Here is a 72,089-nt window from a genome sequence, read left to right as displayed (position 1 = left end):
CTCAGCCTTATGTAGGAATTATACATCATTAGAATCATTTTCGCATCATCTTAATCAGTCAATTTAGATTTCCGTTCGTCTAAAACTGAAAATTATATTATATGGCATCGTCGACAGATAACAGTAGCCTTTCGACCAATTCTATACTACATGATAGTTTTTGTTGCATGATGTACCTCAAACAACAACTTACATGTAGAAATCAGACAATTCGTAATATGTTTTGTACCATTTCAATCCATCATGATATATTTTCTCTTGTGTGAAATTGAAAAGTTGCTTAAATAGCAAAATTTACATATGCTATCAGTCCTGCTTCATTTGTTGATGTCAAAGTTGTCTCTGCAGCAGTATGTAGCTCCTCCAAAACTTTATTTGTACAAATGATACAATTTTAGCAGGTTTAGATAACCTTTTTATTCATCACTGTAAATTTCCATATCCTATAAACTGAAACATTTTTAAAATAGGATAGAAGTCATATTACAACAACATTTCCTTTATTTCATGTTCGGGGTTAGTCTCTGCAGCAGTATGTAGCTCCTCTTATATAGGAATCATACATCTGTAGCACCATTTTCGTAGCCTCTCGATTCAACACTCTAGATTTTCACTTCATGTGAAAATGAAAACATATTTACATAGCATCTCGACATATTCCACCCGCCTTTCATTCATTTCAATCTTCAAGAGTAGTTATCGATGCATTATATACCTCACACAACGACTTAAATGTGAAAATCGGACAACTCGTAATATGTTTTGTACAATTTCGTACCATCATGGTATATTTTTCTCTTATGTGAAACTGAAAAGTTGTTTAAATGGTGAAATCGACATATGCTATCAGTCCTGCTTCATTTGTTGCTGTCAAAGTTGTCTCTGCAGCAGTATGTAGCTCCTCCAAAAACTTATTTGTACAAATGATATAATTTTAGCACATTTTCTTAATCTTTTCATTCATTACTGTATATTTCCCTACCTTGTAAACTGAAATATTTTTCAAACAGGATATAAGTCATATTACAACAACCTTTCCTTCATTTCATACTTCGGGATTAGTCTTTGCAGCAGTATGTGGCTCCTATTATATAGGAATCATACATCTTTAGCACCATTTTCGTAACCTCTTTATTCATCACTCTAGATTTTCACTTCATGTGAAAATGAAAATATATTTGTATAGCATCTCCACATATTCAACTCACCTTTTCATCATTTCAATCTTCAAGAGCAGTTACCGTTGCATTATATACCTCACACAACGACTTACATGTGAAAATCGGACAACTTGTAATATTATTCGTATTGTTTCGGTCCAACATGGTATATTTTATCTTATCTGAAAATATATTTTTTAAATAGACAAATCGACATATGCTACTAATCACGCTTCATTCCTTGCTTCCGAATATGTCTCTACCGCAAGATGTAGCTCCTCCAACAACTTATATATGAAATGATATCATTTAACACTTTTCTCGTAACCGTTTTCTTCATTACATATAGATTTTCTCTTCCCGAGGAAGTGGAATATTTTTCAAATAGGGTAGTCGCCATATTACAACATCATTTTCTTCATTTCATAGTTTGCCACTATTTTGTGCAGCAGTATGTGGCTCAGCCTTATGTAGGAATTATACATCATTAGAATCATTTTCGTATCATCTTAATCAGTCAATTTAGATTTACGTTCGTCTAAAACTGAAAATTATATTATACGGCATCGTCGACAGATAACAGTAGCCTTTCGACCAATTCTATACTACATGATAGTTTTTGTTGCATGATGTACCTCAAACAACAACTTATATGTAGAAATCAGACAATTCGTAATATGTTTTGTACCATTTCAATACATCATGGTATATTTTCTCTTGTGTGAAACTGAAAAGTTGCTTAAATAGCAAAATTTACATATGCTATCAGTCCTGCTTCATTTGTTGATGTCAAAGTTGTCTCTGCACCAGTATGTAGCTCCTCCAAAAATTTATTTGTACAAATGATCAATTTTAGCACGTTTAGATAACCTTTTTATTCATTACTGTAAATTTCCATATCCTATAAACTGAAACATTTTTAAAACAGGATAGAAGTCATATTACAACAACCTTTCCTTTATTTCATGCTTCGGGATTAGTCTCTGCAGCAGTATGTAGCTCCTCTTATATAGGAATCATACATCTGTAGCACCATTTTCGTACCCTCTCGATTCAACACTCTAGATTTTCACTTCATGTGAAAATGAAAACATATTTACATAGCATCTCGACATATTCCACCCGCCTTTCCTTCATTTCAATCTTCAAGAGTAGTTATCGATGCATTATATACCTCACACAACGACTTAAATGTGGAAATCGGACAACTTGTAATATGTTTTGTACAATTTCGTACCATCATGGTATATTTTTCTCTTATGTGAAACTGAAAAGTTGTTTAAATGGTGAAATCGACATATGCTATCAGTCCTGCTTCATTTGTTGCTGTCAAAGTTGTCTCTGCAGCAGTATGTAGCTCCTTCAAAAACTTATTTGTACAAATGATATAATTTTAACACATTTTCTTAATCTTTTCATTCATTACTGTATATTTCCCTATCGTGTAAACTGAAACATTTTTCAAACAGGATATAAGTCATATTACAACAACCTTTCCTTCATTTCATACTTCGGGATTAGTCTTTGCAGCAGTATGTGGCTCCTTTTATATAGGAATCATACATCTTTAGCACCATTTTCGTAACCTCTTTATTCATCACTCTAGATTTTCACTTCATGTGAAAATGAAAACATATTTTTATAGCATCTCCACATATTCAACTCACCTTTCCATCATTTCAATCTTCAAGAGCAGTTACCGTTGCATTATATACCTCACACAACGACTTACATGTGAAAATCGGACAACTTGTAATATTATTCGTATTGTTTCGGTCCAACATGGTATATTTTATCTTATCTGAAAATATATTTTTTTAATAGACAAATCGACATATGCTAATAATCACGCTTCATTTCTTGCTTCCGAATATGTCTCTACAGCAAGATGTAGCTCCTCCAACAACTTATATATGAAATGATATCATTTAACACTTTTCTCGTAACTGTTTTCTTCATTACATACAGATTTTCTCTTCCCGGGGAAGTGGAATATTTTTCAAATAGGGTAGTCGCCATATTACAACATCATTTTCTTCATTTCATAGTTTGCCACTACTTTGTGCAGCAGTATGTGGCTCAGCCTTATGTAGGAATTATACATCATTACAATCATTTTCGCATCATCTTAATCAGTCAATTTAGATTTCCGTTCGTCTAAAACTGAAAATTATATTATATGGCATCGTCGACAGATAACAGTAGCCTTTCGACCAATTCTATATTACATGATAGTTTTTGTTGCATGATGTACCTCAAACAACAAGTTACATGTAGAAATCAGACAATTCTTAATATGTTTTGTACCATTTCAATCCATCATGGTATATTTTCTCTTGTGTGAAACTGAAAAGTTGCTTAAATAGCAAAATTTACATATGCTATCAGTCCAGCTTCATTTGTTGATGTCAAAGTTGTCTCTGCAGCAGTATGTAGCTCCTCCAAAACTTTATTTGTACAAATGATACAATTTTAGCAGGTTTAGATAACCTTTTTATTCATCACTGTAAATTTCCATATCCTATAAACTGAAACATTTTTAAAATAGGATAGAAGTCATATTACAAGAACCTTTCCTTTATTTCATGCTTCGGGGTTAGTCTCTGCAGCAGTATGTAGCTCCTCTTATATAGGAATCATACATCTGTAGCACCATTTTCGTAGCCTCTCGATTCAACACTCTAGATTTTCACTTCATGTGAAAATGAAAAAATATTTACATAGCATCTCGACATATTCCACTCGCCTTTCATTCATTTCAATCTTCAAGAGTAGTTATCGATGCATTATATACCTCACACAACGACTTAAATGTGGAAATCGGACAACTTGTAATATGTTTTGTACAATTTTGTACCATCATGGTATATTTTTCTCTTATGTGAAACTGAAAAGTTGTTTAAATGGTGAAATCGACATATGCTATCAGTCCTGCTTCATTTGTTGCTGTCAAAGTTGTCTCTGCAGCAGTATGTAGCTCCTTCAAAAACTTATTTGTACAAATGATATAATTTTAACACATTTTCTGAATATTTTCATTCATTACTGTATATTTCCCTACCGTGTAAACTGAAACATTTTTCAAACAGGATATAAGTCATATTACAACAACCTTTCCTTCATTTCATACTTCGGGATTAGTCTTTGCAGCAGTATGTGGCTCCTTTTATATAGGAATCATACATCTTTAGCACCATTTTCGTAACCTCTTTATTCATCACTCTAGATTTTCACTTCATGTGAAAATGAAAACATATTTTTATAGCATCTCCACATATTCAACTCACCTTTCCATCATTTCAATCTTCAAGAGCAGTTACCGTTGCATTATATACCTCACACAACGACTTACATGTGAAAATCGGACAACTTGTAATATTATTCGTATTGTTTCGGTCCAACATGGTATATTTTATCTTATCTGAAAATATATTTTTTTAATAGACAAATCGACATATGCTACTAATCACGCTTCATTTCTTGCTTCCGAATATGTCTCTACAGCAAGTTGTAGCTCCTCCAACAACTTATATATGAAATGATATCATTTAACACTTTTCTCGTAACCGTTTTCTTCATTACATATAGATTTTCTCTTCCCAGGGAAGTGGAATATTTTTCAAATAGGGTAGTCGCCATATTACAACATCATTTTCTTCATTTCATTGTTTGCCACTACTTTGTGCAGCAGTATGTGGCTCAGCCTTATGTAGGAATTATACATCATTAGAATCATTTTCGCATCATCTTAATCAGTCAATTTAGATTTCCGTTCGTCTAAAACTGAAAATTATATTATATGGCATCGTCGACAGATAACAGTAGCCTTTCGACCAATTCTATACTACATGATAGTTTTTGTTGCATGATGTACCTCAAACAACAACTTACATGTAGAAATCAGACAATTCGTAATATGTTTTGTACCATTTCAATCCATCATGATATATTTTCTCTTGTGTGAAATTGAAAAGTTGCTTAAATAGCAAAATTTACATATGCTATCAGTCCTGCTTCATTTGTTGATGTCAAAGTTGTCTCTGCAGCAGTATGTAGCTCCTCCAAAACTTTATTTGTACAAATGATACAATTTTAGCAGGTTTAGATAACCTTTTTATTCATCACTGTAAATTTCCATATCCTATAAACTGAAACATTTTTAAAATAGGATAGAAGTCATATTACAACAACATTTCCTTTATTTCATGTTCGGGGTTAGTCTCTGCAGCAGTATGTAGCTCCTCTTATATAGGAATCATACATCTGTAGCACCATTTTCGTAGCCTCTCGATTCAACACTCTAGATTTTCACTTCATGTGAAAATGAAAACATATTTACATAGCATCTCGACATATTCCACCCGCCTTTCATTCATTTCAATCTTCAAGAGTAGTTATCGATGCATTATATACCTCACACAACGACTTAAATGTGAAAATCGGACAACTCGTAATATGTTTTGTACAATTTCGTACCATCATGGTATATTTTTCTCTTATGTGAAACTGAAAAGTTGTTTAAATGGTGAAATCGACATATGCTATCAGTCCTGCTTCATTTGTTGCTGTCAAAGTTGTCTCTGCAGCAGTATGTAGCTCCTCCAAAAACTTATTTGTACAAATGATATAATTTTAGCACATTTTCTTAATCTTTTCATTCATTACTGTATATTTCCCTACCTTGTAAACTGAAATATTTTTCAAACAGGATATAAGTCATATTACAACAACCTTTCCTTCATTTCATACTTCGGGATTAGTCTTTGCAGCAGTATGTGGCTCCTATTATATAGGAATCATACATCTTTAGCACCATTTTCGTAACCTCTTTATTCATCACTCTAGATTTTCACTTCATGTGAAAATGAAAATATATTTGTATAGCATCTCCACATATTCAACTCACCTTTTCATCATTTCAATCTTCAAGAGCAGTTACCGTTGCATTATATACCTCACACAACGACTTACATGTGAAAATCGGACAACTTGTAATATTATTCGTATTGTTTCGGTCCAACATGGTATATTTTATCTTATCTGAAAATATATTTTTTAAATAGACAAATCGACATATGCTACTAATCACGCTTCATTCCTTGCTTCCGAATATGTCTCTACCGCAAGATGTAGCTCCTCCAACAACTTATATATGAAATGATATCATTTAACACTTTTCTCGTAACCGTTTTCTTCATTACATATAGATTTTCTCTTCCCGAGGAAGTGGAATATTTTTCAAATAGGGTAGTCGCCATATTACAACATCATTTTCTTCATTTCATAGTTTGCCACTATTTTGTGCAGCAGTATGTGGCTCAGCCTTATGTAGGAATTATACATCATTAGAATCATTTTCGTATCATCTTAATCAGTCAATTTAGATTTACGTTCGTCTAAAACTGAAAATTATATTATACGGCATCGTCGACAGATAACAGTAGCCTTTCGACCAATTCTATACTACATGATAGTTTTTGTTGCATGATGTACCTCAAACAACAACTTATATGTAGAAATCAGACAATTCGTAATATGTTTTGTACCATTTCAATACATCATGGTATATTTTCTCTTGTGTGAAACTGAAAAGTTGCTTAAATAGCAAAATTTACATATGCTATCAGTCCAGCTTCATTTGTTGATGTCAAAGTTGTCTCTGCACCAGTATGTAGCTCCTCCAAAAATTTATTTGTACAAATGATCAATTTTAGCACGTTTAGATAACCTTTTTATTCATTACTGTAAATTTCCATATCCTATAAACTGAAACATTTTTAAAACAGGATAGAAGTCATATTACAACAACCTTTCCTTTATTTCATGCTTCGGGATTAGTCTCTGCAGCAGTATGTAGCTCCTCTTATATAGGAATCATACATCTGTAGCACCATTTTCGTACCCTCTCGATTCAACACTCTAGATTTTCACTTCATGTGAAAATGAAAACATATTTACATAGCATCTCGACATATTCCACCCGCCTTTCCTTCATTTCAATCTTCAAGAGTAGTTATCGATGCATTATATACCTCACACAACGACTTAAATGTGGAAATCGGACAACTTGTAATATGTTTTGTACAATTTCGTACCATCATGGTATATTTTTCTCTTATGTGAAACTGAAAAGTTGTTTAAATGGTGAAATCGACATATGCTATCAGTCCTGCTTCATTTGTTGCTGTCAAAGTTGTCTCTGCAGCAGTATGTAGCTCCTTCAAAAACTTATTTGTACAAATGATATAATTTTAACACATTTTCTTAATCTTTTCATTCATTACTGTATATTTCCCTATCGTGTAAACTGAAACATTTTTCAAACAGGATATAAGTCATATTACAACAACCTTTCCTTCATTTCATACTTCGGGATTAGTCTTTGCAGCAGTATGTGGCTCCTTTTATATAGGAATCATACATCTTTAGCACCATTTTCGTAACCTCTTTATTCATCACTCTAGATTTTCACTTCATGTGAAAATGAAAACTTATTTGTATAGCATCTCCACATATTCAACTCACCTTTCCATCATTTCAATCTTCAAGAGCAGTTACCGTTGCATTATATACCTCACACAACGACTTACATGTGAAAATCGGACAACTTGTAATATTATTCGTATTGTTTCGGTCCAACATGGTATATTTTATCTTATCTGAAAATATATTTTTTTAATAGACAAATCGACATATGCTAATAATCACGCTTCATTTCTTGCTTCCGAATATGTCTCTACAGCAAGATGTAGCTCCTCCAACAACTTATATATGAAATGATATCATTTAACACTTTTCTCGTAACTGTTTTCTTCATTACATACAGATTTTCTCTTCCCGGGGAAGTGGAATATTTTTCAAATAGGGTAGTCGCCATATTACAACATCATTTTCTTCATTTCATAGTTTGCCACTACTTTGTGCAGCAGTATGTGGCTCAGCCTTATGTAGGAATTATACATCATTACAATCATTTTCGCATCAGCTTAATCAGTCAATTTAGATTTCCGTTCGTCTAAAACTGAAAATTATATTATATGGCATCGTCGACAGATAACAGTAGCCTTTCGACCAATTCTATATTACATGATAGTTTTTGTTGCATGATGTACCTCAAACAACAAGTTACATGTAGAAATCAGACAATTCTTAATATGTTTTGTACCATTTCAATCCATCATGGTATATTTTCTCTTGTGTGAAACTGAAAAGTTGCTTAAATAGCAAAATTTACATATGCTATCAGTCCAGCTTCATTTGTTGATGTCAAAGTTGTCTCTGCAGCAGTATGTAGCTCCTCCAAAACTTTATTTGTACAAATGATACAATTTTAGCAGGTTTAGATAACCTTTTTATTCATCACTGTAAATTTCCATATCCTATAAACTGAAACATTTTTAAAATAGGATAGAAGTCATATTACAAGAACCTTTCCTTTATTTCATGCTTCGGGGTTAGTCTCTGCAGCAGTATGTAGCTCCTCTTATATAGGAATCATACATCTGTAGCACCATTTTCGTAGCCTCTCGATTCAACACTCTAGATTTTCACTTCATGTGAAAATGAAAAAATATTTACATAGCATCTCGACATATTCCACTCGCCTTTCATTCATTTCAATCTTCAAGAGTAGTTATCGATGCATTATATACCTCACACAACGACTTAAATGTGGAAATCGGACAACTTGTAATATGTTTTGTACAATTTTGTACCATCATGGTATATTTTTCTCTTATGTGAAACTGAAAAGTTGTTTAAATGGTGAAATCGACATATGCTATCAGTCCTGCTTCATTTGTTGCTGTCAAAGTTGTCTCTGCAGCAGTATGTAGCTCCTTCAAAAACTTATTTGTACAAATGATATAATTTTAACACATTTTCTGAATATTTTCATTCATTACTGTATATTTCCCTACCGTGTAAACTGAAACATTTTTCAAACAGGATATAAGTCATATTACAACAACCTTTCCTTCATTTCATACTTCGGGATTAGTCTTTGCAGCAGTATGTGGCTCCTTTTATATAGGAATCATACATCTTTAGCACCATTTTCGTAACCTCTTTATTCATCACTCTAGATTTTCACTTCATGTGAAAATGAAAACATATTTTTATAGCATCTCCACATATTCAACTCACCTTTCCATCATTTCAATCTTCAAGAGCAGTTACCGTTGCATTATATACCTCACACAACGACTTACATGTGAAAATCGGACAACTTGTAATATTATTCGTATTGTTTCGGTCCAACATGGTATATTTTATCTTATCTGAAAATATATTTTTTTAATAGACAAATCGACATATGCTACTAATCACGCTTCATTTCTTGCTTCCGAATATGTCTCTACAGCAAGTTGTAGCTCCTCCAACAACTTATATATGAAATGATATCATTTAACACTTTTCTCGTAACCGTTTTCTTCATTACATATAGATTTTCTCTTCCCAGGGAAGTGGAATATTTTTCAAATAGGGTAGTCGCCATATTACAACATCATTTTCTTCATTTCATTGTTTGCCACTACTTTGTGCAGCAGTATGTGGCTCAGCCTTATGTAGGAATTATACATCATTAGAATCATTTTCGCATCATCTTAATCAGTCAATTTAGATTTCCGTTCGTCTAAAACTGAAAATTATATTATATGGCATCGTCGACAGATAACAGTAGCCTTTCGACCAATTCTATACTACATGATAGTTTTTGTTGCATGATGTACCTCAAACAACAACTTACATGTAGAAATCAGACAATTCGTAATATGTTTTGTACCATTTCAATCCATCATGATATATTTTCTCTTGTGTGAAATTGAAAAGTTGCTTAAATAGCAAAATTTACATATGCTATCAGTCCTGCTTCATTTGTTGATGTCAAAGTTGTCTCTGCAGCAGTATGTAGCTCCTCCAAAACTTTATTTGTACAAATGATACAATTTTAGCAGGTTTAGATAACCTTTTTATTCATCACTGTAAATTTCCATATCCTATAAACTGAAACATTTTGAAAATAGGATAGAAGTCATATTACAACAACATTTCCTTTATTTCATGTTCGGGGTTAGTCTCTGCAGCAGTATGTAGCTGCTCTTATATAGGAATCATACATCTGTAGCACCATTTTCGTAGCCTCTCGATTCAACACTCTAGATTTTCACTTCATGTGAAAATGAAAACATATTTACATAGCATCTCGACATATTCCAGCCGCCTTTCATTCATTTCAATCTTCAAGAGTAGTTATCGATGCATTATATACCTCACACAACGACTTAAATGTGAAAATCGGACAACTCGTAATATGTTTTGTACAATTTCGTACCATCATGGTATATTTTTCTCTTATGTGAAACTGAAAAGTTGTTTAAATGGTGAAATCGACATATGCTATCAGTCCTGCTTCATTTGTTGCTGTCAAAGTTGTCTCTGCAGCAGTATGTAGCTCCTCCAAAAACTTATTTGTACAAATGATATAATTTTAGCACATTTTCTTAATCTTTTCATTCATTACTGTATATTTCCCTACCTTGTAAACTGAAATATTTTTCAAACAGGATATAAGTCATATTACAACAACCTTTCCTTCATTTCATACTTCGGGATTAGTCTTTGCAGCAGTATGTGGCTCCTATTATATAGGAATCATACATCTTTAGCACCATTTTCGTAACCTCTTTATTCATCACTCTAGATTTTCACTTCATGTGAAAATGAAAATATATTTGTATAGCATCTCCACATATTCAACTCACCTTTCCATCATTTCAATCTTCAAGAGCAGTTACCGTTGCATTATATACCTCACACAACGACTTACATGTGAAAATCGGACAACTTGTAATATTATTCGTATTGTTTCGGTCCAACATGGTATATTTTATCTTATCTGAAAATATATTTTTTAAATAGACAAATCGACATATGCTACTAATCACGCTTCATTTCTTGCTTCCGAATATGTCTCTACCGCAAGATGTAGCTCCTCCAACAACTTATATATGAAATGATATTATTTAACACTTTTCTCGTAACCGTTTTCTTAATTACATATAGATTTTCTCTTCCCGAGGAAGTGGAATATTTTTCAAATAGGGTAGTCGCCATATTACAACATCATTTTCTTCATTTCATAGTTTGCCACTACTTTGTGCAGCAGTATGTGGCTCAGCCTTATGTAGGAATTATACATCATTAGATTCATTTTCGCATCATCTTAATCTGTCAATTTAGATTTCCGTTCGTCTAAAACTGAAAATTATATTATACGGCATCGTCGACAGATAACAGTAGCCTTTCGACCAATTCTATACTACATGATAGTTTTTGTTGCATGATGTACCTCAAACAACAACTTATATGTAGAAATCAGACAATTCGTAATATGTTTTGTACCATTTCAATACATCATGGTATATTTTCTCTTGTGTGAAACTGAAAAGTTGCTTAAATAGCAAAATTTACATATGCTATCAGTCCTGCTTCATTTGTTGATGTCAAAGTTGTCTCTGCACCAGTATGTAGCTCCTCCAAAAATTTATTTGTACAAATGATCAATTTTAGCACGTTTAGATAACCTTTTTATTCATTACTGTAAATTTCCATATCCTATAAACTGAAACATTTTTAAAACAGGATAGAAGTCATATTACAACAACCTTTCCTTTATTTCATGCTTCGGGATTAGTCTCTGCAGCAGTATGTAGCTCCTCTTATATAGGAATCATACATCTGTAGCACCATTTTCGTACCCTCTCGATTCAACACTCTAGATTTTCACTTCATGTGAAAATGAAAACATATTTACATAGCATCTCGACATATTCCACCCGCCTTTCCTTCATTTCAATCTTCAAGAGTAGTTATCGATGCATTATATACCTCACACAACGACTTAAATGTGGAAATCGGACAACTTGTAATATGTTTTGTACAATTTCGTACCATCATGGTATATTTTTCTCTTATGTGAAACTGAAAAGTTGTTTAAATGATGAAATCGACATATGCTATCAGTCCTCTTCATTTGTTGCTGTCAAAGTTGTCTCTGCAGCAGTATGTAGCTCCTCCAAAAACTTATTTGTACAAATGATATAATTTTAGCACATTTTCTTAATCTTTTCATTCATTACTGTTTATTTCCCTACCGTGTAAACTGAAACATTTTTCAAACAGGATAGAAGTCATATTACAACAACCTTTCCTTCATTTCATACTTCGGGATTAGTCTTTGCAGCAGTATGTGGCTCCTTTTATATAGGAATCATACATCTTTAGCACCATTTTCGTAACCTCTTTATTCATCACTCTAGATTTTCACTTCATGTGAAAATGAAAACTTATTTGTATAGCATCTCCACATATTCAACTCACCTTTCCATCATTTCAATCTTCAAGAGCAGTTACCGTTGCATTATATACCTCACACAACGACTTACATGTGAAAATCGGACAACTTGTAATATTATTCGTATTGTTTCGGTCCAACATGGTATATTTTATCTTATCTGAAAATATATTTTTTAATAGACAAATCGACATATGCTAATAATCACGCTTCATTTCTTGCTTCCGAATATGTCTCTACAGCAAGATGTAGCTCCTCCAACAACATATATATGAAATGATATCATTTAACACTTTTCTCATAACCGTTTTCTTCATTACATACAGATTTTCTCTTCCCGGGGAAGTGGAATATTTTTCAAATAGGGTAGTCGCCATATTACAACATAATTTTCTTCATTTCATAGTTTGCCACTACTTTGTGCAGCAGTATGTGGCTCAGCCTTATGTAGGAATTATACATCATTACAATCATTTTCGCATCAGCTTAATCAGTCAATTTAGATTTCCGTTCGTCTAAACCTGAAAATTATATTATATGAAATCGTCGACAGATAACAGTAGCCTTTCGACCAATTCTATATTACATGATAGTTTTTGTTGCATGATGTACCTCAAACAACAAGTTACATGTAGAAATCAGACAATTCGTAATATGTTTTGTACCATTTCAATACATCATGGTATATTTTCTCTTGTGTGAAACTGAAAAGTTGCTTAAATAGCAAAATTTACATATGCTATCAGTCCTGCTTCATTTGTTGATGTCAAAGTTGTCTCTGCAGCAGTATGTAGCTCCTCCAAAACTTTATTTGTACAAATGATACAATTTTAGCAGGTTTAGATAACCTTTTTATTCATTACTGTAAATTTCCATATCCTATAAACTGAAACATTTTTAAAACAGGATAGAAGTCATATTACAACAACCTTTCCTTAATTTCATGCTTCGGGGTTAGTCTCTGCAGCAGTATGTAGCTCCTCCTATATAGGAATCATACATCTGTAGCACCATTTTCGTAGCCTCTCGATTCAACACTCTAGATTTTCACTTCAAGTGAAAATGAAAACATATTTACATAGCATCTCGACATATTCCACCTGCCTTTCATTCATTTCAATCTTCAAGAGTAGTTATCGATGCATTATATACCTCACACAACGACTTATATGTGGAAATCGGACAACTTGTAATATGTTTTGTACAATTTCGTACCATCATGGTATATTTTTCTCTTATGTGAAACTGAAAAGTTGTTTAAATGGTGAAATCGACATATGCTATCAGTCCTGCTTCATTTGTTGCTGTCAAAGTTGTCTCTGCAGCAGTATGTAGCTCCTCCAAAAACCTATTTGTACAAATGATATAATTTTAGCACATTTTCTTAATCTTTTCATTCATTACTGTCTATTTCCCTACCGTGTAAACTGAAACATTTTTCAAACAGAATATAAGTCATATTACAACAACCTTTCCTTCATTTCATACTTCGGGATTAGTCTTTGCAGCAGTATGTGGCTCCTTTTATATAGGAATCATACATCTTTAGCACCATTTTCGTAACCTCTTTATTCATCACTCTAGATTTTCACTTCATGTGAAAATGAAAACATATTTGTATAGCATCTCCACATATTCAACTCACCTTTCCATCATTTCAATCTTCAAGAGCAGTTACCGTTGCATTATATACCTCACACAACGACTTACATGTGAAAATCGGACAACTTGTAATATTATTCGTATTGTTTCGGTCCAACATGGTATATTTTATCTTATCTGAAAATATATTTTTAATAGACAAATCGACATATGCTAATAATCACGCTTCATTTCTTGCTTCCGAATATGTCTCTACAGCAAGATGTAGCTCCTCCAACAACTTATATATGAAATGATACCATTTAACACTTTTCTCATAACCGTTTTCTTCATTACATACAGATTTTCTCTTCCCAGGGAAGTGGAATATTTTTCAAATAGGGTAGTCGCCATATTACAACATCATTTTCTTCATTTCATAGTTTGCCACTACTTTGTGCAGCAGTATGTGGCTCAGTCTTATGTAGGAATTATACATCATTAGAATCATTTTCGCATCATCTTAATCAGTCAATTTAGATTTCCGTTCGTCTAAACCTGAAAATTATATTATATGAAATCGTCGACAGATAAAAGTAGCCTTTCGACCAAGTCTATATTACATGATAGTTTTTGTTGCATGATGTACCTCAAACAACAAGTTACATGTAGAAATCAGACAATTCGTAATATGTTTTGTACCATTTCAATCCATCATGGTATATTTTCTCTTGTGTGAAACTGAAAAGTTGCTTAAATAGCAAAATTTACATATGCTATCAGTCCTGCTTCATTTGTTGATGTCAAAGTTGTCTCTGCAGCAGTATGTAGCTCCTCCAAAACTTTATTTGTACAAATGATACAATTTTAGCAGGTTTAGATAACCTTTTTATTCATTACTGTAAATTTCCATATCCTATAAACTGAAACATTTTTAAAACAGGATAGAAGTCATATTACAAGAACCTTTCCTTTATTTCATGCTTCGGGGTTAGTCTCTGCAGCAGTATGTAGCTCCTCCTATATAGGAATCATACATCTGTAGCACCATTTTCGTAGCCTCTCGATTCAACACTCTAGATTTTCACTTCAAGTGAAAATGAAAACATATTTACATAGCATCTCGACTTATTCCACTCGCCTTTCATTCATTTCAATCTTCAAGAGTAGTTATCGATGCATTATATACCTCACACAACGACTTAAATGTGGAAATCGGACAACTTGTAATATGTTTTGTACAATTTCGTACCTGTTGGGGAACGTCGCATGGGAAACAAAAAATTTCCTACGCGCATGAAGACCTATCATGGTGATGCCCATCTACGAGAGGGGATGAGTGATCTACGTACCCTTGTAGACCGTACAGCAGAAGCGTTAGAGAACGCGGTTGATGTAGTGGAGCGTCCTCACGTCCCTCGATCCGCCCCGCGAACAATCCCGCGATCAGTCCCACGATCTAGTACCGAACGGACGGCACCTCCGCGTTCAGCACACGTACAGCTCGACGATGATCTCGGCCTTCTTGATCCAGCAAGAGAGACGGAGAGGTAGAAGAGTTCTCCGGCAGCGTGACGGCGCTCCGGAGGTTGGTGATGACCTTGTCTCAGCAGGGCTCCGCCCGAGCTCCGCAGAAACGCGATCTAGAGGAAAAACCGTGGAGGTATGTGGTCGGGCTGCCGTGGAAAAGTCGTCTCAAATCAGCCCTAAAACCTCCGTATATATAGGTGGGAGGGAGGGGGCCTTGCCTTGGGGCTCAAGGAGCCCCAAGGGGGTCGGCCGAGTCCAAGGGGGAGGACTCTCCCCCCCCCAAACCGAGTTGGACTAGGTTTGGTGGGAGGGAGTCCCCCTTCCTTCCCACCTCCTCCTTTTTTTTCTCTCTTGATTTTCTTCTCCTTGGCGCATAGGGCACTTGTGGGCTATCCCACCAGCCCACTAAGGGCTGGTGTGTCTCCCCAAAGGCCTATGGGCTTCCCCGGGGTGGGTTGCCCCCCCCCCGGTGAACTCCCGGAACCCATTCGTCATTCCCGGTACATTCCCGGTAACTCCGAAAACCTTCCGGTAATCAAATGAGGTCATCCTATATATCAATCTTCGTTTCCGGACCATTCCGGAAACCCTCGTGACGTCTGTGATCTCATCCGGGACTCCGAACAACATTCGGTAACCAACCATATAACTCAAATACGCATAAAACAACGTCGAACCTTAAGTGTGCAGACCCTGCGGGTTCGAGAACTATGTAGACATGACCCGAGAGACTCCTCGGTCAATATCCAATAGCAGGACCTGGATGCCCATATTGGATCCTACATATTCTACGAGGATATTATCGTTTGAACCTCAGTGCCAAGGATTCGTATAATCCCGTATGTCATTCCCTTTGTCCTTCGGTATGTTACTTGCCCGAGATTCGATCGTCAGTATCCGCATACCTATTTCAATCTCGTTTACCGGTAAGTCTCTTTACTCGTTTCGTAATACAAGATCCCTCAATTTACACCAAGTTACATTGCTTGCAAGGCTTGTGTGTGATGTTGTATTACCGAGTGGGCCCCGAGATACCTCTCCGTCACACGGAGTGACAAATCCCAGTCTTGATCCATACTAACTCAACTAACACCTTCGAAGATACCTGTAGAGCATCTTTATAGTCACCCAGTTACGTTGCGACGTTTGATACACACAAAGCATTCCTCCGGTGTCAGTGAGTTATATGATCTCATGGTCATAGGAATAAATACTTGACACGCAGAAAACAGTAGCAACAAAATGACACGATCAACATGCTACGTCTATTAGTTTGGGTCTAGTCCATCACGTGATTCTCCCAATGACGTGATCCAGTTATCAAGTAACAACACCTTGTTCATCATCAGAAGACACTGACTATCATTGATCAACTGGCTAGCCAACTAGAGGCATGCTAGGGACGGTCTTTTGTCTATGTATCCAAACATGTAAATGAGTCTTCATTCAATACAATTATAGCATGGATAATAAACTATTATCTTGATACAGGAATTATAATAATAACTATATTTATTATTGCTTCTAGGGCATAATTCCAACAGTACCATCATGGTATATTTTTCTCTTATGTGAAACTGAAAAGTTGTTTAAATGGTGAAATCGACATATGCTATCAGTCCTGCTTCATTTGTTGCTGTCAAACTTGTCTCTGCAGCAGTATGTAGCTCCTCCAAAAACTTATTTGTACAAATGATATAATTTTAGCACATTTTCTTAATCTTTTCATTCATTACTGTATATTTCCCTACCGTGTAAACTGAAACATTTTTCAAACAGGATATAAGTCATATTACAACAACCTTTCCTTCATTTCATACTTCGGGATTAGTCTTTGCAGCAGTATGTGGCTTCTTTTATATAGGAATCATACATCTTTAGCACCATTTTCGTAACCTCTTTATTCATCACTCTAGATTTTCACTTCATGTGAAAATGAAAACATATTTGTATAGCATCTCGACATACTCAACTCACCTTTCCATCATTTCAATCTTCAAGAGCAGTTACCGTTGCATTATATACGTCACACAACGACTTACATGTGAAAATCGGACAACTTGTAATATTATTCGTATTGTTTCGGTCCAACATGGTATATTTTATCTTATCTGAAAATATATTTTTTAAATAGACAAATCGACATATGCTAGTAATCACGCTTCATTTCTTGCTTCCGAATATGTCTCTACAGCAAGATGTAGCTCCTCCAACAACTTATATATGAAATGATATCATTTAACACTTTTCTCGTAACCGTTTTCTTCATTACATATAGATTTTCTCTTCCCGGGGAAGTGGAATATTTTTCAAATAGGGTAGTCGCCATATTACAACATCATTTTCTTCATTTCATAGTTTGCCACTACTTTGTGCAGCAGTATGTGGCTCAGCCTTATGTAGGAATTATACATCATTAGAATCATTTTCGCATCATCTTAATCAGTCAATTTAGATTTCTGTTCGTCTCAAACTGAAAATTATATTATATGGCATCGTCGACAGATAACAGTAGCCTTTCGACCAATTCTATATTACATGATAGTTTTTGTTGCATGATGTACCTCAAACAACAACTTACATGTAGAAATCAGACAATTCGTAATATGTTTTGTACCATTTCAATCCATCATGGTATATTTTCTCTTGTGTGAAACTGAAAAGTTGCTTAAATAGCAAAATTTACATATGCTATCAGTCCTGCTTCATTTGTTGATGTCAAAGTTGTCTCTGCAGCAGTATGTCGCTCCTCCAAAATTTATTTGTACAAATGATACAATTTTAGCACGTTTAGATAACCTTTTTATTCATTACTGTAAATTTCCATATCCTATAAACTGAAACATTTTTAAAACAGGATAGAAGTCATATTACAACAACCTTTCCTTTATTTCATGCTTCGGGATTAGTCTCTGCAGCAGTATGTAGCTCCTCTTATATAGGAATCATACATCTGTAGCACCATTTTCGTAGCCTCTCGATTCAACACTCTAGATTTTCACTTCATGTGAAAATGAAAACATATTTACATAGCATCTCGACATATTCCACTCGCCTTTCCTTCATTTCAATCTTCAAGAGTAGTTATCGATGCATTATATACCTCACACAACGACTTAAATGTGGAAATCGCACAACTTGTAATATGTTTTGTACAACTTCGTACCACCATGGTATATTATTCTCTTATGTGAAACTGAAAAGTTGTTTAAATAGTGAAATCGACATATGCTATTAGTCCTGCTTTATTTGTTGCTGTCAAAGTTATCTCTGCAGCAGTATGTAGCTCCTCCAAAAACTTATTTGTGCAAATGATATAATTTTAGCACATTTTCATAATCTTTTCATTCGTTACTGTATATTTCCCTACCGTGTAAACTGAAACATTTTTCAAACAGGATCGAAGTCATATTACAACAACCTTTCCTTCATTTCATACTTCGGGATTAGTCTTTGCAGCAGTATGTGGGTCCTTTTATATAGGAATCATACATCTTTAGCACCATTTTCGTACCCTCTTTATTCATCACTCTAAATTTTCACTTCATGTGAAAATGAAAACATATTTGTATAGCATCTCCACATATTCAACTCACCTTTCCATCATTTCAATCTTCAAGAGCAGTTACCATTGCATTATATACCTCACACAATGACTTACATGTGAAAATCGGACAACTTGTAGTATTATTCGTATTTTTTCGGTCCAACATGGGATATTTTATCTTTTCTAAAAATATATTTTTTTAAATAGTCAAATCGACTTATCCTAGTAATCACGCTTCAATTCTTGCTTCCGAATATGTCTCTACAGCAAGATGTAGCTCCTCCAACAACTTATATATGAAATGATATCATTTAACACTTTTCTCGTAACCGTTTTATTCATTACATATATATTTTCTCTTCCCGGGAAGTGGAATGTTTTTCAAATAGGGTAGTCGCCATATTACAACATTATTTTCTTCATTTCATAGTTTGCCACTACTTTGTGCAGCAGTATGTGGCTCAGCCTTATGTAGGAATTATACATCATTAGAATCATTTTCGCATCATCTTAATCAGTCAATTTAGATTTCCGTTCGTCTAAAACTGAAAATTATATTATATGGCATCGTCGACAGATAACAGTAGCCTTTCGACCAATTCTATATTACATGATAGTTTTTTGTTGCATGATGTACCTCAAACAAAAACTTACATGTAGAAATCAGACAATTCGTAATATGTTTTGTAACCTTTTTATTCATTACTGTAAATTTCCATATCCTATAAACTGAAACATTTTTAAAACATGATAGAAGTCATATTACAACAACCTTTCATTTATTTCATGCTTCGGGACTAGTCTCTGCAGCAGTATGTAGCTCCTCTTATATAGGAATCATACATCTGTAGCACCATTTTCGTACCCTCTCGATTCAACACTCTAGATTTTCACTTCATGTGAAAATGAAAACATATTTACATAGCATCTCGACATATTCCACTCGCCTTTCCTTCATTTCAATCTTCAAGAGTAGTTATCGATGCATTATATACCTCACACAACGACTTAAATGTGGAAATCAGACAACTTGTAATATGTTTTGTACAATTTCGTACCATCATGGTATATTTTTCTCTTATGTGAAACTGAAAAGTTGTTTAAATAGTGAAATCGACATATGCTACCAATCCTGCTTCATTTGTTGCTGTCAAAGTTGTCTCTGCAGCAGTATGTAGCTCCTCCAAAAACTTATTTTTACAAATGATATAATTTTAGCACATTTTCTTAATCTTTTCATTCATTACTGTATATTTCATACCGTGTAAACTGAAACATTTTTCAAACATGATAAAAGTCATATTACAACGGCCTTTCCTTCATTTCATACTTCGGGATTAGTCTTTGCAGCAGTATGTGGCTCCTTTTATATAGGAATCATATATCTTTAGCACCATTTTCGTAACCTCTTTATTCATCACTCTAGATTTTCACTTCATGTGAAAATGAAAACATATTTGTATAGCGTCTCCACATATTCAACTCACCTTTCCATCATTTCAATCTTCAAGAGCAGTTACCGTTGCATTATATACCTCACACAACGACTTACATGTGAAAATCGGACAACTTGTAATATTATTCGTATTGTTTCGGTCCAACATGGTATATTTTATCTTATCTGAAAATATATTTTTTAAATAGACAAATCGACATATGCTAGTAATCACGCTTCATTTCTTGCTTCCGAATATGTCTCTACAGCAAGATGTAGCTCCTCCAACAACTTATATATGAACTGATATCATTTAACACTTTTCTCGTAACCGTTTTCTTCATTACATGTAGATTTTCTCTTGCCGGGGAAGTGGAATATTTTTCAAATAGGGTAGTCGCCATACTACAACATCATTTTCTTCATTTCATACTTTGCCACTACTTTTGTGCAGCAGTATGTGGCTCAGCCTTATGTAGGAATTATACATCATTAGAATCATTTTCGCATCATCTTAATCAGTCAATTTAGATTTCCGTTCGTCTAAAACTGAAAATTATATTATATGGCATCGTCGACAGATAACAGCAGCCTTTCGACCAATTCTATAATAGATGATAGTTTTTGTTGCATGATGTACCTCAAACAACAAGTTGAATGTAGAAATCAGACAATTCGTAATATGTTTTGTACCATTTCAATCCATCATGATATATTTTCTGTTGTGTGAAATTGAAAAGTTGCTTAAATAGAAAAATTTACATATGCTATCAGTCTTGCTTCATTTGTTGATGTCAAAGTTGTCTCTGCAGCAGTATGTAGCTCCTCCAAAAATTTATTTGTACAAATGATACAATTTTAGCACGTTTAGATAACCTTTTTATTCATTACTCTAAATTTCCATATCCTATAAACTGAAACATTTTAAAAAAAGGATAGAAGTCATATTACAACAAACTTTCCTTTATTTCATCCTTCGGGATTAGTCTCTGCAGCAGTATGTAGCTCCTCTTATATAGGAACCATACATCTGTAACACCATTTTCGTACCCTCTCGATTCAACACTCTAGATTTTCACTTCATGTGAAAATGAAAACATATTTACAAAGCATCTCGACATATTCCACTCGCCTTTCCTTCATTTCAATCTTCGAGAGTAGTTATCAATGCATTATATACCTCACACAACGACTTAAATGTGGAAATCGGACAACTTGTAATATGTTTTGTACAATTTCGTACCATCATGGTATATTTTTCTCTTATGTGAAACTGAAAAGTTGTTTAAATGGTGAAATCAACATATGCTATCAGTCCGGCTTCATTTGTTGCTGTCAAAGTTGTCTCTGCAGCAGTATGTAGCTCCTCCAAAAACTTATTTGTACAAATGATATAATTTTAGCACATTTTCTTAATCTTTTCATTCATTACTGTATATTTCCCTACCGTGTAAACTGAAACATTTTTCAAACAGGATAGAAGTCATATTACAACAACCTTTCCTTCATTTCATACTTCAGGATTAGTCTTTGCAGCAGTATGTGGCTCCTTTTATATAGGAATCATACATCTTTAGCACCATTTTCGTAACCTATTTATTCATCACTCTAGATTTTCACTTCATGTGAAAATGAAAACATATTTGTATAGCATCTCCACATATTCAACTCACATTTCCATCATTTCAATCTTCAAGAGCAGTTACCGTTGCATTATATACCTCACACAACGACTTACATGTGAAAATCGGACAACTTGTAATATTATTCGTATTGTTTCGGTCCAACATGGTATATTTTATCTTATCTGAAAATATATTTTTTAAATAGACAAATCGACATATGCTAGTAATCACGCTTCATTTCTTGCTTCCGAATATGTCTCTACAGCAAGATGTAGCTCCTCCAACAACTTATATATGAAATGATATCATTTAACACTTTTCTCGTAACCGTTTTCTTCATTACATATAGATATTCTCTTCCCGGGGAAGTGGAATATTTTTCAAATAGGGTAGTCGCCATATTACAACATCATTTTCTTCATTTCATAGTTTGCCACTACTTTGTGCAGCAGTATGTGGCTCAGCCTTATGTACGAATTATACATCATTAGAATCATTTTCGCATCATCTTAATCAGTCAATTTTGATTTCCGTTCGTCTAAACCTGAAAATTATATTATATGGCATCGTCGACAGATAACAGTAGCCTTTCGACCAATTCTATATTATATGATAGTTTTTGTTGCATGATGTACCTCAAACAAAAACTTACATGTAGAAATCAGACAATTCGTAATATGTTTTGTAACCTTTTTATTCATTACTGTAAATTTCCATATCCTATAAACTGAAACATTTTTAAAACATGATAGAAGTCATATTACAACAACCTTTCCTTTATTTCATGCTTCGGGACTAGTCTCTGCAGCAGTATGTAGCTCCTCTTATATAGGAATCATACATCTGTAGCACCATTTTCGTACCCTCTCGATTCAACACTCTAGATTTTCACTTCATGTGAAAATGAAAACATATTTACATATATAGCATCTCGACATATTCCACTTGCCTTTCCTTCATTTCAATCTTCAAGAGTAGTTATCGATGCATTATATACCTCACACAACGACTTAAATGTGAAAATCGGACAACTTGTAATATGTTCTGTACAATTTCGTACCATCATGGTATATTTTTCTCTTATGTGAAACTGAAAAGTTGCTTAAATGGTGAAATCGACATATGCTATCAGTCCTGCTTCATTTGTTGCTGTCAAAGTTGTCTCTGCAGCAGTATGTAGCTCCTCCAAAAACTTATTTGTACAAATGATATAATTTTAGCACATTTTCTTAATCTTTTCATTCATTACTGTATATTTCTCTACCGTGTAAACTGAAACATTTTTCAAACAGGATATAAGTCATATTACAACAACCTTTCCTTCATTTCATACTTCGGGATTAGTCTTTGCAGCAGTATGTGGCTCCTTTTATATAGGAATCATACATCTTTAGCACCATTTTCGTAACCTCTTTATTCATCACTCTAGATTTTCACTTCATGTGAAAATGAAAACATATTTGTATAGCATCTCCACATATTCAACTCACATTTCCATCATTTCAATCTTCAAGAGCAGTTACCATTGCATTATATACCTCACACAACGACTTACATGTGAAAATCGGACAACTTGTAATATTATTCGTATTGTTTCGGTCCAACATGGTATATTTTATCTTATCTGAAAATATATTTTTTTAAATAGACAAATCGACATATGCTAGTAATCACGCTTCATTTCTTGCTTCCGAATATGTCTCTACAGCAAGATGTAGCTCCTCCAACAACTTATATATGAAATGATATCATTTAACACTTTTCTCGTAACTGTTTTCTTCATTACATATAGATTTTCTCTTCCCGGGGAAGTGGAATATTTTTCAAATAGGGTAGTCACCATATTACAACATCATTTTCTTCATTTCATAGTTTGCCACTACTTTGTGCAGCAGTATGTGGCTCAGCCTTATGTAGGAATTATACATCATTAGAATCATTTTCGCATCATCTTAATCAGTCAATTTAGATTTCCGTTCATCTAAAACTGAAAATTATATTATATGGCATCGTCGACAGATAAAAGTAGCCTTTCGATCTATTCTATATTACATGATAGTTTTTGTTGCATGATGTACCTCAAACAACAAGTTACATGTAGAAATCAGACAATTCGTAATACGTTTTGTACCATTTCAATCCATCATGTTATATTTTCTCTTGTGTGAAACTGAAAAGATGCTTAAATAGCAAAATTTACATATGCTATCAGTCCTGCTTCATTTGTTGATGTCAAAGTTGTCTCTGCAGCAGTATGTAGCTCCTCCAAAAATTTATTCGTACAAATGATACAATTTTAGCACGTTTAGATAACCTTTTTATTCATTACTGTAAATTTCCATATCCTATAAACTGAAACATTTTTAAAACAGGATAGAAGTCATATTACAACAACCTTTCCTTTATTTCATGCTTCGGGATTAGTCTCTGCAGCAGTATGTAGCTCCTCTTATATAGGAATCATACATCTGTATCACCATTTTCGTACCCTCTCGATTCAACACTCTAGATTTTCACTTCATGTGAAAATGAAAACATATTTACATAGCATCTCGACATATTCCACTCGCCTTTCCTTCATTTCAATCTTCAAGAGTAGTTATCGATGCATTTTATACCTCACACAACGAATTAAATGTGGAAATTGGACAACTTGTAATATGTTTTGTACAATTTCGTACCATCATGGTATATTTTTATCTTATGTGAAACTGAAAAGTTGTTTAAATGGTGAAATCGACATATGCTATCAGTCCTGCTTCATTTGTTGTTGTCAAAGTTGTCTCTGCAGCAGTATGTAGCTCCTGCAAACACTTATTTGTACAAATGATATAATTTTAGCACATTTTCTTAATCTTTTCATTCATTACTGTATATTTCCCTACCGTGTAAACTGAAACATTTTTCAAACAGGATAGAAGTCATATTACAACAACCTTTCCTTCATTTCATACTTCGGGATTAGTCTTTGCAGCAGTATGTGGCTCCTTTTATATAGGAATCATACATCTTTAGCACCATTTTCGTAACCTCTTTATTCATCACTCTAGATTTTCACTTCATGTGAAAATGAAAACATATTCGTATAGCATCTCCACATATTCAACTCACATTTCCATCATTTCAATCTTCAAGAGCAGTTACCGTTGCATTATATACCTCACACAACGACTTACATGTGAAAATCGGACAACTTGTAATATTATTCGTATTGTTTCGGTCCAACATGGTATATTTTATCTTATCTGAAAGTATATTTTTTTAAATAGACAAATCGACATATGCTAGTAATCACGTTTCATTTCTTGCTTCCGAATATGTCTCTACAGCAAGATGTAGCTCCTCCAACAACTTATATATGAAATGATATCATTTAACACTTTTCTCGTAACCGTTTTCTTCATTACATATAGATTTTCTCTTCCCGGGGAAGTGGAATATTTTTCAAATAGGGTAGTCGCCATATTACAACATCATTTTCTTCATTTCATAGTTTGCCACTACTTTGTGCAGCAGTATGTGGCTCAGCCTTATGTAGGAATTATACATCATTAGAATCATTTTCGCATCATCTTAATCAGTCAATTTAGATTTCCGTTCGTCTAAAACTGAAAATTATATTATATGACATCGTCGACAGATAACAGTAGCCTTTCAACCAATTCTATATTACATGATAGTTTTTGTTGCATGATGTACTTCAAACAACAAATTACATGTAGAAATCAGACAATTCGTAATATGTTTTGGGCCATTTCAATCCATCATGGTATATTTTCTCTTGTGTGAAACTGAAAAGTTGCTTAAATATCAAAATTTACATATGCTATCAGTCCTGCTTCATTTGTTGATGTCAAAGTTGTCTCTGCAGCAGTATCTAGCTCCTCCAAAAATTTATTTGTACAAATAATACAATTTTAGCACGTTTAGATAACCTTTTTATTCATTACTGTAAATTTCCATATCCTATAAACTGAAACATTTTTAAAACAGGATAGAAGTTATATTACAACAACCTTTCCTTTATTTCATGCTTCGGGATTAGTCTCTGCAGCAGTATGTAGCTCCTCTTATATAGGAATCATACATCTTTAGCACCATTTTCGTACCCTCTCGAGTCATCACTCTAGATTTTCACTTCATGTGAAAATGAAAACATATTTACATAGCATCTCGACATATTCCACTCGCCTTTCCTTCATTTCAATCTTCAAGAGTAGTTATCGATGCATTATATATCTCACACAACAAAGATGAACATTTAAAAACAAAAAATCGATGAACTTTTTTTGGATCGTTGATCTTTTTTCCAACATCGATGAACTTTTTTCGGGTCGATGATCTTTTTTCCAACAAAGATGAACATTTAAAAACAAAAAATCGATGAACTTTTTTTGGATCGTTGATCTTTTTTCCAACATCGATGAACTTTTGACGGATCGATGATCTTTTTTCCAACAAAGATGAACATTTAAAAACAAAAAATCGATGAACTTTTTTTGGATCGTTGATCTTTTTTCCAACATCGATGAACTTTTTTCGGATCGATGATCTTTTTTCCAACAAAGATGAACATTTAAAAACAAAAAATCGATGAACTTTTTTTGGATCGTTGATCTTTTTTCCAACATCGATGAACTTTTTTCGGATCGATGATCTTTTTTCCAACAAAGATGAACATTTAAAAACAAAAAATCGATGAACTTTTTTTGGATCGTTGATCTTTTTTCCAACATCGATGAACTTTTTTCGGATCGATGATCTTTTTTCCAACAAAGATGAACATTTAAAAACAAAAAATCGATGAACTTTTTATGGATCGTTGATCTTTTTTCCAACATCGATGAACTTTTTTCGGATCGATGATCTTTTTTCCAACAAAGATGAACATTTAAAAACAAAGAATCGATGAACTTTTTTTGGATCGTTGATCTTTTTTCCAACATCGATTAACTTTTTTCGGATCGATGATCTTTTTTCCAAGATCGATGAACATTTAAAAACAAAAAATCGATGAACTTTTTTTGGATCGTTGATCTTTTTTCCAACATCAATGAACTTTTTTCGGATCGAGGATCTTTTTTCCAAGATCGATGAACTTTTTTAAAAATCGCCGAACTTTTTTATTATTAACTATTTTTAAAAATGAATGAAGATTTTTCCAAAATCGATGAGCTTATTTTCTGAAATTATGAACGTTTTCTAAAATCAGTGCACAATTTTTAGAATTGACTGAACTTTTTGTAGTTTGATGAACTCTTTTACAAACTACTCCCTCCCTCCGTTCCTAAATATAAGTCTTTGTAGAGATTTCACTAGTGGACTACATACGGATGTATATAGACATACTTTAGAGTATATATTCAATCATTTTGCTCCGTATGTAGACCCTTAGTGAAATCGCTTAAAAGACTTATATTTAGGAACGGAGGGAGTAGTTAGCATGCACGTGCAACGCACGACTAACCGAATAATTTATAAATTGCTTTTTATATTAAAATTTTAGCAATGCCTCTACTTTAATCCTCAATCGAAACAACTACTCGTATTTTGTAATGCCACAGTTCTAAAAATTGTGTTATCAAAATTTCAGATTTAAATTGTGTTCTCAAACATATCATAACCACTTCATTGACCTAAAACAGGCTAAACCCCACAAAGTAAGTGTGAAGAGACACATGGTATGAACACTCTCTTATAGATTATTCATTATAAAGATGGCAAGGTCTCAAATGAATTCAGAATTTAATATTTGTTCTTCAAGAAAGTCTAGGAAGCAACACAAAAGTAATGAGAGAAAATAATAACACATCAAAATAAGTGTCAATAAATGTGAATATAAAGGATCATATGTGTGAGAATGCATCTATAAGAACAAACGCATCAACACAAATACTATACAACATTTACATAAAATTGAGAACTCAGATACGCAATAAATTATGAAATTTTGAATCCACCATCCTCCTTTCTCAGTGGATAGGCAAAGCGAGTGTACCACCAGAGCGGCATAAATAAAGCCATAACAAATTAGTACTTCCTTATCTCTCCCTGTATTATTATAAACAAACAAAAATCAGACAACAAATAAGATGGTACCATTTAAGTGAACATGTGAGATAGTACATAATGCTCAGGGTAAGAAATATAAGACCGGACTACAGATCCCCAATATGATGGTATGGGAATGTCTACACACTCCAGCATTCTCAAATCTAGGCCCTGCAAAAGTTTCAAACCCCATTGTTTAGATGAAACTGTAACTGGCCATCTCCAATATGAAGATTGTATAATCCTCTTTAAAATAAGGCACTGATGGTTGGTAATCTGAAACCTAGAAGAGTATCATTAATTGGGTTCGCAAATAATCTTTTGCTTTGATAGTCCAAGTAAAATAGGCATGTGTCTCAAGATTGCAGTATATATACAAGTATACTTTTGTTCCTTTTCCAGCAGCATTTTGATTGTCCCTCACATGTCTATGCTAAAACAAGGCTATGCTTACAAATATTCAGTGCTTATACAACCAAATCCTAAAATCATAAGGAAGACACTTGTAATTTGCAATTAAATGGATTGATGAACATATTTATCTTTCACAACTCTAGCTTGGCCAGTAGCAAATAATATAGATTTTGAAGTACTATGGTAGATTAACTCTTGCGCGCAAACATTCAGTGCCAGCTAGGATGAAGTGTGAATTGGCAGTGTTTGTTGAGGACACCAGAGGATTGTACTCTAGGAAAAGGTTCAGAAAAACTTTAAACACTTCAGCTCACTTCCTCAATGGTAGCCAATGAACTATAGAGCATACTCAGTGCAATCTCTTTCCATCCTACCGATCAGCATGTACCCAGTTCTCCATACAAGTGACCGACTCCTCAAAAAATATATAAAATCAATCACAAATTGATAGAGAAAAACGAATCACCTGGTGCCCTTCCCTTCCCTGCAGCAAAAGACCACTTCTTCCCCAACATGGAAATCTCAAGGCCCCTTCCACCACCTGTAATAAAAACAATATTCGAAGTTAGCATCACATTATCAGACACGTGCTACAGAGATGCCGGTGGCACACCAAGGCTGATGCAGGTTGGGTCAAAGTCATACTCACACATGTGTTCATTGCAAAATCATTGATCTGGATCCTTATTGAAATACAACAAAGAATCCATGTAAGAAGAAACCTGAAAACCAGAGTACTGCACACAACCAGTGGCGAATCCAAGGGGGGGGGTGCTTCAACAGGCTTAAGCTGCCCCTCCAAAAATTAGAAAACAAAAAATTGCTAGTATTAATCATAAAAAAACATTATCTAAACTAAAAAACTGATAGTTAATGTTTTTTTCTTCACATTGTTAACATTGAGACCTCCCTTTATTTTCTGTCAAGATTCGCCACTGCACACAACCAATCAGCTAGCTTACCCTTTTGCATGGCTAACAACTTGAAAATATTGCCTACAGATATAACAAGAAAATAAATCTATTACAAATGATTTTGAAAAATCTTCTAACTGGTTAAACTTAAATGTCAAACGTATATGGAAATATAAGAAGCTCAGGCTCATACCTTTCTTTATCCTTGAACACATACTGATGATTAGCCTAGGTGCCAAAATCTCAATTATTTGAAAATAGTTCAGCACTTTGTGTGGCACTTGATTTTGCCAGCAGGTGCTAATCACATAAACCTGCATCGTGTTGGCAAATTATTCAGGACAAACCATGGAAGAAATCACATGAAGTCTATAAAACTATTATCCCATCTACTAACAAAAAGTTGCTGGAATAAATTGTATCAACAATAATACTGTACAATTGATTCTGAATATAAACAAACAACAGAAGAATTGATTCAAAGGGAATTGATTCAAGCACGCGCGGCAGCCAAGTCATCCTAGCCTGCGATAGAAAAAGTACTACACAATAATAATTGGACTACTAAATAAGGCTAGAAGCAAGATGAACCCCAGCAAAATAAAAATGCCAAGTCTTACATCTTGAATCATCAGAGTGGCTGCGCTCCATTGCAAGGTCAAATAAGCTTTGCAGGACAAATGCAAGCCGATCACATGCAGTTTCAGTAAGAGGAGCAAGCCATGATCGTGCAGCCGCGCGTGCTATCTCAGCAACTGCCTCAGTCATCCCACTGTTTCCACCTCTTCCAGCATGGGCAAGTAATATGTTCGCAATACCCACGCTAATCAGCCGCTCGCACGCGTTTACCAGGAGCACCAGACTCGATCTGTGAGGGGAACGAAGGGGGGGGGGAAACCCTAGAAGAGGTGAAGCGCGTCACGCACCTGGAAGCGGCAGCGGGGATCGAGGGCGGTGGGGTCGTGGACCATCTGGAGGACAAGGGGGCGGCGAGTGCCCATCTCGACCCGCAGCGGCGCCCGGAGCAGGTCGGCCACATAGGCCGTCGCCTCGGGCTCGGCCGCGTCGTCCTCCCCTGCCGCCTCGGCGACCTCGGCGACGAGGTGCGTGAGCAGGGACACCTTGCGCGCGAGGCGGAGGCAGTCGGCCCGCAGCGGCTCCGCGGCGGCGCCCACGGCCGCGATCTCCCGCACGATCTCCGCGACCGCCCCGGCCGTCGCCGTCATCGCGCCGCCTCGGGTCAGGACTCCGCGCGGAGGACGGGAAGGGGGGGGGGCGGCGGGGAAGAGGAGGGGGAGGGGCATGCCAATCTCCAATGTCAACGTCGCCCATGATCCTAATGGCTGGATGGTCGTGTGATTACAGGGGACGTTGCTGGGCATGTTCTCCTCTTTTTTTTTCTTGCGTGATTGGAAGTTTCGTTGGTGGAGTATGTTCAGCCAATTGTAATTGCTAAGTACACCCAGCAGACGGTGGATTAACGAGGGCTGTTAGATTAAGATCTGTGGGATTAATCGTGGGGTGTTGATTGGTTATTTTTTTGGTGGGGCGTTTGATGGGGTGTCTGTAGTGTAATTCTTGTTCGATTGTTTAATAGTAGTATAGATTACACAATTGATTTTCATCCGTGGCCGCGCATGTTCTTCGGCCAGCCCATCTAGACGCGGCTGTAGGCGCCGGTTGTGTTCCCCGCGTGCAATAGGAGCTCCCTCCACTTATAGTGATTGGAAGCAAACAATCGACCACACATGACTTAAATAGGTAAGGTAAGTGCGGCCCATTCAAATTGATACATTATTTATTTATTTATTATTTAGAATTCTGTTTAAAAAATTATAATCAAAGCTACTAAAATAAGTAAGAATATTTTCTGTCATAAAAAATATTTACACATATAAAAAATAGAAAAAATAATAAAGGTTCATGTTTTTTTAAATGCAATTTACAACAATGTTGGTGTACGTTGAAAAATGTTGAAGCGTGTATTCGTTCATAGGGATGAATATGCGCATGTATACGAACATTTGTGAATGTAATGTGTTTCTGCGAGAAGAAGAGATATCATCATACCTGAGCGACATTTTCAAAGAGGGAAACGACACCCACGGGCATTGACGCCACTCTCAGTCAGCCTGCCCCCCAATCCCCCTCTCCTCCGAGCACGGCGACGGCGCCGCCGCCCGCCGGCGTTCCATGGGGATTCGCAACACCCATCTGTTGTCCCAGGCATCCAAACGGAGGATCCTTGCATCTCCTTGGCGGCATGGCGTGCGCTGTCCACTCACCCACCCAATCTCGCGCATCAATCTCAGTCCGGCCCAACGCAGGGAGTCCACTTCTCTCCGTGTTGTACCTTCAGGCTTGAGTTGAGTTCAGCCGAGTAAAACTGCATCTTAATTGAGGTGATTATTTTCTGGGTTTCAACTAGGGGATGCTCTTCACTGTTATGCTCCTACCCACCACCAGCAGGCAGGCAGGATATTAATACCCAAACCCAACTACTCCCTCTGTACCATAATATTTGTTGTATTTTTCCCCAACAACAAATATTTAGGAACACAGGGAGTAGTTACTTCTTGAGCGTCTACACATTCTAGCCAAAGGCACTCTGAACTAGTTCTTAAGCAAAAAAATCTGAATTTGGTTCGTTGTGCAATATATTTACACATGAGCGAAAGACCCTGGTTGTTACTTACCACTATAAATAATTGTCTTCAAAAATGTTGTAGGGTTTCCTTCTTGATCTGCAATCTGCATCGCCTAGTGATTAATCTAGTAAGTAGGTCTCATGTTGGGGGCACATTTTGCAGGTCCCTCTGCTTGTGTGGATCACATGGCATTGAATGCCCTGCAGTGAGTAGTTGATGAGTAGTAATTGTGGTGATGCAGAGAGAGAGAGAGAGAGGGCAGTCATGATTTGAACAGGGCCTCACAGGTGAAATATCTGTCCAGGATGTAGATGTATTGCTGAATTGCTGAGGGGAGTAGAGTGCTAGTACTTCTCTTGGAGAGTTTGACAAGGTAGTAGTAATAGATAATCACCATTGTCTCTTCTAATTGGTTAATTGGTTTGTGTACATATAACATAACATCTGTCTCTTGAACTTCCTCCTTAATCAGTGTACAACTCCATAGTCTTTCATTCCCAGTGGGTGACAATCTCGGCTTGGTTTAGGCTAATTATTAATGGATCAATAATCTCTGGACAAACTTATGTGTGGAGGAAAAAATTGGCTGGAAGGAGGACTGGAGGCTCCACATCACATGTGAACAGAATGCAGAGCAGAGGAGGCAGCAGCAGAACACGCCCTCTCTCTCTCTCTCAATTATTGAGAGCTCTCACTCACTCCCAGCTCTATTATTGAAGCGCCTTTCTCCTCCTCATCCTGGGTCGATCCAGCCACCACCCGCCGCCGGTGAGAAGCAGAGCACAAGCAGCTTGCAGATCAGCGAATCCAGGAAGACGGCGACGCCGATGGTTAGTCTAGACTCTAGTTCCAATCCATTCTTTTACTCCCTTAGAGCTGCAACATGATGCTTTCCACCGGATGGATGGATTTCAAGCTGCAACCTGATGCTTTCCACCGGATGGATGGATTTCAAGCTGCAACCTGATGCTTTCCACCGGATGGATGGATTTCAAACTGCAACCTGAAGCTTTCCACCTGTGCTTGGTTCCTGCAGGCTTGGATGTTTCATTTCAGTCGCTTTTACTCAAAGGTTTATGTCGTGATATGCTAATTTTTTTCTTGGAAAATGTTGTGATATACTCCCTCTGTAAAAAAATTATAAGAGTGTTTAGATCACTACTTTAGAAAATGATGGAAATATGATGTAGGGTCGTCATGTGCTTGTGACTGTTTTGTTTGACTCCACACTGATGAAACCTGAATGCTACTACTATAACTGTCTTCTCTCATAAGCTAAGAAAAAAAAAGGTGGTTACATTTCCTTTTTCTTATGCAACGTCCAGGTCAGGATATATCATCTTGGAGTTATGATATGTGCGGTTGTTTTTCAGGCACATGAATTTTCAGTACCTGGGAGATTGAGCAAGCAGGACCAACCTGCTTAATTAACTTGGTCTCTGCTTTGTGTCGCGTGCAAATCAAACCAGGCGCGTCGTCGCTGCCGGAAGGATCTACTGTACAGGTTGGTTCTCCCCTTTTTCCAGGTGATGTGTGTGCTTGTCTTGTCATGAGGGTGAGAGAGCAGAGAGGGTGACGTGAATTTTGGCTGAGACTAGACTAGACTGCTGCTTGATGCTGCTGCAGAGTGGGAGAGATAGATAATGAGGATAGATCGATGCTGCACTGCTGCTCTACTTGTTTCGGTGCTCATGTTATTGTCCCTGATGCTCTTGTTTCTACTTATTTTACAGGTTCTTCGTCACAGCCAAATGAGCCATCGACCTATATGGACAGAGACAGAGGGATGTTTGATGGTTCTATGGAATCAATAAAATAAAATGTAGGTGTGTGAGATCTGTTAATTGGGTTGGACTGCACAAAGAAATAAGGGGATGTTGGTACTAGAATGAGAATTTGGTGAGTGAGATTTGGTCACTTGGTTGGAGTTGCCTTCAGCAACCATCATCTGGAAAATAAGAAAACCTCGAAAACCATGGCAGAGGCTGTTGTCGGGCAGCTGGTGATGACGCTCGGGGCAGCGCTCGCAAAAGAGGCGGCCACCTATGGACTATGGTGGAGCACTGTTGTGCAAGGAAGCTGCGGCCTTGAGGGGTCTCTTCGGCAAGATCCGTCGGTCCAAGGCGGAGCTGGAGAGCATGCAAGCGTACCTGCGGGAGGCAGAGCGGTTCAAGGACACCGACGAGGCCACATCCATCTTTGTCGGCGAGATAAGCTGGAGGACTCCAAGCATGGAGGGTTCGCTGGCAAGATGAAGAAGAGGATGAAGCATATCAAGACCTGGCCGCGTCTGGCAGCAAAGCTCCAAGAAATCGAAGCCCAGCTGCAGGATGCCAACCGGAGGAAGAGGGATTACGCAGTCTCTGGTTTGTCTTAGGTTTATCTAAAAATGGATGTATCTAAATACTAAAATATGACTAGATACATTCATATCTACATAAATTTAAGACAAAAAATTTGAGACGAAGGGAGTATAACTTACCTCAAACAACAGCCATGTCTGCCATGTCTCTGTCTGTGTTCGTGCAGATAGGTGCATAGAACGCCAGCATGATAGTTCACCTGGCCAAAGAACTTGTACATGCATGCGCATCATCGCCTGACCTTTGGGATTTTCATGTGCACACAAAGATGAAAACTTAATTGGTCGTTATGGCTAGGTACAACCTATAGAAAACTATATTTAATTCCGGCTGATATCCAGATGTATAGTATTTGAACAGCAAGTCCACGTCGCAATCGTTTCCTATTGCTTTTTTAATTATTCAGAACTTTTCATGTCCGTGGTTTCTTTTAGCCTGAACGTATTTGTTGTAACATCTTTTTGCCTTCTTTTTTCTTCGGGACTCTGCACGTTAACGTTTCTTTTGTACGTACAATTTTGTGTAAGATCCTATCAAAGTTCTTTCCTTATTTAGTCCTAACCGTAAATTCCAGATCCGACAGCTTAATTAGTCTTGATAATGTGGATTAACATGGAGGCTCGTATGATGCATCCAATTAGTAAATATAACATATAAGATAAGATAGAAGATATAAGATGTGCACTGCTAGGAAGGCAGATTGTGACAGGGGCTACCACTTGCGTGTTGCGGTACAAAGCAGTGGACAGCAAGGATATCAGCTTCAGGACCATATCAGCATTATATTCCTGGTGTTGGAACACAAGACTCTTCTGCCCCATCTATTGGGTAACTGACAGTGTCCACACATCTTCCAGTTCGAGACATGGCAATGTCAGTGTTATTGAAATTTCCACACGAGTGACATTTGACAGGACAAGAGTCGACTATGCAGTCACTAGAACACGGCATGGGGTTCCATCAAATAAGACTTGGAAATATGTTGAATTATTATCATGAGAGCATGGTCATATGCTTCTGGAAACCCAATCTTGATTTATGTTGTTGTAAATTAAAGACCTCCGTCAATGAATTTGCGATTGAATGTTATTTCTTGGGGGGTCTTATTTGTTGCACTGGAAATGGAATGTATGTAAGTTAGCTTCCAAGTAATGTTGATTGAATGTTCATCCAATAATGCAAAGTTCATCTGTTTTTCTGAGAAAAGGAACACAAAGTTATCTAAACAAATATTTGTTTCTACAATAAGGAATAGAGGTGCTCTTTTTCTCATCTGTCCCATCACAGGGGGGGAATCCATCCTTCCGAGGAACCAGACGAGTGGTTCTGACATGTATATCGACCGAAATTTGTATATAAGAGTAAACAAAAAAAATCATATATGTTGAATTTAACTGAAATTACTCTGTTGTTTCTGCAATAACAAGTGCAGGACTAGGAAGGCAGTTTGTGACAGGGGCTGCGGCTTGCTAGTAGCTTCAGTCTTAGGGTAACATATCACAGGACCACAAGATTTTTCTGCCCCATCTACTGGGTAACTCACAGTATCCACCCATTCTTCAGAAATTGCAACTGTCACTGTTACTAGAATTTCCACACTGTGACGGCACCCCTTGTCGCACACACACACAAGTACCGTTTGACAGGACTGGATTGCGCCAAGTCTATGCATCCAATACAACACGGCAGGGAGTTCAATTAAATCAGAGTTGGAATTATTATTTTTCCTGCCTACGATCGAAGACGACGTGTTAGAAGATCAGCTGTGGCATGTGGCTCTGTTCTTGAATGTGTTATTTAATTCCATGACCGCGACGATTTCTTAGTGGCAAAGAGGGGGAAAAAACTATCTATCTATGTCTTCGTGCACAATCCTGAAGGTTAGAATATGCGAAACTTCAACAATGCGAATTATGCAGCTGGAAACGCAACCTGGAATGATGTTGCTGTAAACTAAAACCGCATCTCAATGAATTTGTGATGAAATTGGAGACCAATGGTTTTATGGGTCTTTCATATGCAAAAGAAAAGAAAATGCATGCAAGCTAGCTTCTCAGTGGCAATCTTCATCCACTAACTGTATGTTCTGTGAAAATGTTTCTCAACAAGAAAAAGGCAGCCTTTTGTCACCTCTCATAGACTTATTTGTATCAAGAATTTACTATTCAAGTAATATTTTTCATCATAATTTATCAAGAGTAATGAACAAACAAATAGATGGATGTAAGATTTCATACTTATTTGATGAAGTTGCTCCGCACAGCAAGCAAGGCAGTTTGTACAAAGCATCTATACTGGGTTGGTATTGTTACAACAATAACTTTTACAGATAAGTGCATCACTCCAGGATACATACATATACACATACATACATACATACATAATAAGTTAATACCACATATTGTATCTATACCTCACACATCGTCTTCCTCTGACACCACACTCAATCCCTCCTCCGAGACCGCCGTCAGCTCGGAGGTGAAATGGTAAGAGTCCTCCACATGGATGTGTCCTTCGTCACAAAAAAACGGCCTTGAAGGCATCTGTAGGTCATCAACCCCAGCCTCCAGAATCTCAATGACCTCGCTCATCGTTGGCCGATCACGAGACCTCATCTGAATACACCATAATCCGACAACACACAGCTTCTTCTCCAGCTCGTGCATGTCGGCAACAACTGGAGATATCTCACCCGCTTCTTCCCGAGTCAGCTGGTCGTACACCCATGACGGATAGTACGCCTGACTTGAGGACCCCATGTTTGGATCAGCGTTCCTTCTACCGCCAGCCATCTCCAGCAGCAGCATCCCGAAGCTGTACACGTCGGACTTGCTGGATATGACGCCGAAGCTCCGGGATATCATCTCGGGGGCTATGTAGCCAACGGTTCCCCGCATGGCGCTCAAAGGAACGAAACTGTCGCCCCTCGGGTACAGCTTGGCAAGCCCGAAATCTGCGACCTTTGGGACGAAATTGCTGTCGAGAAGGATGTTGTGCGGCTTGATGTCAAAGTGTAGAATCTGCATGTCGCACCCTTGGTGTAAGTAGTTGATCCCCCTGGCAATGCCCAGAGTGATCTCGTTGAGCTTGTCCCATGAGAAGCTCTTCTCAGCAGAGAAGATGTACTTGTCCAGAGAACCATTGGGCATGTACTCGTAGACTCAGGCCCTTCGCATTTCCTCCGAGCAGAACCCCATGAGACGCACAACGTTGACGTGGTGGATCCTGCCGATGGTGGAGACCTCGCTGATGAAATCTTCTCCATTGCAGTTTGAGTTGCCCTCCAGCATCTTCACGGCAACATGGACACCGCCTGGGAGTAGCACGCCCTTGTACACGGAGCCGTAGCCCCCTTGGCCCAATTTATCTCTGAAATGGCTTGTGACTGAAATGATGTCTGTGTAGGCATACCTCGTAGGGCCAATTATTTGTTGAATCCTGAGGAACTTCTCAACTGCATCAATTATGATCCTTGTTTTCCAGTACTTGTAGGCTAGGAATATCCATACAGCCAGGGGTGCCAACAAGAACCTACATAGTACTGCCCAACAAGGCGACACATACAGATGTAAGATAGATGAACGTGTCGTCATATGTGTATGTCCTAGATTGTGGCCATGACGATTAAAAATATGTAAATTCAATTTTGGAAGTAAAAGGCATATAATTGTCACGTACCGAACAAGAACTTGGGAATAGCAATCGCAGATACTATGGTCACAACGACCAAAACAAACTGTGTTGTGAAGTAGTGATCGTCGGACAATTGAGTCACACATTCTAAGAAGTGCACTTCACTCCAGAAAAAAACATGAGCCCAATTCACAATGCCCGCACCAGATGATTGCTCCTTGAAGTAGCTGCAAATTATACCATTTTAAAGAAATGTATTTAGAAGGGAGCATGGTTCTATAGATAGGGTAAATTCCATTTGTGAACTAATTCAATCCCATTTGCGCACAACAACAGTGTTCGATTTCGCTACCATGTAATTCAACTATACGTTGTATTTGGACTGTTGTTTTAAAATTTGACATAATCTGACCTATGCCCGACATGGATGGAATAGTGCAATTGATTAACAGACCTTTGCTACTGTTAGAAAAGTAATTTGTCTGTATTGAAGGCCCAAGGGGCATATATATATTACACATGACTTGAGGTGCAAAAAAAGTAAACATAGACTAATAAGAACTCCTAAACTAATACTAATACTTCCTAACACACTCCCCCCCTCAAATGCAAAGCGTATGCAATAGCATTGCATTTGAAGAAGTGTAATACTAAAAAAATGATAATCCAAATCCGCGTCTTGGGAGTGTCGTCGTAGCATGAAGAGTCTTCAAAACTTGTGAGTCGCCGAAGGAGATAACGAAGAGATGGCACATCAGAGGTAGACACCGCATCACTTGAAGATACAAGATAAGTATCAAGAGAAGATGGGTTATCAAAAGAAGATAGCACATCAAGAGAATAAAACATTGTGCAGAAAATCATAGTCCACGACAACCGACGGCGAAAGAAGCTCGGTGGTTAAGGCACGATGAACATAGATTGACAATGCAAAAGAAGTCCAGAAAATCCTATAAAAAACAACAAGGGCAAATAAGCCACAAAAAGTTGTATAAAAAGGATCAGGACCGGAGAAAGGCTGACGGACTACGGTATGGTGGACTCTCATGCATGAGAAAACACAAAATATCAACGGATTTGGTGGACGCAGCGGAAAACAAGGAAGCTAAAAGCTAGCAAGCATACACGACACAAAGATGCAAAATCCATCGTGTATGCAGAAGACATTGTACTTTTTTTTAATTATTGTTGTTGAAATCAAAATGGGAACGGAGCAAAAGCTAGCACGCCCCCAGCCACGTACGTGACAGAAAGGCAGCAGCTAGCATGCATGAGCGAACGCAGCAACTAGCAAGCAGGCTAGCAGGAACGCAGCAGTTGAGCAGTGCAGCAAAGGGCAGCGGGAATAGAGCATGAAATTAGCAGCAGCACGCAGATGGAACGGACGGGCGGAAGCATTGGATCAATCAGCCGGCAGGAGCGTTGATCTGCAGGGCACGAGAGATCTAATTGGACGGCGGTTTCAGCTCTTGTAGGCGGATGGGATCCTGCGGGCGTTGACAGGAGCCGCAAGCGGGATGGCGGAGCTGCGGAAGCCATGCGCGCCAGATGACGGAAGCCGGCAGGAGAGCCAGGGGAAGCAGTAGCCGGAACAACAGCAGCAGCCAGCAAGAAAAGCATCCCCGATCTTGGGCCGTCTCGATCTGGGCGGACTGGGGCGGCGACAGGATCCAAGGCGTGAGGCGGCGCGACCGGATCTGATGAGGAGGCGGCGGCGGCTGGATCCGAGGCAGGAGACCGGCGCGACCTGCAGCGGCGGGTCCTGGACCAGCGACGGGAGACGAGGCAGCGCGAGATCAAGCGGGATGAGGCGGCGGCGGCTGGAGGCGGCGGCGGCTGGAGGCGACGGCGACCGGGCTGTAGCGGTTGACCAGATGGCTGCAAACCTGAGAAAGCAGCGACGACCACGCAAGAAAAGCAGCGGCGACGCGCGAGATTGGATCGGGAGGGCGAGTTGCGGCGCCCGAAAAAAATAAGCTAAGCTCTAATACCATGTTAGGAAAGCAACTTGTCTGTATTAAATGCCTAATAAGGAAAGTAAATATAGACTAATAAGGACTCCTAGACTAATACTAATACTTCCTAACAGCTACCAATTAGCATTAAGTGTGTATAAGTACAAGATGAATTAATGACGAGTGTGTATGTGCTCTATGGGCTTAACAGCCCGACATTAATTCTTGATAAAAGTAGAGAGTAGAGAAACTAAATTAGGGAGGAAACTGAACCACAGGGTGATCACCTGATTGAATTGTTGAGGCATAAATTGATGTTTTTTCTTAACTTCATAGAAGCAGAAGGCCCCGTGGTGTCCACAGGAAATTGGACAGTAAACCCCTTACTTATGACTTGTATGATATCTGCATAACTTGCATTCTGTAGCTGTAGCCAATCAGAATAATACTCGTTACCAAATGGAATATTGGCCAGGTATCCACAATAAGGCTCAAGATCTTCAACCATACACCCGTAATAAGACACCCAGACATAAACATGTGAATTTTTGGCACTCAGGCAAGCAACGGGCTTGTATGCACTATTCTTCGCTACTGCTCGTGAACAATTAGCAAAACATGCGCTGTAGTAGCTTTGAGTGACCAAATAACGAAAGCCAGGTGGTGAAACTGAATCAATTCCGCCCAAGGTATAAGAGTATTCAAAGTAATGAAAGTATCGAAAGTAAGGAAGGTGATTCCACAATGGAAGAGGGCAGCTGCTGATGGTATCGAAGTTAGGATCCATGACCCAGAAGTAGGAACTGGTGTAGTTGATGGCAGTCACATAGTATGTTCCTTTGTTGATGTGAATTGTAGCCTTGCTACTGGTGCAACCCAGCTCGTATGCTTCAACACCACATTCAAGAGGATCACCTCGCCGACGGAAGGGAGGTCGTATGTCTTGCAGATGCCCACAGGAGAAAGGTGTGCAGCCATCGTCTCGTCCCTGGACATGATCTGCTGCAAGAACTGCAACGAGGGAAAAGATAGTTAAGGATTGCAGGGTAATGGAATGATGAAATGCACCGGGGTTCCCCATGAAAGCTTTCTCACAGATGCACTAGGGACTTGCTAAGAGTGCTAAGGGGGAAGAATTTCTCTCGATTGTGTAGCTAGGACTAGAAGACGACCCAAGACTTGGAGTCTTCTGTATCATCAATGTTTCCAGAGATTTTCCACACTGTGACAGCTGCCAAGACTTGGAGTCTTCTGTACCATCAATGTTTCCAGAGTTTTCCACACTATGGACTAGATTTTCCACACTGTGACAGCTGCCAAGACTTGGAGTCTTCTGTACCATCAATGTTCCCAGAGATTTTCCACACTGTGGACTAGATTTTCCAGAGGCTGAACCAAGTCTGCAATCACACTAAATCCACAAGAGCATGGCATGGACTATCCCAGTTAATAGTGTCTGACTCTGACTGTGACTCTGACTGCATATACCAATTAATAGTGTGGTTGGGATACTGATTATGACTTCATTGGTATATACACGACGCAGGAAAGAGGAAGATATTCTCTCAATTGTGTAGCCAGGAACAGAAGACGACCCAGACAGCAAAGAGTACTTAACCAAGTCTGCTCTCCTCAACCTCAAGCCTAACTATGAGTAGAGCGGGGAATAAGTGCTGTTTCTTTTTGCATTTTCCACTCCACTTCTTCTTCTTCTTCCTCTCCATCTCAGTTACAATTGTACGGAAAGATGCGTAAATTACTTTCCATAGCCCTGCTGCTGCTGCTGCCTCTGATCAACCACGGAATCTACCTGGCAACGGCATGGGACGATAAAGATTTCTTCAAATACTGCCCACCGTCCCAGTGCAGCGAACACGGCCCAGAGATCAGGTATCCTTTCTGCCTTGAATCCAGCAATACATCATCATGTGGATGTCCCGGCAGATCAATCAGGAAGTTAGCATGCTCTGGTCAAGACACCATCCTTTTTCACCCAGTTCTTGGCCCATACAGTGTCAGTGCCATAGATTACAGGCGTTCTTCAATGAAGATTTTCCCGCTTGTAGACCCATGTTTGGTGCTCAAGCAGAAGCTCGTCATCTCCAGAAACTCATCATCTCCACAAGTTGATGTTTTCAACGATAAGATGCCAAGTCTTGACCGATTTTTCTTCCGGAGTTCTACTATAGTCCTGGTGCACTGTTCAAGAGAGTTTGCACCTGGTGCTGCCGATGGGATTGCTGGCCCAGTCTCCTGCCTTAGCAACACAACCCACTACTTTTATTTGGTGGATGGTTATGTAGAAACTTCTATTCTTCCGTTGGACTGCAAGGTCATCCCTGTATCAGATGGTGTCGGTGTCAGTCTGACACCCATGTATCAGAGTTGCGACCCAATAGACTACCCACAGTCCTTCAAGGAAGATGCAGAAACATTCCTCAGTTCTGCTGAGACCACGGTGTGTTTGAATGAATACATATGCAGACAATGTGAGCTAAGTGGGCAACGCTGCGCGTTCAGCTCACAACGGAATCTACCATTCTGTATGCCTGGCGGTATGATCAACTCTAACTCTCTAGAACCATGTTCAATTGCATCATCCTATTTTATTTGTAATGAAGTTTTGAAGTCTATTAAAATTTCACTTTATAATTTCAGGTGTTTGAATCTCCACGAGCCTTTCTGTCAATTATTTTCCTTTTAAAATAGCACCACAAGTTATTTTAGTAGCCTTTTAAATGAAAGCCATTTGACAGTTTAAAAAAAATCGACAAGTATAATTCATTTATGTTTACTAAACCATGGTCGGAGTCTCATCCTCTTTTTTGGTATTTGCAGGTTCCCATGTCAAAGTCATCGCAGGTACTACTCTGACTGCAGTCATTTCAATTACAAAATCCATATTATGCAAATCCCTATTGTTGGCTACTCTGAATCTTGACGTCCTCTTATCCGATTATCCACATAAAACTAAGTAATGGCTTTTAATTCCCAATGCAATATGCTGATGTCATATTGTTTGTTTATTCAGCTACGTCATCGGTGGCCGCATTTGTTGTTCTTTTGTTAACGGTGGCCACTGTGCTTTATCTTTCACTCAAGACAAGATATAACGCGGAGATACATTTGAAGGTCGAAATGTTTCTCAAGACATATGGAACATCGAAACCCACGAGGTACACTTTCTCTCAAGTTAAGAAGATGGCAAGACGGTTTAAGGAAAAAGTAGGGCAGGGAGGATTTGGAAGTGTCTACAAAGGCAAGCTACCAAATGGAGTGCCTGTGGCAGTCAAGATGCTAGAGAACTCTACAGGAGAGGGAGAAGTATTCATCAACGAAGTTGCAACCATCGGACTAATCCACCATGCCAATATTGTCCGCCTCCTGGGATTCTGCTCTGAAGGAATGAGACGGGCTCTTATTTACGAATTCATGCCTAAAGAGTCACTGGAGAAATACATATTCTCTGATGACCCTAACATTTTTCAGAACCTTCTGGTACCAGACAAGCTGCTGGATATTGCTTTAGGCATCGCCAGAGGAATGGAGTACCTACATCAAGGGTGCAACCAGCGCATCCTCCACTTTGACATCAAGCCTCACAATATCCTGCTCGACTACAACTTCAATCCAAAGATCTCAGACTTTGGCCTTGCAAAGCTGTGCAGAAGGGACCAAAGCATCGTCACATTAACTGCAGCAAGAGGCACAATGGGTTACATTGCACCAGAGGTATACTCCCGGAACTTTGGGGGAGTATCGTACAAGTCAGACGTGTTCAGTTTCGGCATGCTGGTGCTAGAGATGGTGAGCGGAAGGAGGAACTCAGATCCAAGTACTGAGAGTCGGAACGATGTTTACCTCCCGGAGTGGATCTACGAGAAAGTGATCAATGGGGAGGAGTTGGCGCTTACTCTGGAAGCGACTCAAGAAGAGAAAGAGAAGGTGAGGCAGCTGGCGATGGTGGCACTGTGGTGCATCCAGTGGAACCCGAGAAACCGGCCGTCGATGACGAAGGTTGTTAACATGCTAACAGGGAGGCTGCAGAGCCTGCAGATGCCACCAAAGCCGTTCGTCTCATATGAAAACGAACCTATGATGTAATAAATCAGAAGAGGGACTACCATACTCTGTCAACATTCAGGGACTGGCATATATATATACTCTACCGACACTGCGTACGGTGCTTTCAGTCCGTACTAGGTCTGGATATGTATGAATAATCACTGGTCAGTGGTCAGTACCATTGTAATAATAGTAGTCTACAATGCAAGATACACGGTTCGCAATTGGGCTTGTATTTTAACAGCTACTCCTATATTTATCGCTGCATAAGTTGTGAACAGCTCTTGTAAAATTCAACACTCTGTTGATTACCTTAATTATTCTGTGTCCACTCTCGTATTTCCTCTGCATTGCAGTCCGCCCACATCCGACAGTTCGTGAATCTCAGGATATCTGATGGAGCACAAAGTGGATGTGATCCACATTCACACATTTTCACTTGCACATCAGATAAAATGCCACCAATGAATCGAAATTCCACATATAATAACAGACTAGTAAATCAGAAACCGTGGGAGGGAGAGGAGTGATGTACCTCTTGATATTACTGGAATATGAGAGGAATCGAAGCGCACTAGGACTGGTCCGATCTTGCCTTCCAAACAATATACATGCACACACAACCACATATATATTATGCATCTACCTATCTATTAATCGACCCCATGTCGAATCCCATGGACACGAGGTGCCCGTACATCATCTGGTTCCACACGTCCGGCACACCCGGCAGGCACCAGTGGCTACAATCCTCGGGCGCATCCGATGGCGTCTCGGGCTCCCGGTACCGCGACGGATGCCCATCCCTCCTCAAGCCCGTCGTGTATGTTATGTTCAAGAACACCGCATCCTTGTTCATCCCATGCCGTCTCCTCATGCTCCGTGCCACACTCGAGATCATTGTGTTGATCCACGAGTGCTCCTGCTGGTCCCTCTCACTCGTGATCGTCGTGAGCGGATCCCATTGGTCCGTGCAGGAGCCACCCGTGTCCCATGTCCGATTGCGGTAGTGTGATGGGGAATAGCTCCTGAAGAAGAGGTGGCCCCTCTTGGAGAGTCGGGGATTGGTCAGTGCCCAATCTTTCACCGTCTGCAAAGACCGTCGGAATGCTTCCTTGATGTTTGTTGTCACGTTGAACCGATCGCCCAGGGTGAAATAGTTTCCTCTGCAAGCATTGATTGCAGCTCCAGTCAAATAACTAACCATTGTGATAACAATGTAAAAATTTCATGTGGCAGCTAGCTAATTACATACGATTTGATGGTCTTATGCAGGTTCCACCAGTGACCCGTGTTGAGGACGAGCACATCGGCGCTGGCCCAGCGGGCGGCATGCCACGGCACCACGTCAAGCCGGATGGCCCTCTTGATTGCGCCATCGCTCGTCGGCGGGAGACGGTCGACCTTGACGAGCATGGGCGCGCGGTAGTACTCCATGGAGAGGTTGTAATCCGCAAAGACCATGGAGAGGTAGCCCTTGTGCCGGCTCAGGGGCTTCCCGAACTTCTCTTTTATCCTCGAACCGGCCGGCACGGCGGCGGCGAGCATGCACAACATGGACTCCCATTGGTTGCGACCGATGGAGTCGCCGACGAACACGATCCGGCCGTTCCGGCTCCTCTCCAGCATATCGGACGCGTTAAACCTATCAAATTTAAACATGTAAGTTCTATTTCATTTGAGATGTCAATGACGATAACGATGACGATGAATACAAACATACTTAGGGAGGTGGCAGCTGCCATGGCGAGGTTGCCAGCGCCACTGACGAAAGGACGAGTCGTTTCGGCCGTTCTGCATGCAACGGAAGCCGGGGTCGAGGAACGGGCAGTCCTCCCCATAGGTCGTGGTGGTGGCGGTGATGTCCCTCACCCATTTCCCGTCGGAGTAATCGCACCCACCGTTGACGTGGTTGATGAGACGCGGCGGTGACCGAGTCGGGAAGAGGGGCTTCTGTGTGACGATGACGGAGAGCACGAAGAGGACGAGCAAGACGGAGAAGATTGTAGCATGTCTAACATGCATGAGGTTGGTCTGTGGCTATACCTGGGTGGTGATTGAAGGCTTGAGAGGAGAAGGAGGAGAGTGAGCGAGCGAGTGGCGCTAAGAGCATCTCTAGTAGAACCCTCAAACCCCCAAACCCTTAAAAATAACCGCTTTTTTACAGTTTTCGTCCGAAAAACGGCGTAGACTAGAACCCTTAAACCCTTAAACCCGTAAATATTTTTAGAGGTCCAACCCTCAAACTAGTTTTGAGCCTGTAGAAGTGAGGGTTGGGAGGAGAAACTCCTCCCAACCCGCACTCCACCTCAGCTCCAGCGCGGGAGGGATTTTCATCCCGCTTCCGTCTCCAACCGCCGCCTCCTCGCGCCCGCCTCGCCGCCATGGAGGGCCCCGCCGCCGCCGCCTCCTCGCCGGCCGCCGCGCACGCCCCGGCTGCCCCCGCCCTCGCCCCTGCCGGCCCCGCGCCCGCCCCGGCCGGCCCCGCGCCCACCGTCGCGCCGCCCCGTCCGCAGCGCCGCCGCGCCCCCGCCGGCCACCGCGCACGCCCCGGCTGCCCGCGCCCTCGCCCCTGCCGGCCCCGCGCCCGCCCCGGCCGGCCCCGCGCCCACCGCCGCGCCGCCCCATCCGCAGCGCCGCCCCGCCCCGTGCCGCCCCGTCCGCAGCGCCGCCGCGCCCCCGCCGGCCCGCGCCCTCGCCCCTGCCGGCCCCGCGCCCGCCCCGGTCGGCCCCGCGCCCACCGCCCCGCCGCCCTGTCCGCCGGCCGGTCCTCCGCAGCCCCGGCCTCCCCTCCGCTGCCCAGAAGGTTCGAAAGTTATGTTAAATTCCAGTCATTGTTCAGAGATTGTTGTGTTCCTTTTTCTGTGAGCATGCGACATTGTTAATTCTATCATTATTTGGTGTTAAGTTATATCTGTCTTATTCTATCATGTTCATTCTCTTTCGAATCCTAATTTTGATTTGTGTTTTTTTCTTTTGATTTGTGTGGATCTAGCGGTTTGTAGTGATAGATTATGTCTCTTGTTCTTAGGGAGTGCTGTAGAAATTTTCTGCACTAGTATTGCTCTGTCATGGATTTGTGTTGGTGCTCTGTCATGAATAGACGCTGCAGGCGCCGGTCCAGTATTCAGTTTTGTAAGTGCATTAGTGGTGGGATTTGGGGTTGGGATCTGGACTCTGATTGATCTCTGAATTTATGAATGTATTCTCTTGTTGATCTCTGAATTTATGAATGTATAATAGACCTATAATGTGGAAGAGAAGCTTAGTTTTTCTGTCTCTAGAGTTCCATATTTTTGGAGTCTAACAGGCAACAACCAAAGTATCTATTGAATTTTATCTGAAGAACATTCTGTAATCATATATCTAATGAAGCTTGGACTAGATAATAGTATACTGAGTTTGCAAGATAAAATAAGGCTGATATGCTTGGCATGAATAGAACTGATGTGAAGTAGAATGGTATACATCTTCATTTCTGAATATGTTTCCTATCAGAGTTTTAAGGGTTGGGGTTGGGGCAAAGACTAGAACCCTCAAACCCAACCCTTATAACGGAATATTCCGTTATAAGGGTTGGGTTTGAGGGTTCTAGTCTTTGCCTCTGTTTTTCAACCTTTAAAAGTGTCAAAAATGACCAATTATCAACCCTTAAAACTGATTTTAGATTTAAGGGTTTGAGGGTTCTACTAGAGATGCTCTAATGCCATGCCAAAAGCACATGCAAACCTCCGGTTAGAGTCTTCATTAATTAATTAATAGGTTAGTTAGGTCAATCATCATCTTGGTGTGACTCTTTCTGTGCAAGCACTCTTTTTTAGCTTGGTAAATATGTTATGTGCCCTTTTTCCCATCCAAAGTGTAGATGAGTTGTTTGAAACGATTGGCTGTCCAATTTAAACCTAATGTGTCTACTTACATTGTTTTTACGGATGAAAATGATATATTTCATCTTCTTGATTTACATAATATTCAATTGCGAACCTTAGGAACATTCGTCCTCATGTATGAAGAACTAAGGCTTAATTTGAATGAGACAAAGAATATTGGGCACCATTAAGTATAACTAAATAAAATAGAAACAGGAAAGCAAAGATTGTGAGGTGTGCATATGATCCTCTTCGCCTGTTATTGAGCCATTGTGAGGTGTGCATATGAACCTCTTCGCGTGTTATTGAACCCACCTGACAAGGGTCAGCTGTAACCAATCTAATGCACATAATAAGCGCGATGCTGGTGAAATGGATTGCGAGAGAAGTCAAAAATAGATCAAAGATCTTCAACAAGTGGGGGAATCCCCCATCTAAATATATTGCTCGAAGGTTGTAACCACCGTTTAAGTGAAGGAAAAGGTATGACCGCCATGCAGAGGCAGCGACCTTGTGAGCCTGCTACTTAAGCCTATGATAGATATCACATAGCCAATTCATCAATAATAACTAATAAGGCGTGCGATGAAGTTGTAGAGCTATGCTAAACGATCTTGTTGAAATCCATGGCATTCCTGGAGACACAAATCTTCCATGGAATAATGAGTAGCACCGAGGACAAGATGGAGAGGTCCAAGCCGGGGTGCATCCTGCACGCCCAAAGCTCGTCGATGCAGCGAGGTGGGATGATGCCAAGATACTGCCATACCATGTCAGCGTGCGGGCACTATATATATATATATGTGTGTAGTGTCCGCACCAGGGAAGACGGAGAGCAATGGACAGACGGTGTCGCTCTAGATGTGCTTGTGGTGAAGGTGTTGAGCTTATTTCTGAAGAGAAGTCATGATAGGATCTTCACATGGTTAGGGACTCTGGATGTCCAAATAGCCGTAGCCTTTGTGTGTCCAAAATTCCAAATCATCTTGAGCCATGGCAGGTGATAAGCCGCACGGGTGGAGAAGGGGCGACCACCGTGAAGGAAGAGCAGATCATGGTCCGCACAAGTCATCCTGCAGAAGCAGCATTAGATAGACGGTTCCACACACAAAACTCTAAATCATACTCCCTCCTTAAACTAATATAAGAACATTTAGATCATTACTTTAGTGTTCTAAATGCTTTTATATTAGTTTACAGAGGGAATAGGTAAATATGGTCGCCACTCTGACAAAACAATTAGTAGCGTGGGTAAATAAAATTGAGAAAGCGAGAGCTAGGGGCAAGTATGTGGATCCAAGTGTATGGCACATGCATATAATTCAAGAAATGTGCATATCTTTTTTATCCCTGTAACCCCATGGCCCCAGGATGCATTACCGAAATAACAGAACAGTTGTTCAGTACATGCGAAAAGTAAAGCTTCATCCAAACAGAAGCTGTGCACTCAGCCGCGGCGAGGCACAAAATAATGGTTCAATGTAACAATAAAAACATTAACAAGTAATCTGTATACTAACAGTTTTGTTTATACTTTCATTTACATACCCGCTGCGTTGAGGGGAGCAGGGCATGGCAGGTCTCTGTGCATATAGAACATATACTAGTGTGTATACATGAGAGCTTCTCATATACATGAAGTTGTGATAAATATTTCATGATCTGTCGAAGACATATACTAGTGCATGCATTGATTTTCTAGGTGCACTTTATAGCATTTTTCAAGGTTTTAAATTATCCTCATTTTCACAACTAAACAAATGATGATATGCAAATGATCATGCTGCACATTACAACCCTTATAATTATCAGTTACTAAATCGGGGATGTCACAGCAGAACACCTTCCAGTTCCCACCAAGATGATAATCCCCAAGCCCTCGACCACACACGAGGTATCAACTACCGTATGCAACCTCCAGTATATATGATCACAAATGTCACTTGGAAAAGGTTTGGCCATAAATTAGGTGTACAACTCTTGCTAATGGTTAGGAAATCACAACCATAAGAAAATAAACTTTGGAGATGAACCCAATAATAAAGTTGCATTTTTATATTACATATACATATCTCGACGAGTAAGGTTGAGTACAACAAACACGAGCATCTTGACGTGAGTGAGGAACTCCCCTCCAGCGCTCAGCTGCTTAGCGTGGAACCCATGATCACAGTTGCGTGCGATGTAGCAGAGCATTTCCACCCATACCGTTGCGACCATCTCCCACCGTTTAGCTGCCCCAACTTTGCTGTCGAGCACACAGTCCAAACAGTTCAGGCCATCATATATACGAGCTAGACTGTTTGTACGTATATGCTGAAAGAGATCTGCTCTTTGACTGCAGAATCTCTGGAGGAAGTCACTCTTATCATAGTTGCCATCTTTCCAAAATGTTCCAATAAACTGCATATATTCTTTGAATAGTAAATGCCCGTCAGAGTCAACCATCAAGTTGCACTTGTAGACCAGGTGCATGATGTAATTGGACAAGTGTTGGCTGCAGGTTCTAAACTTGGAGGGCGTCTCATCCCGCATTAGGCATATGTCTGTCACAAGATGCCAAAACAAGGCACTAAAGACAAGATCTGTAACACCTCCAAAGGTGTCGCTGACTTTCTGTTGGGCTTCACTAAACCCAGAGGAAGAAAGAATATGAGTTGCCCACTCGGCACGGAAGCTGGTCAACATCAACCTCCAGTTATTGTCGTGCAGTTTATCAAGGAACAGCTCCTTTACCTCTGGGGAGATGGCAACATGTTTGGTTGTGTGGTGATATTGCTTGATGCCCATACGCCACATCATCCATTTCAGCCATCCATATTGCTTTCTCGCCTTCTCTTGGATTATTTCATCAATCATGTTATACTGCTGCAGCTTACCTGACCACTCCAATCTGTCGTTTTCCGAGCCTGGGCGGAGGCCCTTGAGGATACTAAGCACAATTCTTGGACTATGGCCTCCTCCTGGGCATACCTTGTATGGCCAATATGATGTCATGAGCCACATCAATATAGAGGATATCTCCAATGCCACTGCACCAACAAGCAATATGTAAGAGATGGCAACATCAGCTACACCATAGTACTTGACAGCTTCTGATCGCCCCTTCCCTCCCTTATGATGAACAACAAACAGAGCAAGAGCTGTAGAGTTTATGACAAGGATGGTGAGCCGGTGCAACACACCATCGAGGCTTCCAAACTTGGTGTACAAGTAGTCATAGATCAATGAGAGTTGGATCTCAGTTAACTTGTGTGCCAAGTTAACTGTGTCGTCTGGCAGCACACGACATGGTTCCTTCCGTCTCAAATCAACACCGGAGTACACTTCATAGAACCTGTTCATGAAATATCCCATGCTTCTATAAAATATGTCATGAACTACCTCTATCTGCAACCTGGATTTTTTGTCAGAAGACATAAATGACCGGATAGCTCTTTGTTCCTTCGGGGTTCTTTTCTGCCCAAGCAAAGGACCCCAAGGCCTGCTTATAGGTCCCCATGAACCGGCTCTCCCAAGTATCCATATTCTCTCCATATATTTGGCTATCCCAGAGATGAAGATTAGCACCATGGGAGCCACAAGCTGCTTGTCCCCTTGCCATTGCTTGCCCACGACATAGATGGCCAGTGCAACCTGGGTGGTGAGGTTCAGCAGGTGCCTCTTCCACAGTGCACAATCCTCCATGGAGAAGGCTGTGATGGTGTCCTGCCCTCCGAGGTGGAGCAACATAAACGGTGCCCAGAAGAGCACCATATGGTGCCGCGGGTCATCACGCACAACACATGTGAGGTGCCCGAGAACGAAGACCGCCACGGTGTCCGCCGACAGGTAGGCAAGCCACAGCAGCACGCTGAGCAAGCGGGAGCGGTAGCGCTTCCGGAACCCCGCAAAGAAGAGGAGAAACACTTGTAGGGAGAAGCTCGCAAACACCAGGCACTGGATCTCCCACTCGTTCCATAGCTGCTGGATGCTCGCTACTGTCAGTCTGCCAATAAGCTGAAATATTTTAGTTCACTCCAAAGTATCATCGGTTGCTCTAACATACTGAACTATTTGTTTTTGCTCTAACTATTTTAGATAATCTATTATATTATTATTAAAACAAAGGGTGACAAAGCGACTATATTCGTCGGCAGAAAATATATAATGTCCGTTTGATCCTAGTGGGATCTAACTGTTAAGTGTTAAGATTGAATAACGGAACAACTATCTACGTCAGCCGGGGGGAGCAGCTCGTGTTTAATTCAGGTCTGCTTTTAAAAACTGGAGAACAGATTGTGTGTATTGCCATCAGAAACAGCGTAACTAAAATGGATGATGCCATATCAGGCCAAGGCCTAAACTTCTATACACATGCTCAAGGCAAGTTGTTAAAGAAAGGCAAAAGTTATATCTCAGTTACAACTAAAAAGGATCTTCACTGTTTAGAATTCTCCACTGAGCTAGAAGACATCATAATAAATTCGAAATTGTCATTTGATAAGCTCTACTCATATGTTCTTCGATTATCACTATGAGATTCTTTTTTATGGCAGTTCTCCGAAAATCAATATGTAGAATAAAACATGTCTTGGTACGAAATCAGCATTACATTCATAAACAGATTAATTTAGAAAAAACTCTTTCTTAGGTGCATAACAAATGCGACTCTGTTTTATAGAATATTACATACGGAATAATAAAAATAAGAAATAGACCTGATTTTCATACGAACTCCATCAGACATCTATAGTAAGTAAATCCATACCAATAAATATATGAAAACTAGTATAAGTGGATAAATAATATAATTATACACATATATTACAAGTAATAAAAATTGTAGAAATTTGTTTTGTATACAAATTTGTATGAAAACCTTAATAGTTAAAGGGAAACGCTTGTGGCAGGCGGCGCGCCGGCCGAAACGTTCGGCCGGTCGCGCGCGACCAGCGCGTGTAGCTGATTAGGCATGCATCTTTTTTCCCGTCTAAATTTGCTGCAACTAGCTTTTAAATTTATTACAAGTGTTTTCTATTTGCTACATTTGTTCACTAAAAAGCTGCATATACGTTTGGTTGCAACCCCAGTTCATCGGATTTTTGGTTACAACTAAAAAGGATCTTCACTGTTTAGAATTCTCCACTGAGCTAGAAGACATCATAATAAATTCGAAATTGTCATTTGATAAGCTCTACTCATATGTTCTTCGATTATCACTATGAGATTCTTTTTTATGGCAGTTCTCCGAAAATCAATATGTAGAATAAAACATGTCTTGGTACGAAATCAGCATTACATTCATAAACAGATTAATTTATAAAAAACTCTTTCTTAGGTGCATAACAAATGCGACTCTGTTTTATACAATATTACATACGGAATAATAAAAATATGAAATAGATCTGATTTTCATACGAACTCCATCAGACATCTATAATAAGTAAATCCATACCAATAAATATATGAAAACTATTATAAGTGGATAAATAATATAATTATACACATATATTACAAGTAATAAAAATATAGAAATTTGTTTTGCATACAAATTTGTACGGAAACCTTAATAGTTAAACTATGAAGTTACAAAAATTCTTATTTGGGAGATATTAAATAAAACTCCCTTTATATATGTGGCAATTTTATGTATAGACCCCCTAAGCAACTGTATTTTAGAATATAATTTTATGAAAATTACTTTCTGGTTTAGAAACTACAAACATAATTTCATATGGAAATTGGAACGGAAGAAAAACAAATTGGTTTTGTACAAACACCATGCGCAATCCATAATAGCTGGATTTGTAATAGCTAGATATACCTTATTAGGTGGTTGATGCATAAAATTTTGTTAATATATGATGCAAAGTTAGGTGGTCGATGAAATTCTGTTAATATATGATTGCAAAATAAGAAAAAAAAAGGAAATTATCAAAATTGATTCATGCATGCACATATAGCTATTAGATGTGCAAATATGAATGATTTTTTGGACCATAAGGAAAGAATGTGACAAGAGTGGAATAGAAATGAGAGTCGCATTTGTTATACATAAAGAGAACACTGCTAGTGCACACTGCTAGTTGAAGATAATAGCCGCTCCTCCACCATCACTTACAGTCATAGCCGCTCCGTACTACAATGACATCATGTGCAGCGTGTCCGTACTACGCTGATGACTCAGAATCTCCTTCACTGCGGTTATCTACACAATCGATTACTACGCCGGTCTTCTTCAGGTAATGAACCTTGGTGTGGTCTTGCAGGAGATTGTGCCGACCCCAGCTTGTCATGTTCTTCTACTTTCAGTAGAGCATCATGTTTGAGCTAAGAATGAGGCCTTCAATCTGACCAAAGGAAATTCTCAAGTATGGTCAGGAGATAATACTTGTGGCACTAAAACTATGCTCTTGCGAGGAACTTTGGAAGTGCATATTTATCGAACTGATAAATGTTCTGCTACAGACCATAGCATAGATGCTACGTCTACTGCTCCCCTGAAATGGCATGAGATGATTGTGCCATTTCGCATTACAGGAATATAAGCTGACTAACTGCTAGTGAGTAAGATATATGTAGCGCGTAGCAAACCCCCTACAATGTACATTCCTTCTTTTTCATATCACACTACAAAAATAACAGTGCAAAATAAATAAAAATATGTAGCAAATTGGATGGCAGCCTGCAAATATTCTTGTAACTTAACAAGAAAGTATGTGACATATCACGCTTATATATTTTCTTCAAGCAGATATGGACAAAGAACATGTTGTATATTGTCCCAAATCTTCCGGTCAGAGGGTATTGCCTTTCTGAAAAGTACTCAAGACCATATTTGTTCTGTCAAAGTAACTACTATTGACATGAATGAAGAGGTCATAAAAAATATGAATGAACGTCTTTGAAAATAAAATTTCATGAGAGAGTACATAAAGAAATATTGTTTTGAAATATACTCTGTTCTGGCTAGCATGTGGTCTCCTCATGTTCATTGAGAGGTCACAAATCAGCGGTGAAAATATGTTGCATGAGAAAGGATAGTGCACGTTTTTTAAACGCTAAAAATACATCCCACCATGTGTTGGATGCTTTAGTGAGGAGGCTGCACATGAGGAGAACATGACCGGCGACCAGCCTCGATCTCGCTCGGCCATGCAGGACATGTCAGAGCAGAGTAATGACAAGAGAATAGACATGTACTTCACCATGGCAACCCGAATCAAGAGAAGAACATGGGCCACGGCCAGCTCGCACCTGATCTGGATACATCCGGCCAATGCTGAATTTTCAAATGCCACGGCCACACGAATCAAGATTAGTAGGTAGTCGGACCATGATCTGGATGTGTCAGTCCTCGTCCCGGCTTCCACATGGGCCCCTACGACGCTGCCGCAGTTCGGCAGCAGCCCATGCCCCCAAGCGCTTCATGAGTTATTGCAGTCGTGGCCGAGCGAGATCTCAAGGTGACCTCGACGAAGGCGAGCGAGGCGTGGCGTCGGTGTCGGCGTCGGCGTCGGGCGGGACGGGGCGATGTGTGAGGCCATGGCGACGGGGTTGGTGGGGGCGCGGCGGCACCTGGATGGCCGGGCCGAAGCGGAGGAGCGGCGGTAGGAAGGGGAGGCTGGGAAGGAAAGATGTGGTGATTGGGGTGCGGGGGCGAAGGACGTGCTTAGGTTTCATCGTGTTCTTTTTTTCACCATCGGTTTTATGTGGGGGGGATGGAGTCAGAGGTGGGATAAAAAAAGGACGAAAATAAGCCGGGAGCGGTAGCTACCAACTCCCAAATTAGGAGTAGAGATACCAATCTCAAAAATCATTGTTACCAGTTCCTCACGATCATACTACCTTACACTGATGTAAGTGGATTAAGCCCTAGGTGTCATAAGGATTGATTTTCAACATTTCAAAGACAAGATCGCCGCTAAGTCTTTTTTTCTTACAAGAACGTAAAAGCCTCCAGTGCCATGTTACAAATTGTTCAGCATCTCATAATTTTTCTTCCTTCAGCAAATCTCTGCACGGTGAAAATATTGTGTTCTCGTGGCAGCAAAAACCTCGCAAATAAAGTCCAAATTAAATGCATAGCATCTAGCCTGTCCAGGGACGAATCACCGTTTTTGGAACTTGGTCGTCTCGGTTTTCCTACGGACAGCTATAGTCAAGTAGCATGAAACATATATATACAAGATACTTAAAAATCGACAGATAATTTGAAATGGACGAACTAATAATTAAGTACTTCAACCGCTCATCAGAGGAGATGACGTCGTCGTGGCACTAGGTGTCGGCATTGTTGGCGGCGTATGGTTGGCCCGTACCCGAGGCCTCGGCAACATCATCGTAGGCGCTGCACTTCTTGGTGATGGTCTTATGATGCTTGGATGGTGGGGCAGTGGCACCCTTGTGCCCCACCTTGCGGCGGCGCTCCTCCTCCAGCCTTGGAGGAGTCTCCGAAGACTTCTGAACCAAATGGTACGTCTCCTCAAGCCTCCGATCGTCAGCTTCATAATCACTAAGACACAGTGTCCACGATGAATCGGATGTGGCCGAATCAGTGTCCTCGACCGAATTGGATGACGAGCCGGGGGGACGGCAATGACCGAGGAGTCGCGCTTGGCATTAGCATGTGGTAAGCAGTTGGGGATCCTGCTGGCCTGTGCTGGACCATCTTATTGGGGTGGGGGGGGGGGGGGTGGGGGCGTCGCCTCCGCCGGTGAGGGAATGGACTCAGAATTTGGTATCTCATCGACTTTTTGGACTTGTAGCGACGTAGCGCACGGCTCTGGCGGCGGCACTCGTACAAATAGGCAGGAGTGGAGAGGCGGGAAAGCAGTGAAACGGCGGGAAGAAGAAGCGGGAAGGTGGCGGAACGGCGGAAAAAGGAGGCGGGAAGACAGAACAATATAATGGCGGGAACATGAGGTGATCCTTGTTAATGATATTGTGAAGGCGTGAACGATATGGTCAAACTACGAAGACGGATAAGTTGAAATAACCGTGTGCGATATTTCGCACACGATTAGTCATGAAAAAAATCGTGTGCGATATTCTATACAAGGAACACGGCTGCAGAATTCGGTAACGGCTTTAAAGTTGTTGTGTAACCGACGTGCATGTCACAACGCACACGGAATGCTACATCCGTGTGTGATGGGAGGGTGTAATTCGTTTCTTATTATTGATAACAAGGGATAATATTGCAGATATAGTAAAGTCTACAAAAGCCAATTGAAAACATATGTGTATGGAGCTCAGGGAAGATTACTTGTAAATTATCGTGACAAATTATTTGTAACAATTACATTAGGTGTAGGCTTGGCATCACTATCAGTCTGTGGTTCAATATTATTATTGTGTACGTCCTTTTCATCTGTCTTAACACTATCCATTTTCTTATGAGGGATGTTGATGATGTTGCTAAAAAGAGCCTCGCCTACATTCTTTTCCATGTGCATAACATAAACATTACGGGGAAGTTTTAGGTCCTTGGAGTGGGGGAGTGTAATGTTGATATGTTGATACCGTGCTAAAACTTTAGGATGTAAAAGCAACGGAGCAGATACATGTGTGTAAGGAAACGGGTGGTACAACTTTATTGCAAGCCATGGGCGCACATTATTACATGCACATACACAAACACACACATTACCCTTGAAAGTAGGTAGATCGAGCTGCAGCCCGCAAAGTGGGACCCCATCGTCCTTATTCACCACGTACAAACACACACATAGCCAGCTAGCATAGCATGCAGCTGGGGTTTAATTGGAACGTACATACGTGCTAGGATCTGCAGGTACGTACGTGTGGGATCGATGGGATAGAGTAGAGCTGCTAGCAAGGTGGATGGTTCATTCGGGCGCGACCCCGACGTAGGCGCCGATGGCGACGAGGCTATCCCCGGAGCTGCCGAAGAAGGCGACCGCGGCCGCATCATCCAGTGCACCGTTGTCCGGCAGCGGCACGCTAAAGGTCTTAGTCCCTGCAGATGGGTTGCGCCCGAACGTGTGCGAAGCCCCCTGGTTGGTGTCGAAATTGAGGAAGGTGATGCCATAGGTGTCGTAAGCGCCGGTGATGCTGCTCACGTACTCGCTTTGGTTCATGAAAATCTGCACCACATCACAAGCATGCAAAAACTAACTAAGTATACTTGTATAGTAGACAAGTAGAAAGGAAATTAATTAACGTACGGTATGCTCCTCTCCAGCTTTCTTGCCCCAGAGGGGGACACTAATGGCCTGGTCACTCTTGGTAAGGTAGGTGAAGGAGAAGCCATGGATGCGCTCGCTGCTGTGGATGGTGAAGCTCTCCAGCTTGCACGGATCGGCATCTGGCCTGATGTCCCGTGGTGCGCCGCTTTTGGCGCCCCACTTACCGACCTTGGCGGGCGAGCCTTTCACGTAGACGCCCAACGCCTTGAGGGTCACGTCTGAGCGGCCAAAGAAGGCGACCAACTCGCCTTTCCCCTGCGGCAGCGGCAAGCTGAACTCGCCTCCCTGCACCGGATACCCGTAGGTCTTGTGCTTGGTCGTGTTCGTTTCTAGCGTGAGCGATCCGATGCCCTCATTGTCGAAGGTGCCGCCCACGAGCTTGAGCTGCTCGCCTTCCCTCATTTCAATGGTGTTGGGATTCCCGCTGTTGCTGCCCCAGATGGCGCTCTTGACGCTGCTCCCCTGCTGGTCCACGTATTTGAAGGAGAAACCTTTGATGCCGCATACCCCAGGAGATTCGACGCTATAGATGGTGATGCTCTCTAGGCGTTGGGGCCTGCTTTCGGCGTTGATATCCTGAGGGGATCCGTCTGGTGCACCCCATGCACCAACCTTCATCACAACCTAAATGCATCACAAATTCATTAATCAACATCCTGCACATGCATTTCATTTCTCTATACATGTATACATCCATCCAACTCTAGCTAATTGATTCATTGGTATTTAAGCGTGCCATGTTTGTATATATAAAACAGCTACGGTAAAGAAAAAGAGGTTACATGCACATACTACCCATATTTCTTACCGCCATCTTTTTCTGGAGCTACTTCAACTGCAAGTCCAACTCTGAAATGTATGTGTGTGTGAGAGTGTGTTGCGATGGATCGTATGATCAGGCATGGCCGCCTATTTATAGCGAGTTTGCGCCCAACAATGATACTATCTGCATGCTACAGTTGGCATCAATTAGTCACATAGGCTATTAATTGCATGGAGTGAGTAGGTCACTAATTAATAGCTTAGACTTATAGAGTCCGTTGGTTCAATGAATCCTAAGCCTATGACACCCCGCTACCGACTAGATCGTGATGGCGCGCGTTGTGGCGCCGGACCATTTTTTCAATAGATTGTTTGGATTTTCTTACAAATTTATATGGAGGCAACAAAAAGTATCACATTGTTACACCCCATCCATTCTGACAAAGCGACCATAGAAATATTTAAAAACATTGACGCTAGAAATATGTGAACTTCTTCACAAAAAAAATCAATTCATTGCGGTTATTATAGTTGAGAAATATTTCCGAATTCACAAGCTAGCTAGGTTAATCCAAGTTTTTTATCGTGTATTCACATCAATCACAGCCAACAAAAGAAGCACATAATTCTTGTGCGGCTTGATGATCCGGTGTCCTCCTCTTTTACACACCAACATGATCCAGTTGGAGCATGGGTGACCACACTGCTTGTTGGCCAGTGGTGATTGTACTATTCCAACTAATTTGTGGTCACGGATTGAGTCTGATGCATTCCCATGGCGCCTATCAAGCTACAGGTGGATGAACCGTGCTGATTGTACCGTTCCAATTAATTGGTGGTCACAAAATGAGTCAGATGCATTCCCATGACACCTATCAAGTTATAGTTGGATTTCTCGTGCTGCAATTAGGCCTTCCGTAATGCATTGTATCTTAGCGTGTTATCCTAGGTATGACTAGGATCTAAGAAACAACCATCCTAATGCATTGTTTCTTAGAGGTTGTATCTAAAATAAGTTGCATTAAATGTTTTGGGGCTAATACTTGCTTGTGATTGGGCTAGCATCTTTTTTTGCCTATGATCTCGTGCTAGAGCCGTATGTTATATAAGATACACCTACACTCTCTTTCTTCATTAACTATGGTGCCACATAAGCAAATTGCCTATGATACCGCGCTAAGATACTCCCATTACGGAAGGCCTTAGTTGTTGGTTGCAAAATGAGTCACGTGCATTCCCGTTTACTTAGCCTATGAAGCTAGCTACAGCTGGATTAATTGATCATGGTGCCTCTACTATTCGAATTTATTGCTGGTCTAAAAGAGAGTCAAATACATTCCCATGGCCTTGTTCTTAGGTTTTGCATATTCTCAGTCAAGTTTCTTCTTCTCCGTGCGAAGCGATATGGTGGAAGCCATCATGTTTCTCCATCAGCATGATGATTTACGCTTGGTTGATGTTAGCGAGATGGGCTCACTGTTCGCGGAAGTTATCGTTGCCTCTCATTTTCGAAATGCCGGGTCTAGGTTGCCGGACACATATTGAGGAATCGCAGCCCTCGCAGAACACACTACTAGAAAAAAGGCTGTTAGTGGCGCACATGTTTTGGATACTTATGGCGCACTATAGGTGCGCCACTATTATCACGCCACTACTAATAAATAGTAATGGCGCACGCATGGTGCGTCTCTGTTAATATACATAACAGTGGTGCATCACCTGATGTGCCATTACTAGGCCCACAAGTGCGCCACTGCTGTGGGTTACTAATGGCGTATTTTTAGATAATGCGCCACTGAGGTGTTTATTTATGTGGGCCACTAAAATGCAATATGGTGCGCCACTACTATGAATATTAGGAATTATTTTTTTTGCTTTTCTGATATTTGCACAGGATACAAAATACATTACAACACAGAATATAAACAGCACAACATATAAACAACAGATTTATCGAATACAATAAAAGATTAGTCTCCGAATACAATTCATCATAGTGATACATATATAAGTGATGTAGAAGTAAGTTATACATATTCTATACAATAGTTTCATAAAATATCATGACATCATCTCGAAAATAGCGATACATAGTGATGTAGAAGTAATCATCATAGTCAATGAGACATCATATAACAAAAGTTGGTCACTAGTCATAACCACAACTCCTCCTCATCATCATCGTCAACTCTAACACATTGTAGCACATCATCACATCATCTCGGAAATAGCTAATAATCATCATAGTCATTACCGCCAATACTATTTAATATCATTTTCGTCAATGAGACATCATATAACAAAAGTTGGTCACTAGTCATAATCACAACTCCTCATCATCATCATCATCAACTCTAACACATCGTAGCACATAATAACACATTGTACCTAGGACCTACTCCTCTGCTTAGGTAGAATATCATAAAACAAGATAGACCCTGACTCTCCATTATGGAGAATGGAGATGATCTTGTCTCCAATTCTTGGCCTATGCACAATGTTGCTTCCGAGTAGCTCTCTACGATTGACCATACATTTTTTCCAATCTTTGATTGTCATGACTTCATCGGTTTTAGAAATCCGGTATGGACAGGAGTGATGCAGATACATAGGCTGACCTGGCCGTGCTGGTCGTATCATCATAACATCAACGCGACCTCTTGGTAACATCAGATGAGGCACACAATCTTGCGGGATTTTCTGTTGAAAAACATAGTATTAGCTTTGTAGCTAGCAATGTAGTTTAGTTTTACAAGAATTTATGCAAAATATGCATGGATGTCGTAATAGTAGAAAATCTTACCATGCAATCTCCATGCATGTTACCGTAGTTCACCACGTGCACTAGTGGCACATATTGACCATAATGTTGGGGAGTTTGCTGATAGGTATTGTAATTCTCAAAATTATTGATAAATGCGACAAGAAGATGTTTCACCTTACAAGTTAATTCTGCTTCATCATTGTAGTAATAGGTTCTGCCTACCATTTTCCGTTCATTTTTTGAAGAATGAAAATAAGATATCAATGGAAATAAGTTGTCAACTATTTTTAAATAAACAATATAAATTACTTAATAAATGTGGTCGAGAAACTCACATAATGGTAGAACTGGAGGCGTACGCACATCGACGATATTACCTTCAATTTCATCTTCCGGACGAATATCAAAGGTGATAAGCATATTAGGCTCAAATGCATAAGCCTTGCATAGTGCTACCCAAGTTTTGCATTCAAAAAAGGAGTAGGTGTCTACATTGTACAATTTTACGGCAAAAGTATAACCATGCTCGGTCCTCAAGTGAACTATCTTTACCTCCATATTTATTTCAGTACTGAAACCAATTTTATCCAACACATAATGTCTTGCATCGCAGGGGATACGCTAGTAGAATAGTAAAAAAATAAAAATTATAAGTTGAAGCAAAAGAAGTCATGCTTAATTACGAATAAAGACTTGTCATTGTGACTTACTGTATCCACTTTGAAGTCCTCATCCAGCATGATGCTGAAGCGCCTATCATCAACTAGGTAAGGCGTGTCGCAAAGGCCGTGCTTATCTTGGTTGTATTCGCACATAACGAATTCCTCTTCGTCGTCGGACATTTCCTAAAATAGAGAAAATTTGGGCATTGACATTTACTAAAAAGTGGACATATGGAGCGTCTGAAATTTGCCGAAACGGAAATGAATCAACATTCTGACAAAACATAGGCCACTCGGATATAGCAACAATGAACAAGTACAAGAGATGCTGTAAAATAGAGAATATTATGAACAACATCTCATGCCTAACCATATGGCAAAATTTCTTATACCAAAACATAGGCCACTCGGATATAGCAACATTATAAGTCTCTTAACCCCTAGATGCATTGGTAGACCCTCATACCAAAATTACTGATAAACACTACTACTATCTCCTATCCACATATATTACTTTAGATGGATTGAATAACCTTTGGAAAAACTTTAGGTGAAAATATTACTGTCTACTATAGAGATAGTAACTTAGACTAATAATTCTACGTAGTTGCACCATTCATCCATCCATCTAGCAAGCAACTAGCACCACTAATCCATCCATCAAGCAAATCATATACGGAGTACTACCTACCGTCAGCATACATCCATCTATCCACCAATCATGTGTGTAACTAGTAGTACAAACTATATTTACATTTCTGCCATATGAACACACCTATAATAAAATTATTTCTGCCATATCAACACAATACTATCAATACATCTATATGAAAATTTTGTCTGCCATTTCATCACAATACAATCAATACATCTATAGAACACATCATAGCAAATCAGAGGAGCTGCTCACAGGAGAAAACCACTTCCAAAAAATCAGAGCCGGGCCATGGGGAGGGGGGATGAGGGTGGGGCGCCGTTCGCCGGAGTGGGTCGCCGGAGGGGCCGGACCGGGCCAGGAGCTCGCGGCGAGGGAGGGATGGACCCGTGGGGAGGAAGGAGGCGTTGGGATCGGGCCGAGGGAGGGGTGGAGCCCGTGGAGAGGGAGGAGGAGTCGGGTTTGGGCCGAGGGAAAGATCGCCTGAGATGGCCTCGGCGGCCGCGGCGACGGCGGTGGGGGGCGAACCCTAGAAGCAGCGAGCGACAGAGGAGAGAGAGGAGCCTGGTCGAGTGCGTGAGGAGCCCGGGTCGAGTGCGGGAGGAGCCTGGGGTCGGGTCGGTGGCATTTTGCATGTAATAAGAGCAAAGATTGTTAGTAGTGGCGCACCGTAGGTGTGGTGCGCCATTACTAGTTAAAACTAGTAACGGCGCACTTTCCCCTGGTTCACCACTGCTAAGTCTGGGAAGGGTGTGGGACGAGGACAAAAACTAGTAATGAGCACCGCACAACAGGTGCGTCATTAGTAATATGGCAAATAATGGTGCACCTATATGTGATGCGCCACTGCAATATAGCAGTGGCGCATCACATACATGATGCGCCATTAATGTCCATATTAGCTATAGCCGTTTTTCTAGTAGTGACATGATCACCAGCGACACTAGCATAAGCTTGGGAATGCAGTGTCTCGAGGGATGGCAAACTTCATATATTGTCCGACGGAAGTTCCGGTGCAAGCACATGAGGCGAGTGTCAAAACCAGATTGCGAAGGGGCCAATGCATGTATGTTTATCTCTTAAGTTTCCTGATGATTGCAGTGGGCCACCCGCACTAGTACGAAATATCTTAGCAGTGGCCTGGCAATTTGGCCCTTAGTGGCCTGATTTAGAACCGCCACTGATTATGCGACAGGTAATGGCTACTGGTGGTGTGTGGGATCACACGCTACTGATAACAAGTTATTAGTTGTGTGCTTTCGTTTGCGCACGCCACTGATAAAACCAATTCTAGCAGCGTGACCGTACAACGCACGTCACAAATATCTATAGCAAGCGAGTGGCGAGCCATTTATGTCATACACCCTTGCAAGATATATGAAAAACAAAAAAAATCATGGACGACGATTTGGTTGTCCTCTTAAATCTCCACGATGATGCACGGGAGGGAATCGCTCGGGTCGACGCCAGATTCCCTCCGGCTGGCGCTGCCTACTAGTGAGAGGGGTGTGACCCAGACCTCACGTCGCATAGCCGGGGACAAGTGCCATTTGCACATGCTTCGCTTGATTGCAGCGGTCCGTAATCTTGGATAACCCGACAAATAATCATATTTGAGAATACGAAATGAAGCAGCAGTAAGTGTTCCACTGATAATAAAAATGTTCATTTATGCTTATGTAATCATATTTTTGTTATTCTACCCAATTTACCTAAGGGCATCCCATTTATGGTATTTAGTATAGCAGTTACTTGATTTCCTAATTAATTGAAATCCTTGTTAGCACTCTTCTCCGTGACTATGATACACTGCATACAAGAAGTGTCTAGGTGCACCAAACTCGCGTAATTCTTCTATGTTGCGGAACATGGTGGCCTGTTGGTAGAGAGGCACGTGAACATTTCATTAATGCACCATGTATACAATCTATAATGACAATTCATATCCCATGTTGCATGTTTGTTTTTGCCATGGCTTATTATTTGTCTTGGCACTATGGATTGCTTTTATTTACTGAATACATGGATGTGTATGTTGTCATTCCAAGCCAATTTGTGTATGTTAACCTTACTTTTTTTTATCTTAGTATATATGCGACTTTCAATATTTATTGACTAATATAAGGTTATATTTGTACAAGTATAATATATTTTATGTGCCCATATATATTATAAAATCCTAACTAGGTGACTATGATACACTGCATACAAGAAGTGTCTAGGTGCACCAAACTCGCGTAATTCTTCTATGTTGTGGAACATGGTGGCCTGTTGGTAGAGAGGCACGTGAACATATGCACCAAACTCACCTTCCTTTTTTATCTTAGTATATATGTGACTTTCAATATTTATTGACTAATATAATGTTATGTTTGTACAAGTATAATATATTTTATGTGTCCATATATATTATAAAATCCTATCAATTATCGTATAAATAGACGGGCACGGCAACGAGCCAGCAACCCTTGTTCCTTGCTCGCGCTTATGTGTATGCACGCTGCACCCAGACCAGTCAATCGGCTGGGTCTCTTCATATTGGACCTAGTCAATCGATCACCATGCACGCGCGCCCCATGGTTGGACGCATGCACCCAAGAAGCCCATCCAATCCCTTCTCTTCTAGCTATGCCCATTCATGCAGCCAGGCACGCCTTTGATAGGTAGGGTGGTTTCGCCGGTTCGCCTGCGGACTTTGATAGTTTTGGCCGTTTTTCCTATATGAGGACAATTTTTTAGATGGGTTCTTTTTACCGTCCCGTCTGAGGCTATCACAAGAGGCCCGGCGGCGTCCGAGGTCACGGGTCCTGTGGAGCAGGGGACCGTCCCGGCTGGATCTAACTTGTCGCACTAGGGTTGCAGCGGCGGCGCTCCCACGGGCGAAGAAGACGAGCGATGCATCTTGTCGGCGAGGAGACTCGTCGGCGCAACAGATGGAGGACCAGAGCCTCAGCCGCCTTGCAAACTCATCTCCTGCTATCAAGCCAAGAGTCGTTGGTAGGACGGGATGCTAGTAGGGGTCCTGGCAGAACCTGCTCCGGTTCGTCTAGGCTGATCTGAGGGAGCGCATGAGAGAGAGAGGGGGAGGGAGGGAGGGAGAGAGATAGATAGATAGATAGATAGATAGATAGATAGAGAGAGAGAGAGAGAGACTGACTGATGGGGCAGGGTCGGTTGACCCGAGCCAGCCCACTTAAGTGGATGGACCCACTGTCAGAAGGGCAGAAGGGTAATTTGATAAATCTAGTTAAATTCAAATAACGTTCAAACTTCAATGATTTGCTCACAAAATTCTACACACCCAAAAATAAATAAAAATATGCTACACACTCCTAAATTTATGAGCAATTTTAATATAACTTTTGTTTTGTGCTTAAAGAAAACTTTTCTTTCAATGAAAAATTCAAAGATCCTTAAGTGGAAATGATTTGAAATTATTTTTATTAAAATTAATTTCTTGAGGAAAATATATGGGAAACTTTTTATAAAGGTCAATTATATGAACTACTTGAATTTCAAATCATAACAAGTTTATTCCTCATTATAAATGTTTATGAAACCCTAATAATACACATTTACTTAAGAAAAATTCTCAAAAACACTTTTAAATCAAATTTTGGGGATTAAAAAAGGGCATCTCATTATATGCATAATAGTATGAATTTGGATATTAAACATTGTCATATCAGACAATGATGCTGATTTTCAGAACCCGAAGTTCGCGGGTCACTCAAAGATTTAGACTTCACTTTATCTCAGTCTCAAGGAAAGTTCATTCTTGCATATCAACTAAAGTATTTTACTACAGTACTTTTAAAAACTTTATTTTATTTCTGCTTGATTGATTGGTTGGTGAAACGACAGACTGATTGTTGTGGTGGAGGTCACATCCTACCGGAAAGTTAGGACTAATAACAATTGTTCCACGGCTTATAGAGCGCCGTATTTACGCGTCAACCAAAGGTTCTGGTATGGGCCGGAGGGGTCATAAGTATCTTCTTCCTTATAACATATTCTCGGATACGCTGCCTGGTTGGGTCATTGATACAACCAACGTGCGTGGGAACGCCGTGAACTTTCCCCGACGGGTCCGATGAGGGTAGTGATGTCTCGGGTGGGGTGACAGAGATGGATTGGGGCCCACGTAGGCCAGGGATCTGATTTGTCACGACAAGGGCGAATGTGTGGGGTTGAAGAATACTCGGAATGTATCCAAGAATCTCAGACATGACAAACCACACTCTGGAGTGTGAAACTTGTATCAGGGGTAATGCTACTTTTGGGAAAGGTGGCGCACCTCTGCAGAGTGTATCAAATTGTGACAGTTACATCCGTGTTCCCGAAAGAAACTATGTTCGCGGTGGAAAAGGAACCTTAACTGATTCTCAAACCCGTGAGGGCTGACTAAACTTGTTGTGTGACCCTCGGTACTCAACCCATCCATTGACCCTTTGCTTAGTTTTTGAGGAGGTCAACAATGATGTCAACGATCAGAGCACCGAAGGCCCCAGGAATTCTAGTACGAAGCGCCAGATCTATGCGCAGGAGTAGAAGGAGTCGACTACATCATCGCATACGGAACTGATGACAATAGAGAAGATGAATCAGAGGAGTAACTGAAAGTGAGACTAGACTAGTATTAGAAGGTAACCTAGTCGAGCAGCTCTAGTATCTAAATTGTTGGGCTATCATGTTTCTCAGTTAGCTTTTACAAGTGTTAGGTCAACTATCTCAAGTTGAGTACGTACCGTTTGATCTTTATTAGATGTCTGAGGAAGAGGTTGAACAGTTTATGCACTTTTGGCTTGTAATATTAAGCGTTCTGTAATATTAGTGGACCGCAATATTTCTGTTGTACTACTCTGAGGGATGTAATATTTATGCAGAAGGACTTCCATGAGTGTTATGTCAATGAATTGTGCACTACGCATGCAGGGTTGTACGGGGTCACCGTGCCACCCCTCTTGTCGCCGACGAGACTGTCAGACGTGAGAGGAGAGGAGGACAGGGGCGGCGGCGCTAGGGAAGCCTTAGCTTGGTGGGGTGAGAGAGTACCCGTTTGTGACTGACCCACTTCCGTCCAAATCATATGACCTATTTTTTGGTTCTCAAGTAAAAGTGACCATTTATAGATTACTATTAGAACGCACGTGCGTTGCTACGGGCTACAATGTATGTAAATAAATTAAAAAATAAATAAATAAGGTCATCTTCAAGGTCGAGGTTTATTTCTCACTCGTACGTTCGAGCGTGTTCAGACATCAAACAGGCACACTGTCTACAAACTCCGGGCTCCCTCAAATAGAGTCCATGTGTTAGGGAGAATGTGGTTGTCCAGACTATCCACAATGTTATCTCCAAACATGCGATCCCGACTCAAAAACGTCACCCCATGACGCGCTCTTCCATTTTCATGCCGAATTCTCCCCTTGTCCCTCGGTTTCCCTCCGTAGCAGGACAATTCTCATTGGAGCCCTCTTCTTTAAAATCGGATGACACCCATCTCACCTTCGTCATGGCTTCCTATTTCCTTCACACCCTAATTCCTCATGCATCGCCAAGGAGGAGTCCCCCACTAGCTATCCCGCTCTCCTTCCTAATCACCACCCCTAGTATTCATGTTGATATACCACCGGCATCAAAGAGGCCGAGGTTTGCGCCGCCTATGATGCCCGCGAACCAATAAGGAAGATCCGATGTCTCATGTGCCATTGTTACCGTGTCGTTTATTAACTCATGAAGCAAAACCGCTTGCTCATGCAATTTGCTCTACAACTTCGTTAAAATTGAATACTCCAATCGAGCCATCTGGAACAACAAATCGCACTACAGGATCAACACCGCAAATCATTACCGACAGAAACTTATACAACAAGCATCATTTGGTTAAAATAAAACACCACACCTAAAGAAAATGCCTACATAATAGATCATTTGACATATACACCTCCACCATCACTTACAGTCATAGCCGCTCCGTACTACAATGACATCATGTGCAGCGTGTCCGTACTACGTTGATGACTCAGAATCTCCTTCACTGCGGTTATCTACACAATCGATTACTACGCCGGTCTTCTTCAGGTAATGAACCTTGGTGTGGTCTTGCAGGAGATTGTGCCGACCCCAGCTTGTCATGTTCTTCTACTTTCAGTAGAGCATCATGTTTGAGCTAAGAATGAGGCCTTTAATCTGACCAAAGGAAATTCTCAAGTATGGTCAGGAGATAATACTTGTGGCACTAAAACAATGCTCTTGCGAGGAACTTTGGAAGTGCATATTTATCGAACTGATAAATGTTCTGCTACAGACCATAGCATAGATGCTACGTCTACTGCTCCCCTGAAATGGCATGAGATGATTGTGCCATTTCGCATTACAGGAATATAAGCTGACTAACTGCTAGTGAGTAAGATATATGTAGCGCGTAGCAAACCCCCTACAATGTACATTCCTTCTTTTTTATATCACACTACAAAAATAACAGTGCAAAATAAATAAAAATATGTAGCAAATTGGATGGCAGCCTGCAAATATTCTTGTAACTTAACAAGAAAGTATGTGACATATCACGTTATATATTTTCTGCAAGCAGATATGGACAAAGAACATGTTGTATATTGTCCCAAATCTTCCGGGCAGGGGGTATTGCCTTTCTGAAAAGTACTCAAGACCATATTTGTTCTGTCAAAGTAACTACTATTGACATGAATGAAGAGGTCATCAAAAATATGAATGAACGTCTTTGAAAATAAAATTTCATCAGATAGTACATAAAGAAATATTGTTTTGAAATATACTCTGTTCTGGCTAGCATATGGTCTCCTCATGTTCATTGAGAGGTCACAAATCAGCGGTGAAAATATGTTGCATGAGAAAGGATAGTGCACGTTTTTTAAACGCTAAAAATACATCCCACCATGTGTTGGATGCTTTATTGAGGAGGTTGCACATGAGGAGAACATGACCGGCGACCAGCCTCGATCTCGCTCGGCCATGCAGGACATGTCGGCGTCGGCGTCGGGCGGGACGGGGCGATGCGTGAGGCCATGGCGACGGGGTTGGTGGGGGCGCGGCAGCACCTGGATGGCCGGGCCGAAGCGGAGGAGCGGCGGTAGGAAGGGGAGGCAGGGAAGGAAAGAGGTGGTGATTGGGGTGCGACGGCGAAGGACGTGCTTAGGTTTCATCCTGTTCTTTTTTTCTCCATCGGTTTTGTGGGGGGGGGGGGATGGAGTCAGAGGTGGGATAAAAAAAAGAACGAAGATAAGCCGGGAGCGGTAGCTACCAACTCCCCAATTAGGAATAGAGATACCAATCTCAAAAATCATTGTTACCAGTTCCTCGGGATCATATTAGCTTACACCGCTGATGTAAGTGGATTAAGCCCTAGGTGTCATAAGGATTGATTTTCAACATTTGAAAGACAAGATCGCCACTAAGACTTTTTTTCTTACAAGAACGTAAAAGCCTCCAGTGCCATGTTACAAAATGTTCAGCACCTCATAATTTTTTTTCCTTCAGCAAATCTCTTCACGGTGAAAATATTGTGTTCTCTTGGCAGCAAAAACCTCGCAAAGAAAGTCCAAATTAAATGTATAGCATCTAGCCTGTCCATGGACGAATCACCGTTTTTGGAAGTTGGACGTCTCCGTTTTCCTACGGACAGCTATAGTCAAGTAGCATGGAACATATATATACAAGATACTCCAAAATCGACAGATAATTTGGAACAGACGGACTAATAATTAAGTAATTCAACCGCTCATCAGAAGAGATGACGTCGTCGTGGCACTGGGTGTCGGCATTGTTGGTGGCGTATGGTTGGCCTGTACCCGAGGCCTCGGCAACATCATCGTAGGCGATGCACTTCTTGGTGATGTTCTTATGATGCTTGGATGGTGGGGCAGTCACACCCTTGTGCCCCACCTTGCTGCGGCGCTCCTCCTCTAGCCTTGGAGGATGTTCCGGAGACTTCTGAACCAAATGGTACGTCTCCTCAAGCCTCCGATCGTCAGCTTCATAATCACTAAGAGACAGTGTGGACGATGAATCGGATGTGGCCGAATCAGTGTCCTCGACCGAATTGGACGACGAGCCAGGGGGACGGCAATGACCGAAGAGTCGCGCTTGGCCTGTGCTGGACCATCTCATTGGGGGGGGGGGGGGTGGCACTACAAGAAATAAGGTCAATTATGACTCCCTATATTGGTCACTGATTCGTCATTGCTGTCGTTTATTGACCTTTTTTCGACCAAATTTACAACGTCAACAGTTGGCCATCAAGAATGAACAAACATGACCTTTCTAAAATTTTGGTCGCAGGTCTCTATCGACCAAAATTTTGGTTTGTTCATTACCCATTCGTGTGAGCCACGTAGGATCTGATGTGGCCAAGATGACGTGGCATTGCTAGTGACCAAATGGAATCATCATAAATTTTAGATCCCTGTCCACCAATCTAGTTACATGGGCCTGGCCCGATACCTATTTTACTATTGAAAATGTCTGATTTGTTTGGGCTGAGTCATTTTTTTGCTAGAAGCACGCATATCTCACGATAGGCCCATTAAAAATAAGTAACAGAATAAAAGATTGCAAATAAAATGTATATTTCATTTCAGTAGCATATCACATCAAATACAATACATCATCTACTGGCTCCACGCATTAAGGTTCAACGCCTAACAAGGGCACATCAAAATAATTTTACATGTGCACAATAGAATACTTCTGCAAGTGCAAGTGCACAAAAAAAGGACTCAACAAGTGCACAATCGCACAAAAAGAGAGATCCACAAAGATTGGATGAGAACCACAAGTTTTTCTCATCATCTTCCTCTGCACAATATGCTCTTGCCATTGCCGCCTGCAAGAAGAACATGATGGTAAGGCTTTCAGACCAAGAAA

The 72,089-nt window shown here is 40.2% G+C and overlaps 3 protein-coding genes, 1 long non-coding RNA gene and 1 pseudogene across 5 annotated transcripts; 1 reads left to right on the top strand and 4 right to left on the bottom strand.

The window, feature by feature from the left end:
* Positions 1 to 28,401: 28,401 nt before the first annotated feature.
* Positions 28,402 to 29,457, bottom strand: LOC123424971. The gene is made up of 3 exons (XR_006621773.1): positions 29,349 to 29,457; positions 29,166 to 29,240; positions 28,402 to 28,456 (listed from the first exon to the last, which is right to left on the bottom strand). It is a non-coding gene; the product is annotated as an uncharacterized LOC123424971 (long non-coding RNA).
* Positions 29,458 to 36,848: 7,391 nt separating this feature from the next.
* Positions 36,849 to 41,293, bottom strand: LOC123424869 (annotated as a pseudogene). The gene is made up of 3 exons (XR_006621756.1): positions 40,500 to 41,293; positions 38,303 to 38,484; positions 36,849 to 38,165 (listed from the first exon to the last, which is right to left on the bottom strand). The product of XR_006621756.1 is annotated as an LEAF RUST 10 DISEASE-RESISTANCE LOCUS RECEPTOR-LIKE PROTEIN KINASE-like 2.3 (transcript).
* Positions 41,294 to 41,959: 666 nt separating this feature from the next.
* On the top strand, positions 41,960 to 44,373 carry LOC123424777 (rust resistance kinase Lr10-like). The gene is made up of 3 exons (XM_045108504.1): positions 41,960 to 42,767; positions 43,051 to 43,074; positions 43,244 to 44,373. The coding sequence occupies exons 1-3, from the start codon at positions 41,960 to 41,962 to the stop codon at positions 44,314 to 44,316; spliced, it is 1,905 nt and encodes a 634-aa protein (XP_044964439.1). The 3' UTR covers positions 44,317 to 44,373.
* Positions 44,374 to 44,923: 550 nt separating this feature from the next.
* Positions 44,924 to 46,302, bottom strand: LOC123394956 (protein trichome birefringence-like 8). The gene is made up of 3 exons (XM_045089864.1): positions 46,001 to 46,302; positions 45,533 to 45,922; positions 44,924 to 45,443 (listed from the first exon to the last, which is right to left on the bottom strand). Exons 1-3 carry the CDS (start codon positions 46,300 to 46,302, stop codon positions 44,924 to 44,926), a joined length of 1,212 nt encoding a protein of 403 aa, XP_044945799.1.
* Positions 46,303 to 57,979: 11,677 nt separating this feature from the next.
* On the bottom strand, positions 57,980 to 71,333 carry LOC123394946. The gene is made up of 3 exons (XM_045089853.1): positions 70,881 to 71,333; positions 58,319 to 58,963; positions 57,980 to 58,237 (listed from the first exon to the last, which is right to left on the bottom strand). The coding sequence occupies exons 1-3, from the start codon at positions 71,331 to 71,333 to the stop codon at positions 57,980 to 57,982; spliced, it is 1,356 nt and encodes a 451-aa protein (XP_044945788.1).
* Positions 71,334 to 72,089: the final 756 nt, after the last annotated feature.

The sequence above is a fragment of the Hordeum vulgare genome, chromosome 1H, assembly GCF_904849725.1.
Source record: "Hordeum vulgare subsp. vulgare chromosome 1H, MorexV3_pseudomolecules_assembly, whole genome shotgun sequence".
In the NCBI taxonomy this organism is placed as follows: domain Eukaryota; kingdom Viridiplantae; phylum Streptophyta; class Magnoliopsida; order Poales; family Poaceae; genus Hordeum; species Hordeum vulgare.
The sequence above is the reverse complement of the archived record's forward strand: the minus strand, read 5'-3'. Positions and strand labels throughout refer to the sequence as shown.

Coding starts and splice junctions, on each gene's coding strand:
- LOC123424777 (XM_045108504.1), top strand. CDS start 41,960: ATGCGTAAATTACTTTCCATAGCCCTGCTGCTGCTGCTGCCTCTGATC. Junction 42,768..43,050: donor ACCATTCTGTATGCCTGGCG/GTATGATCAACT, acceptor TGGTATTTGCAG/GTTCCCATGTCAAAGTCATC. Junction 43,075..43,243: donor CCATGTCAAAGTCATCGCAG/GTACTACTCTGA, acceptor TTGTTTATTCAG/CTACGTCATCGGTGGCCGCA.
- LOC123394946 (XM_045089853.1), bottom strand. CDS start 71,333: ATGAGATGGTCCAGCACAGGCCAAGCGCGACTCTTCGGTCATTGCCGT. Junction 58,964..70,880: donor TGTCGATTTTGGAGTATCTT/GTATATATATGT, acceptor TGATGCATTTAG/GTTGTGATGAAGGTTGGTGC. Junction 58,238..58,318: donor AAGCTGGAGAGGAGCATACC/GTACGTTAATTA, acceptor GATGTGGTGCAG/ATTTTCATGAACCAAAGCGA.
- LOC123394956 (XM_045089864.1), bottom strand. CDS start 46,302: ATGCATGTTAGACATGCTACAATCTTCTCCGTCTTGCTCGTCCTCTTC. Junction 45,923..46,000: donor GGCAGCTGCCACCTCCCTAA/GTATGTTTGTAT, acceptor TAAATTTGATAG/GTTTAACGCGTCCGATATGC. Junction 45,444..45,532: donor CTGCATAAGACCATCAAATC/GTATGTAATTAG, acceptor CAATGCTTGCAG/AGGAAACTATTTCACCCTGG.